Source organism: Terrapene carolina, unplaced genomic scaffold, assembly GCF_002925995.2.
Source record: "Terrapene carolina triunguis isolate 2854851 unplaced genomic scaffold, T_m_triunguis-2.0 Scaffold96, whole genome shotgun sequence".
Lineage (NCBI taxonomy): Eukaryota > Metazoa > Chordata > Testudines > Emydidae > Terrapene > Terrapene triunguis.
This window is the reverse complement of record NW_020664447.1, coordinates 74,351,122-74,423,210: the sequence shown is the minus strand read 5'-3', so window position 1 is coordinate 74,423,210 and position 72,089 is coordinate 74,351,122. Positions and strand designations below refer to the sequence as shown.

General features: G+C 43.1%; 1 protein-coding gene across 1 annotated transcript; it reads left to right on the top strand.

The window, feature by feature from the left end:
• Positions 1-16,425: 16,425 nt before the first annotated feature.
• On the top strand, positions 16,426-69,603 carry LOC112107050 (alpha-1-antitrypsin-like). The gene is made up of 5 exons (XM_029911480.1): positions 16,426-16,555; positions 54,738-55,401; positions 61,401-61,674; positions 65,907-66,054; positions 67,982-69,603. The coding sequence occupies exons 1-5, from the start codon at positions 16,550-16,552 to the stop codon at positions 68,165-68,167; spliced, it is 1,278 nt and encodes a 425-aa protein (XP_029767340.1). The 5' UTR covers positions 16,426-16,549; the 3' UTR covers positions 68,168-69,603.
• The last annotated feature ends 2,486 nt before the right edge of the window (positions 69,604-72,089 follow it).

Here is a 72,089-nt window from a genome sequence, read left to right as displayed (position 1 = left end):
ACTCCAGCAGATATCTTTCTTGAAGAGGATTCATCCCAGCCTCCATTTTGAGAAAAGGTCTAGCAAATAATGCTGCAGCCCAAGGATTTACAAGGAGTTCCCACTGGTAGACTCTAGGCATTAACCTCTTCTCCCATAATTCCCCTGGTCTCCCTGAAGGCTGACTGTTGAAATCTCCCAGAAGCGACTGCTTCATGGAACCTTTCTGGGAGCACAGCAGTGCAACTACGACAGTGCAGTGGGTGCAGTGCAAGTGCAGATTTGGAGCAAAACTTAGAGTGACTCAGCACGTGGACACCCTGCATCGCTGGTTCTCACAGCCATGCTGTCTCACTTGTTCTCTTACCAGTAGTTCAGTCCTCTAGTGTAGGCGCAGCTTCAGTGCATCTTGGAAAGCCCTGGCATTGATAAAATAATAGCTCATGCCCCCATAACATTAAGTACAGTAAACCACATTGCTTCCTGGTATTAAACAAATCATGCAATGTTTTGATGGAGCTATCTGACTATTTAATGTGCACAGAAATGTGAGCTCGGCATGATTAGTACAAGAAAAAACATTTGGGAAAACCATCTAATCCTGCTTTTTCCTTTTAACTCTGGAGAACCGGTGAATCAGCAGCACTTGAGGCTGCAATTTCCTCTTTGGTCTAATGATTATGGGAGTTGGAATAACTAACACAACAGAAAATGAACATTTCATGAAAGTATAAAAACTGTCAAATAGACACCCCAAAATGCATACTCTCCATGTTTTGCTGCACTGTTAGTGCTATAACTTTCAGAAATTCTACCTCCGTGTTACTATTTAACACCTGAGTTTTAAAGATTCAAACCAGCAGACAGGTTTTATTAACATAGGAGGTCCCAGAAGAAATAAATGTTTATTAACATTTCAATGATATGAGAGTTTTGGTGTATTTTTTAACCACACTCTTGGTTTGGTGCACAGCCTGCCAAATGCATACCTGGTGAACTATTTAGAAACTTCCTGTTCCATGTGCTAATTAACAGTCTATGAATTTTAACTGAAATCAGGGTGTCACAGCTAAAATGTATTGCAGAGGAGGCCTGCATTTGTCATTCAAAGACACTGCCACAGTGTTAAGGCCTAGCTATGAAGTGGATTTTGCAGCTTGAAAAACTAGTTTTCCAATAATTACTGGGTGAAACTTGGGAGGAACTTGATTGCCTTGAATCACATGAGGTGAATTAGATTGGTGACATTTCAAGTCAGAGACGGGCCAAAACTGGAACCTTTAATCCAAACCTCTTTGAATCTTGTGGGCAGGGTGGTGATACATTCAAATCACTGGATCAGAACTTACCCCTGTTTTGGTTCTGGTTCAGATTCACTGAATCATTAGCGGTACTCATGGGGGGAGGAATAGGTCCTCCATAAATGAAACCAGGGCCTCTTGATATGTGTGTATTTTGGGGTAACTGGTAGCGGAGCAAGTATTTTCCTAGTTATCGTAGTCTCTTTGTCATTGGAATAACTCTTTAGTGCATTTCAGCTGCTGCTGATTGCTTTGTTGCACTACTTCAAACTGGGCAAACTCTTCCCTTACAACTTAGTCATGCATCACCTCAGGGCTTGCAAGGGCACCATATTTTATTTATTAAGGATGTGTAAGAAAGTGGCCCCACCTGGGAGTGCCTTTCACCAGCAGGCTATGGCATGACAGGTGTGCCTGCCTCAGTGTCCCTCCTCCTGAGTCCTCTGAAATAGTCAGAACAGTCTTTCTTAGTTCAAATGACCCTTGCAGGATTAATTTAATACAGAAGAAAGCCCCATGCACACAAGTCCCAACACAATTCAGGCAATTAACAAATGTAGCCCCAGCATCCCTCACTGTGCCCTGGCCCTCTGGCTCTGAGAGCCAGCAGGTATCTCCTTCTCCTGCTGTCATCCTTCAGCCCTCACCCCAGCTTTCTCTGCCCTTGGCGCTCTCTGACTTAGGAAGGTCCGCCAACTAGCTCCTCCCTCCACTGACTCCTTGATAATTCCTCCCTCTTGCCAGGGAGGACCTGCAGAGACCTCATCCAGTTTCCTGACTCTCACCAGGACTCTGTCTCACTGGGTCACTCCCTGATCTCTTGTAGCCTCCAGGTGCTGCCCCATCCTCTTAACTGGCCAAACTGCGAGCACCTGTGCTGCTGACACAAGGGCACTGGACCTGCTTCATTTACAGGGGCCAACCACTCTATGCCAGGATGCTATTTAACATTTTTATCAATGACCAAGAAGAAAACATAAAATCTGTGGATGACATATTACCTCTATATTTGGCACTGGTTGAACACTACTGGGATACTTTGTGTAGTTATGGTGTCCAAAAATTGGAGAAGGTTCAGAGAACAGCCATGAGTGATTACATTATTGTAAAGCATGTTTTATAGTAATCGATTTAAGGAGCTCAGTCTGTCTTAATTTTCCAATGGAAGGTTAAGTCATCAGTGGTAGACTTCATCAATTTATAAATACCTATGTGAGGAACAGAAATTTGATAAGAAGGCTCCTCAGTCCAGCAAACAAAGGTATAACAAGATCCAATGGGTAGAAGTTGAAAGTAGACAAATTCAGACTTGAAATAAGGTGCAAATTAACAACAGTGAAGGTAACTAGCCATTGGAACAATTTACCAAGGGTTGTGGTGGATTTGTGAATTTGATATTTTTTTCCTTTGTAAGTGAAGCACTTTGCACTTGCCTTTATTGAATTTCATCTTGTTGAATTCAGACCAATTCTCTAATTTGTCAAGGTTGTTTTGAATTCTAGTCCTGTCTCCCAGTGCTTGCAAACCCTCCCATCTTGGTGTCATCTGTACATTATATAAGCATTCTCTCCAGTCCATTATCCAATTCATTAATGAAAATATTGAATAGTACCAGACCTAGGACAGAACCCACAAGGCCCTACTAGATAAGCCCTCCCAATATGACTGAGAACCATTCCTAACTACTATGGTCTTTCAACCAGTTGTATGCCCACCTTATAGTAATTTTATCTAGAGCTCATTTCTCTAGTTTGCCCATGAGAATGTCACGTGGGACTGTGTCAAAAGCCTAACCACAATCAAGATATATCACATCTGCTGCTTCCCCTGTAGCCAATAGACCCATAACCCTGTCAAAGAAGAAGCCCCCGCTTCCTGCAGCTCCCATTGGCCAGGAACTGCGAACCATGGCCACTGGGAGCTGCGAGTGGCCGTACCTGCGCACGCTAAGGTAAACAAAGCGTCTCGTGGCCTGCCAGGGGCTTACCCTGAACAAGCCGTGAACCAAGTTTGGGAACCCCTGGCTTAGCATAATGAAATCTGTCACTTCATGATCACTTTCTCTCAAATTGCCTTCCACTTTCAGATTTGCTACCAACTCCTCCCTACTGGTCAGAATCAAGTCTAAAATGGCCACACTTCTGGTTTCTTCCTCCACTTTCTGGAAGAAAAAGTTGTTCCCAGTACATTCCAAGACCTGAATGTAAATTGTGTTCTGCTGTATTACTTTAACTACCCAGATATCTGTTGGAAAAGTCCCCGATTACTACTAGGTCTTGTGTTTTGGGTATTTCTGTTATTTGTTCTAGAAATGCTTCTTCCTCTTTTGGTGGTCTAAAGTAGACCCTACCATAATGCCACCCATATTTTTTATTTTACCCCTTTTTGCTTTATATAGAGACTTTCAACTGGTCTGCCTCCCTCCTCCTTGTGCACTTCAGAACAAGTTTGTATATGCTTGATGTATAATGCAACAACTTCTCTTTTTACCCTACCTGTCCTTCCTGAACAAGCTATGCCCCTCTATGCCAATTTTCCAATCATGAGACTTTATCCCACCAAGTCCCTGTGATACCAATTAAGTCATAATTTAGTTTATGTACTAGTACTTTCAGTTCCTTCGGTCAATCCCCATAATCCCCTTGCATTTGTGTATAAATAGCTAAAATGTTGAGCACATTCCACCACTGATAGTTGCTCCTATAATCCTATTGTAATTTTCCATGTTCCCCCAACATGTAACCCTCCATTAAGGTCATCTTTTTTTTTTTAAATACTTTTGTCACCTGCCCGGCTGCCCCCTTTGAACCTAGTTTGATGCCCTCCTCACTAGATTGGTGAGTTATTGCATGAAAATGCTCTTCCCCTTCCTGGTCAAGTGGACCCCATCTCTTTCCAGCAGATCCTTTTCCTGTTTGATGGAACTTCTTCCTGGAACAGCATCCCATGATGAAGAAAGCCAAAGCTCTTCCATCGACATCAACTGCACAGCCATGCATTCATCTCCAAGATGTAGGTGTCCCTGCCTGGGCCCTGACCGTCAATGGGGAGGATGGATGAGAACACAACATGCACCCCGACCCCTTCACCCAGCTCCCAGAGTCCTGTAGTCATTTCTGATCTGCTTAGGGTCAGACCTGGCAGTATCATTAGTGTCCATGTGGATGAGCAGCATGGGGTGTTGGTCAGAGGTATGGATGAGCGGCAATCTTTCTGTAATATCTCAGACGTGGGTTCCAGGCAAGCATCCTACCTCCAGTGTATTGAACAATTTCCTTTCAGAGAAAGCAGAGCTGATAAAGTCTAGACCTCCATGACCTCTGAAAACAGCCATCTCGCTGCCTGTGAGCAGAAGTTATTGTTAGGAGATGTTCGCACTCTATGGAAAGAATAGAGTTCATGGCTTAGCTCCCAGAACTTTAGTGGCCTGTATTAGGACAAAGTGCTGCTGGGTCATGGGACGTGCTGTAAAATACTGTTCTTAGGAGGGGAAAGCCTATTGAACTAATGTTTTTGTGTCCCTTGAACCATTACAGCTGTCTGTTTCCAAACATTTATTATGTAGTCTATAAATATTAATTTTTTAAAATATCTGATCTGCGGTTTTCAGCCACTTGCACTGGTGCAGTGAGGAAATAATATTTGCTTTGGTGCCACCTAGTGTATATGTGCTTCCTCAATTCTGAATCCTTTCCAATCCTTTCCTTTTTGCAATACCTTTCTCATGAAAGAATCTCAGACTTCTTACCAGGTCTGTTTCACAAGATAAAGCACAATAAAATCACTGGAGCTTTCTCCCAAACCACCTGCAATGGATGTATTAATATTCATTTCCCCTTCAGTGTTCCTGTTGTAAATTCTTTACTGGGTGAAACTTTTAAGCTGTTTGTGCTTACACAAGGGCACATAGCACAGTGGAAACTGATGCATTTTTGTTGAATGGACAGAGACAAAGCAACAGAGAATCCATGTGCTATTGCCACCACCACTGCACGCTGAAGATGGGCATCTGTGGTTGATGTCTGTAGCAGATTCATAGATTCTAAGGCTAAAAGGAACCATTGTGATTATCTAGTTTGACCTCCTGTATAGCACAAGCCATAGAACTTCCCCAAACTAATTCCTAGAACATATCTTTTAGAAAAAAAACCCCATCCCATCTTGATTTAAAAATGGTCAGTGAAGGAGAATCTACCAGGACTCCTGGTAAATTGTTCCAAAGATTAATTACTTTCTTTATTAAAAATGTACACCTTATTTCCAGTCTGAATTTGTCTAGCTTCAAATTCCAACAATTGGATCATGTTATACCTCTCTCTGGTAGATTGAAGAGCTTATTATTAAATATTTGTTTCCCATGTAGGTACTTACAGACAGAGATCGAATCACCCCTTAACCTTTTCTTTGTTAAGCTAAATAGATTGAGCTCCTGGAGTTTATTGTTATATGGCAGGTTTTCTCACCCTTTAATCATTCTCATGATGCTTCTCTGAACCTTCTCTAATTTATCAACAACCTTTCTGAACTGTGACTAGCAGAACTGGACACACAATTCCACTAGTGGTCACTCCAGTACCAAATACAGAGGAAATATAACCTCCCTAATCCTACCCAATATTCCTCTGTTTATACATCCCAGGATGGCATGAGCTCTTTTGGCCACAGCATTACACTTTTTGTGTAATGAACTTATCTTACGCTGATTATCCACCATGACCCACAAATCTTTTTCAATCACTGCTTCCCAGGAGAGATTCCCCCATCCTGTAAAAATGGCCTACATTCTTTTTTCCCAGATGTATGAATTTACATTTAGCCATATTAAAACACACATTGTTTGCTTGCGCCAAATTTACCAAGTGATCTAGATAATTCTGAATCAGGGACCTATCCTCTTCATTATTTGCCACTCTTCTAATTTTTGTGTCATCTGCAAACTTCATCAGTGATGATTTTATTTTTGATTCCAGGTTATTGATAAGGATGTTAAATAGTGTAGGGCCAAGAACCCATATCTGCAGGACCCCATTGGAAACAGACCTGATCAGGGATGATTCCCCATTTACAGTTACACTTTGAGATCTATCACTTAGCTAATTTATAGTCTGTTTAACGTGTGTCATGTTAATTTCATATACCTCTAGTTTTTTAATCAAAATATCATAGTCACCAAATCCCAGGATATTATGTCCATACTAGTACCTTTATCAACCAAACTTGTAATCTCATCAGAAAAAAATATCAGTTAGTGTGACAGGATCTATTTTCGGTAAACCCATGGTGATTTGCATTAATCACATTCCCCTCCTTTAGTTCATTATTAATCAAGTCCCACATCAGCTGCTACATTGTCTTGCCCGGGATCAATGTCAGACTGTCATCCCGTTTACCGTTTTTAAAAATTGGCACAACATGCACTTTCTTCCAGTTTTCTGGAACTTCCCCAGTGTTCTAAGACTTATTGAAAATCAACTTGAGCGGTCCAGCGAGCTCCTCAATCAGCCCAGGTATGAAGAGGTATGAGGGCGTAAATTTGTCACCTCCCAAAAAAGTATGGTCAGAGGGTCTCTGAGCCACATGTATCCCATGGCCACAGTTACATTAGATAGGATTTTAAAAACTGAGGAATATAAACCCTTATGCTGCAAGGCATAGGCCAACCTTCTGAGCTGCTGTTAAGGAGATTTGTATCCCTCAGCCTGCTCAAGTTGTTTACGCTGTAGTGCAGAGTGGGCCTGGCTTAGTTATGTCAAGGGGGTAAAAGGCACAAAGAGCCTTCCCCCCCGATCAAGTCAAGCCACAGTATGGCTGGGGACCCCCCAGTAGAAATGGTCTTGATAAAGAAAGGAGTTCACTGTCTGCCCTTTTGAGGGTGATAATCTTGCAGCTGCAACATGGAGTCCTGCGCAGCACAGCTTTTCTGCCTCCTTTAGCAGGGCTATTCTTTCAAGGCATAAGCTTTCAGTAACTCCCTTTTTTTCCTTTTGTACAAGTGATCAGTTAATCTTCAGCTCACCCTCTTGGTGGATGTAGAAACAGTCCAGACCCCCAAAAAGATCAAACATATGCCATGCCTTACAACTTTATTTTGTATAGCATCTTTCGTACACACTGTATCTCCAAGTGCTTTACAAGGTTGAACACTGAACAGTAATAGAGAGAAAATAATAGCAGGAGGGTGGGAGTGATAACGAAGAAGGTGCCTGGAAGTGGCATGTAGCGTATAATGTACAGCAGAGTGCACTGTTAAAACAGTTTTTGTTTGGTTCTGATTTCTTCCCAAGAGCTAATATTTGGCAGGGGTAGTGATGGGCGAATAGGCTCAGAGAAAGTAAAAACCAGCTGGATCAATTCCTTATACCGTGAATTAGCCCTAAACCCAGTCGGGACACATGGGACCCAGCAAACCCTGCTGAACTGTATCTTTAAATTTAAAGATACTGTTGGGGTTTAGCTGCAGTTTTCACCCCAAGATCCCCTTTAGAATTGTAAAATCTCAGTGTGTGCAAGATTCCCCCTGTCTCCTTCCTGAGAGGTCCGCAGCTCCAGCAGGAAAAGAGAGCGGGATCCTCACATGCTGCAGGGTTTTACGGTCCCACAGTGCAGTCTGGGGCTGGCTCAGGTTTGGGGATGCCCTAGAGTATTGCTAAAACAACAAGGAGTCTGGTGGCACCTTAAAGACTAACAGATTTATTTGGGCATAAGCTTTCGTGGGTAAAAACCTCAGTTCTTCGTGAGGTTTTTACCCACGAAAGCTTATGCCCAAATAAATCTGTTAGTCTTTAAGGTGCCACCAGACTCCTTGTTGTTTTTGTAGATACAGACTAACACGGCTACCCCCTGATACTAGAGTATTGCTAAATTTTCAAAGACAGTTCAGTGGCGCCAGTAGAAGGAGCGCTGGCTCCTGTAGGCTTCTGCCTGCTTTGTTGGAATGGGGAGTCGCCATGCAGATGCTGCCTTCCCACATGAGGGGAGCAGATTGCCTGGCCACCTTCTAGAAAGGACTTTTGCTCAGAGGTTGTGGAGAAGGGGAAGGAAACATTTTACTACAAATGGATGCTCTTGCCTTATCTACCTGCTGCGGTGCACCGATGACACCCAAGCTGACCTAAACCTATTGCCTACAGTATTGGTTACATGCTGCTTTTGTCCTCTATCTACTCCGCCTATATATATATAATATAATAAAACACGCACACATACTATACCCACATAACTACTTGGGTGTTTGTGTTATACCTAATTAGAGCTGAATGGCAAATGGTTTTCCTGTCCCATTAATATTTTTGAGATTTCAACATTGTTTTCCTGTACTGTATTGGGATGAATTTGAGAGCTTTGGACATTATTTTACAAAAAGAGAGCAGTGTGAACCCAGCATAGCCCATAGCCTAGTGGGCAGGGAATCGTTGCTCTGCCTGATCTAGGCCAGGGATTTGAACCCAGGTCAGTACTCTAACCACTGGGCTGTTGGCTGTTCTACGCTGGTCTCTCTCAGACACTGACTATAAGACTGGGTCAATCGCTATGCAATAATCACATAAACCTCTTTGCTCCCAGTAAAAATTAATTCACAGAAAATATGATTTTTACATGACTTAAAATATTAATTTTTATTTCTCCAGGTTTTCATGTTTAGTTCAAAGGGTGGCTATATAGAAGCAGTGCTAGGTCAAATTCAATCACTTCTGTAAATCCATTCAGTAGTTACTCCAAAAATGAATTTATCCTATTATGCTGTAACAAGCAAATAAATAAAACTATTTTTAGGTAGCAGGGGGGGAAATAAAGTAAGGAAACATAATCAAGTCCATCTCCTCTGCCCCACATCGGTTTGTGCAGTCAGCTGAGAGGAGGGACAAGAAAAAGGAGACTTAAGCGGAGAATGAATAATATGAATTTAACAGTTTAATAAATGCCATCATTTGCACATTTAACTTTAAACAATTAAATTCCATCCTTACCCACAGTCCCTGCCTTTGGCTGCATGTGAAATTTTCAAATCTAAAGAAAAGGAAACATCTGGTGCATCATCTGGCCAAATAGCCCATATGTATCACACTGCAATAAGTCATGACAATACATTTGATGTTTTTATTGCAGATATGAATAATGTATATTGCTTTGTATATAGATTTGTCATTATAATTTTTCCTGCTGTAACTAATCCACAAATCATGCTGCAGAAATATATGGATGACTGAATTAGTTGGGGTTCCCCACTAATAGGTTGACATTTGAATTCCAGAGTTGAAGATGGCTTGTGTGTAGGAAGTATGGTAGCTAAGTTACTAAATGTGTACCTAGCAAGACAAATATGGATGCATCCCTAATTTTTATGTGTGCATATATTCTGTAGTCCTTATATGGGAATTTTATCACTGTTACATCTCAATTAACATGATATCGACTGCATTCGTTATAATTTTTTTGAGCAGCATTCTCTCTCTAGAAGGGCCAGCTTTCTCTCAGTGTGGCCTAATGGATAAAACACTGAATTGGGAGTCAAGAGACCTGGGTTCTATTCCTGATTTTACCCCTGGTCTGCTGGCTGACCCTGGGAGAGTCACAGCCCTGCTGTATGCCTCAGTTTCCCTATCTGTAAAATGGGGATTGTGATACTGAACTCCATTGAAAAACATTTTGAGATCGACTGATGAAAAGCTCTATGGAAGAGCTTGGTAGTACTATTATTATATGTGTGCAATCCCATTGACTTTAGGGGGTTTTATGGGTGTAAATGAAGGCAGAATTAGCCCTCTGTGTCTTTTTGGCCCTACATTCTGTAATGACACCTGTGCATATGGGATGAGATTGTGATTGCTTTAGGCATATGTGCTTCTTTCCTTGGAGTGCACAAGGAAAGCAAGATCCAGCCCCTTTATAAGTAATGCTATTGGACAAAGGAACAGCTAAATTCTTCCCCCGACCCCTGCCCCACAACAGATAGACTAGACCACACCCCTTCTGCAGAGTTCTTGAAAACCACTTACCCAAGTTTGAGCCAGGGAGTGATGAAAGGCTGGTATTGCAAGTGTAGTAGAGGTTGTGGTGGTTGTCTGAGGAACGTGGTAATTGTGTTAGTAGAGACGTGTCTCTCTGGAAGGAGTAGAGCAGGGGTAGGCAACCTATGGCACGTGTGCCGAAGGCGGCACGCGAGCTGATTTTCAGTGGCACTCACACTGCCCGGGTCCTGGCCACCGGTCCCGGGGCTCTGCATTTTAATTTAATTTTAAATGAAGCTTCTTAAACATTTTAAAAACCTTATTTACTTTACATACAACAATACTTTAGTTATATATTATAGACTTATAGGAAGAGACCTTCTAAAAATGTTAAAATGTATTACTGGCATGCGAAACCTTAAATTAGAGTGGATAAATGAAGACTCGGCACACCACTGCCGAAAGGTTGCCGACCCCTGGAGTAGAGATTAGGTGGCTTCATGCTCTATCTGTCTTTTTGCTTTTGAAGCTTTGTGTCATGTATGTTACATGTACAGCAACCTAAATTGAGCCACCGTCAATATTTTGTATATGAGTTTCACATTGATTTTTAGTTCCAGAAAAAAATCTCTTTTGTACGGCGTCTATCACAATAGGATCCTGGTCCAGGATTAGTGCTCCTAAACCCTATGGTAATACAAATACTAAATAAACAATAACACAGCAGTGGTTCCTCCTTTTATGAACTACAGTTTCTCATCTACACTAGAAAGTTGTACTGCTCTAACGACACTCATATAGTTAATGCAATACACCCTCACGAGTGTGGATGCAGTTACACTGGTATGAATGGGCTTATATGGGTATAGCCTGTTCCCATATGGGATTGGGAATAAGCTATCCTGGTACAAGGCAGTTTTTTACCAGTGTAACTGTGCCCATGCTAGTGGTTGTACTGGTATAACTATTTCAAGTTTTAAAAAAAATTATACCTCTGGCAAAACTATTTATAGGCATACAAAAATTGTGTGTGCCTGTGTATCAGGCTTTTGGGAAGGCATTCTCCATCTGAACTGCCTGGGCACTTTCCCAAAAATCCCAATCTTTGTCAAAGAAGTCACTGGTATCTGGCAAATAAAACCACTTTCCCCCGGCCATAAGAGCCAGAAACATAATTTGGGGTTTAAATGAAAACTTAGGTTCTGGAGCATCCATTCAACATTAAAAATATTTTACGATTATCACTGCAACAGCCACGTGTTACCAAGCAACTGTCTTGCCCAAAAGAAATAGTTAACTTTTAAACCAGCACCATATTCATGGTTTTACTAACTTTTTAATATTTTTTTTTGCAAGTGAAATGCTGCATTTTATGGGATTATCTATAATTATTAGCCAAAAAGCTCAGAAAACAGCCACATTAACCCCATATTTATAAGTTTTGCAGAAGTTTGTCAGATCAAGACAGCTAAAGTAAACATGACAAATGTAATTTTGTAGTTCTTAATACCGTTAATCCTTAAAGCATGGAACCAGGAAACCCTTATTCGTAGTGGTATTTGAAACCTGTAAGCAATATCGTGTTTCTAATGCTGATTTTCTTTTTATTTCACAAAGAAAACAGTATCAAGGCCCTTTTTCCTGGAATATTACTTGAGGCTATTCAGAAAAAAAAAATACAACAGGAAATTTGGCTCTTTAGACCTAATAATGGTCTCCTTATTGAACAGAGACTTGCTTTTTTGTTAAACAGATTTTCTTATGAAAGGGTTAGAAGTGAATAAACGACAAGTTCAGGCTCATCTGATTTCTTTTGATTTATGCTGACCTTGAGAGAGAGAGAGGTCATGCTGTTGGCAGGCAATAAGAACTAATCTGTTACTAACTGAGTAATTAAAAGTGAGGCCTTATATATTTTTGTAGTGAGTTGACAGCATTTTCCATCCCTATGTCATACTGTTGCTCTAATCAACATGGTCATGGTATTTAACGCCAAATGACAAGTTTATAAGAAGTCAGATGACAAACCCTGAAATGTGCTGTTCTTTCATCAGATGAATAGTCTGACTATATTGTCAATGGGGGAAAGACTTCAATAAAAATTGTCAGCTTGATGGGTACAGTTAAGAATACTAAACTTTTCTAATGAATTGGAGGAGATACAGTTGGTAAAAAAGTAAAGCTGTGTTTAGTACAGATTCAGAGTTTTGGCAGACAAACCTTTGTGGGCTTCTGTTGTTTAACTGTTATGACTTATGAGTGCTTGATTCTGACATTTGATGCGACAGTATCATCTGACTTCTAATAAAGTTGTTCTTTTCTGTAGCGCCAAATATCCTGTAAAATAGCACAGTTTTCAAGACATGCTGGCAGTTTGGTGCCTGAGATCAGAATCATGCCCCGTGTTTGATTCAGGGCTTCAATCCTGCAAGGTACGGAAGTGACAACTCTGACCCGATTCCAGCAAAGGTCTTAATCAGCTGCTTAACTTTAAGCATGTGAGTAGTCTGACTTCAAAAGCACTATTTGCATGTTGAAAGCTAAGCATGTGCTTAAATGCATTTCTAACTAAGGGCCAGGTTGCTCACTCAGCCCCTTGTAGGGTTAAGCCCCAAAAGCACAGGCTTTTCTGTAAAATAGCTCCCATATATAATGAGGACTATAAGATTTGAAAACACTGCAGGAAATAAGTTAGGATTCAAAGTCACACCTCCTATATGTAGATGTTGGCACACACTCTTCAAGGTGATCTGTCTCAGAAAGAAGGATAAAATTCTTCCAGCTCTTAGCCCTTAGAGACAAACATTTTGTCTCCCCCTGTCAGGCATCTCTCCTCTCTTAGCAGAGAAACCACTGTGAGAAAAGACTTCAGCAGGGATATAGATTAAACTGAGAAACCTGTGAGCATCACTGTCACATCTGGAATGTCCTCCCCTGTCCATCAAAGAAATAACACAATTATTTTCACAGATGTCCCTTGTGGTTTGAAAAATATAAACTGGGACACTGCTGCCTTGATTCTTTTTTATTTGATTTTACTCCCAAGGGTCTCTAGTTACAGTGCCTCCATCTAAATTTCTAGACATCTGCTGTGCTACAAACCATTCTCTCAGCCAAAAGTGCCTACAAACCACTCCTTCTGTTATCCATTGTTTGTTCTTTATGGCACATAAGTTTCAGTAGCTGATATCAAATCTACAAATACATGTGATGGCAATGTGGCAGGGATTACTGTCAGGAAGAATTTGGACAACTTCCACCTTTTCATGTTCTCTGTATGTATAAATATCTTTTTTCTGTGTGTTCCATTCTATGCATCCGATGAAGTGGGCTGTAGCTCACGAAAGCTTATGCTCAAATAAATTTGTTAGTCTCTAGGGTGCCACAAGTACTCCTGTTCTTTTTGTCAGGAAGAAGATACCTTCTATCTTCTGCAGAAGGTGACAGCACAATCCCCTACCTATGTGTGTGTTTGCTTGGCACCTAAGCTATCATGAAACAGTCTGGAACTATTTGGGAATGGGCAATTCTGCCTAACAGATGGCCGTGTGTAAAGGCAGGCAAGAGACCATGTATAAGCATCACATGTTTGTTGGGGGCATGAGTCCTAGCCAGAAATGTCTAAATGCACTCTGCTCTGAGCCTTCTGATCTATGACTAGCAGATATGTCATTTCTAATTCAACTTTGGAAAAATTAACTTCCAAAATGTTTTTTTTTTTTTTTTAAAGTGTCTGCAGCTCTTTGAGAAGGGATTTTGTCTTTGGTTTTAGGGTGGTTATGTTATATTATTTATTTATTTATTGTGCTCAAGAGAAAGACATAGCAATGTGGCGCAGGGGGCTTGAAAAAGGTGTTCTATTAGAATGGCCATCCCCTTTTGCATTTCCTAGTGAGACACCTGGACCCCGGCCAGCTTTCCTCAGAGTAGGTTGGCAGGGTACTGGGACAGGTTACACAGCTGTCTGCTGCCTTCCATGGACTCCTGCATGCATAATTTTCCTGCTGGATAAAGCCATTAGAGTCCAAATTACAGAAAACACAGGGTTTTTTTTCATAGCTTTTATTTGTTGTTCCATTTCCTGTTTCATTCCTACTTAACCTCTGCTCTCTCTAGTTCAAAAATAGTATCCATGTGAATTTGGAAATGAACTTCATATGGATCAGAATGAGTTGTAAAATGTAATATGTACTCTATCTTATATTGTGTATTTCTTTAAAACAATAACCCCTAATTATGGTTTACTAAATTGGAGGATTTTATTCATCTAGGGTTCTTTAATAATAGTTCACTCCCCCCTCTCCAGTATCTCCTCATGTACAGATTTCTCCTTCTGAGTGCATCAAGAGTCAAGTTTTTAAGCTCTTTGGGGGCAGGGATTGTCTTTTCAGTATGTGTGCATACAGGGCCTAACACGTTGGTGCCTGGTCCCTGATTGGGGCTACTGGGCACTACTGCAGTGCAAATAAATATACTGTTTAGATGGCCCACCTACAGTGCTAAAGGTCATCATGAGCTAGGACACCCCTTAAGGAGGTAGGAAAAGTGTCTTTCAAAAGCTGAGGTATTTCTGGGAAATAAGTGAAAGGAGGATCCTGGCTTGATGAATCTCTTTAACTTTGGCCCCAGGTTTTTAAAGGCATTTAGGTGCCTAACTCCCACTGAAACCAATGGGAGTTAAATGACTAAATGTCTTTAAAAATCTTTAAAAATTTAAAAGGAATTTTGTCAGTCAAGAGCCACAATCCCATTGACAGTCAGTTGCTAACAGCACACTAAGTGAGTTTTATAACATGGGCCAGTGCCATTTTAATTTGGAGTGAAGTCCTACCCCCCAACAAGACTGTGACTAGAAGGTGATGGCCCATTGCGCTACATCTGGTATTTCCTAGAAATGTTCTTCAGAATGTTATAACAATTGAACAGGTTTGCATTTGTTCTTGATTATTACATAATTTCCTCTTCTACACCATATATTATTAGAGAGCCTATTCTATCGGCTCAGCTATAAGCAGGAAGGACTAGAAATGTTGTGACAGAAAAGATTGTGTTATTTGTGATGTTTCCATACAAGTTCTTCCCCCTTGTGTGGCTTAACAAGGCGCACAAACTTTTAGACATTTAACTGATCTGCTGGATCTTCTGATATTCAGCCAACAATTAGTTCCCCGATGATCAATTAAAATGGTTGGCAGTAGCATTAAGATTAAATCTTACCACCCATAGACTTGGGGACAAGATTCAAGATCTGAACATCTGTGCCTATCTGTGGTTGGCCACTGAACTTTTCCAGTACTCTAATATAGAGCAATGACTAGAATTTTCTTTTTTGGAGGGGTTATAAAGTATTTGGATGAGTCTCTGTTTAATTTTTGGAAGCTTTGCCTCTGGTTTTCTTTAATATTTTTTTTTTGTTTAGCAATTCCTTTATGACAGCCTGGCATTCTTTATGACTAAATCCAAAAGAGCTATTGAGATTGTTTCCAGAATTTACTAATCTATTCTGAAGCAATTTCTTTCCAAAAGGTAAAAGAGACTTCTAGTTATTCCAACAGGAAGAAGGTAGCTGAGATCTGGAAGCCATTTCTGGAACATTCTGCAAGAAAAATAGGCACTGGTAACTGTATGTCTTAAATGAGTAATTTGTTTTGGAGAAAGGCTTTTGAGATTGATGTTTTTGAGATATGAACCTGAAATGACTGTTTCCTCTGAGTAATAGTGGAAGTTGTTCTGTCTAGGCAGAGGAATTGCTGGTATTCTAGTTTTACATTGTGGAAAGGATCATGACAAGTGTAAGAAATAGAATATCTTGCAAGATTTTCAATTTGCTTGGCATGTGAGACAGCACCATTGCCAAAAAGATTTTTCCCATTAAGTTCATTTGGAAAATATATACACATCATATTGGTGGTCTCTGTTCTATTTTTTTTTTCACCACCTACTCTGCTGAGATTCCTATATTTGTGTTTACATTATCTGCATTCCACTTATTGTATCCCAGGAAATTTAAAATCCAAAACAATACCTTAACCACATAATTCCTTTCAAGTCTTCAATGCTACAGAATAGGTTACTGGTCGTCTTCACTAGCTATTTCATTTTGCACCAAATATGGGATTTCTCTGCTTAACGTGTTGGGTCTTGAGAGCGTGCTTTGATTTATTGCTTGTTTACACATAGTTACACCCATATTAGAGAATGTGGACAGAGCCCTTTCTGGAGCAGTGGAAACGGCATCACAAATAGGAGTATCAGCAACATCAGTTTGTGGGATAACACTTTCAAGACCAGCAAAGGAACAAAACCGAGGGAGCTGATAAGATGGGGGTAAGTCTTTATTATCCTCATTTTACAGATGGGGAAACTGAAGCACAAAGCAATATGATGTTTTATCCCAGGTCGTGGAAGAATTCAGTGCCAGAGCCAAGAATAAAATCAATGTCTTCTAACTCCAGGTTCTGTGCTTTTGCCATATCATTGTCCCTTTATTTTCTTTACTTTGTGAGGAATGGAGAATGCTAAGGTAAAAATGCACACTTCCCTGTAAACTGCCTTTCATACTGGACCCTGCTTTGTAAAAACATTGTTAGAGCTGGTTGGAAAAAAGATGGGTACATTTCTTGAAAATCTCATAAAAAATCCTGCCCTGCCTCCAGTCCATCTCTAATCATCGTACAGTTCAGGAGGTTATTTATACATCAATGAATAAGAAGCAAACTTTTAACTGCCTCGAATTAACTTGGCAACTCAATCTTTTATAATAAAAACAAAGTATTTCTCTGTCCGGAGCTGAAATCCCCCCTAAATTTTGCATTCTGGCAAACCCTGCAGTGACAGCAGTTTTTGGATCTCTTGGTAATGATGGCTATGCACTCACATATAAAAGTAAATCTGTGGCTGTGAAAGTACATTCTAATGACCAGGGACTTCAGCGGATGGGAACTGTGCAGTTAATTTCAAATTTTGTGCTGCAGATGTTAATCAGTCGGTATCCATTTTAAACATCCTGAGAGAGAATGAACTATTCCTACAACTGAATAATCATCTGTCCTTTTAATTATTTGCTTAATTTCCCATCTTAAGTTCATACAATATATTTCTGAAAAGGAGGATGATGGGAATTTGGCAGTATCATGTCATCTAGCTTGTTGGCCTCAGTTTTTAGTTTACTGTATGTCTCACAGCTCATTTAGTAGGGTGTTACCCTGACAATACTTAAGTGGCAGGCAGAGGTGAATACAAATGAACTGCAGAGCTATTGGTGTTTTTTGTGTTCTCACTTTCCTAATTTTAAATATGGTCTTAATAATTGTGATCAGTGTAGACAGTGCAATTTAGTTAGTTCAATTTAGTTAGTTCCTCTCGTTCACTGGATGGCAGTCAGAGATATGAATGCCAAGCTTAGTTGTGGAAGATTTTTTCCAGCAGCAGCATGTGGCTCTCTTTGGCAGACTCCTCCCAACCATTTTGCTGACAGCTGCTAAGTAGCCTCTGGATCTGTTATGTGGGAAGACTACTGAGGGGCTTCTGATCTACATATTTCTCTGGAAACAATTTTAGTGAGCTACCTTTTGATTCTGCAAATGTTCATTTGTTCTGTATTTATCCATTTGGTTCCAAACCCCACATAAATCTGTGACTGCATACAGATCCTTTTATAGCTGAAAGGGCAATTTTATGGACTAGAATTTCATGCTGATATTTCTTTGCCCCACCCAGTACATTTCTCACATGTACATCATCATTTCTCTGAGAATCAGAAAGTAGTTTCCCTCCTCACAGGAATAAATCATGCACAACATAATCTAATTATGGGTTAGATTCTGGCTGCCCTGTGCACCAGATTAAGGCTGCAGAATGCCCCTTTTCCATCCACTGAGATCATGTGGGAAGCAACCAGAAATGAGGGACAACCAGACAGGTTGAGGGAATGACCAGGGCTCTTCTCTTTCCCGTGCCAGTGCTGAGCTGAACACCCATGATGGCACTGCACCTTTTAAAAGTTGTACTTGTGATTGCATTTGAGTATACTTCCTCCAGCACCCTGGAGGTGTCCTGTCTCTCTCTGCCTTCTCCACAATACAGAACACCTCTGACCCTTACTGTCCAAGCACATCCACTTCTTTGAAGGGCTGCTGCCAATGAAGTAAGTATGTAAGTATATCTCCTATTTCCTCTTGGCAACCAGATGCCTTACACGCAGTGCCTGTATTTATACTTAAACGAGAAATTCTGTCCAAAGATCTCGAAGTGCTTTAGAAACACAAGTGAGTTAAACCTCAAAAAATCCTTGTGATTTAGGGAATTATCCCAGTTTTACATATGAGGAATCTGAGATGCTGTGAAGGCAAGAAGTCCATATGGAGCCAGGAACAGAATCTGACACTTTGAGAATAAACATCTCACTGTACGTTGCATTGTACACATACCCATCCCTGCAACTTGGTGTCACTCTCCATTTTAGAATGGGTGCATTGGAATGCCTAGTAGTAGACTTCATATTGTGTTTATTGACCATAGCATTGTGGACAAACTTACTGCCATCAGCACACAGCCTCATTGTGACTTCCTCTGTTTACAGACTGGCATATTCTGTGCTATTTGTGTAGTCTTGATTCAATGACGTTCAATAGTTCCTCTATGGACAATAAAGAGCTCCTAAAAGTGCTTAAAATCATCATCCAAGATATGAACTCACCAGACGTGGTCTCAACAATGACCTTTGATAGACACCTTGGGCCACATTTTGCACTGAGTTACATTCAGGGTTGTAACTGAGAGCAGAATTTGATCCCAAAGACTTTGTTGTTTGATTTGAAATTTTATACTTCTCAAGTGCAAGGTGTGAGTAGGGTTTTCTACCACCTCGCTCCTTTGCCAATATATGGAAAAGTATGGCATAGGTTGTGTCATCCAAAGTACATAACTGATTCTCAAAATACCAAGGAAAAATAGGGTTTCTTTAACATACTGGCACCATGTCAGAAATTGCTGTACCTCTGAGACAAATGCATTGTCAAGGTCTGAGTGAAGCTGACTAATGCCATCCAGGAATTATTGCTATTCACATATTCCTAGGGCAGGCTTTCTATGTTAACATGATGAAAATATCTGGAGTTTTACTGGGTTTTTTTTCATATTTATTTATTTATTTATTTGCGGCTTCTAATGAGTTTCAGATACATAGGCACCAAAGAGCAAACTTGTTGTGTCTTCCATCTGCCAAGATATGGGAGTTCTTATCAATAGCCTGCTGTAGAAGGAACTTCCAAAATATGGCTGTGTGATTACCTTTAAAAACGTTGCCCTTAGAGTTGCTGGTCTCCTGGTTATGTTTTTTAGGATTCTCAGTATATCTTCCTAACCAGTTTTTTGCTGCCCCGTGTCAAGATATCGATGCTAACAGCAGAGCCTTGTCTTTAAAATTAAGTAGGTGCAGTATCTCTGTGAAGTGCTAAGATTAATCTCTCAGGGTGCACTAGACAGTGTAGATTGTTAAGATTTCTCTTGTGGCAAAATAACATGAAGGGAACCTAGTCATCAAGCTGCCAGTTGTGTCTTTAGGTCTGAATTTTTCTTCCAGCAGCCTGTCTAGACAGGAGTACTGTGCCCCCTTATCTGCTTTGAATTGGTGACTGCAAATGTTATGCAGATACTATAGCTACAGGGTGAGGTGACCACAGCTCAGCACAGTACATTACAGTACAAGTGTTCTACAGTTTGGAACCAATGGAGCATTATGTAAATTTGCAGTCCCTGCATAATAGCACTTTTTCTGGGTAATTCGGAATCTTTCAACGCTATTTTTCCTCCTAATTGCTGCTGTTCGCAGGTCTGCCTGGAGACCAGGAGTGCATGCAAAGCCAAGTTACTGCACTTAATTATGTAGAGCCCGATCCTGAGAGCCTTCCTCACACCAGTAGTCCCACTGAAGTCAATGGGATTGCCTGAGTCAGTACAGGTTTCCAGGGTTGGCCCTTTACAGTGTAAAAATCAGAGTGTCTTAGTCTAACCTTGCTGTTCCCTGGGTGAAGAACCTTGCGCTCCATTCTCCAGCTGGACTTTTGCCTACTCAATTCCTGACATCAGAAAATCCAAGGCTATGAGATTTCATAACTTCCAGGCCCAGACTGAAGTAAGTAAATATGTTGCTATCAAACAGACCCCTCATTGGTTGGAATGCCTGGAGCCTGTTGCATTGTATCCACACACAACAGCTGTGTCAGCTGTATTGATTGATTGTAGTAGTCAGCTGCAACATGCGGGAAGAGACCTTTAGCTCCTGTCCGGTGGCAGTAGTGTTACCTACAATGATTTCTCTGCAATGTGAGCAGAAAGACACAAGTATTGGAGCTCACATTCAGAAATTACCCCCAAAGCCCCTGCTCCTGTCAACGATGCTGGGTACTGTGTGGTATGTATTTCAGGAATCCCAAGATGCACTGGTACAAATGCTGTTGTAAGGTGAACTCAGTGTGTTGAGGTACCAAAATGGATTCTGTCTGAAAGAGTGTTGCTGTGTGGTTGCACTAAACTGTTGCAAAGACAAGCTGTGCAGAAAACCACTTCATGCAAAAGTGTCCCTGCAGGTCTTCTCTCTTGGAGTTCAGTCCTGAAAGGTGCTGAGCACCACACTGAGAGCACTCAGCACCTACCAGAAGTGCTCAAAATCTTTAGGAATCAGGCCCTTAGCGTGGGCACATCCTTCGGATACTACCTTTCATGCAGTGATGTATTTTGACAGACAACAGTATGGGGTCTATATATCACAGACTAAAACAATGTTACAAGATTAGTGGCAAACACTGAAATCAAGACATTGAAAGTTTTAAGGTGACATAAGACAACAGAAAACCATCTGTAAGAAGCAACTACTGTGGTTACTATGGCAACCAGCAGGAGAAAAAATATTGGAAACAATTTTGTTTTTGCAATGCCATGGGATTAAAAAAGTAAGCAAGCAATAAAGTGGGAAGCTACTGCTACGTGATAGCAGTGTGGGAGTGAAAAATAATGGTTTAAATATGTATTAACTAGTAATTAGGTAAAATTACTGCCCTCAAATATAGTGAGGTCACAGCTGTATGTTCCTTTCATTGATTTTGATAATACACATCTGCACACATAAAAACACCCAAGGCACAACCTATTTTACAAATAATCAGTTTGCTAAATCATTACAATATTAAAGATGAAGGAAACCCCACAAGATAGGCAACAATCAAAGACAGGTAAGAGAAATCGAACAAGGGCCTAGAGTAACACCATTAAGCTATTGCATGTAAACATCATCAGATGTCCTAAGACTAGTCTTAAAGGCACATTAAAGTGGGTTCAGAATTATTTCCCAGGGTCTCAACACCTAGAACTACTAAGATTTTACACATAGCTTCCCTTAATATGGGAGAGAAGAAGAATGCTTAGTAGAGGGAAATAAACAATACCTGGAGGATGGAAAGAGAGGCAATCAATGACAAGCGTGGAAAGAAGTAAGATGTGTTAACGGTTGTAGCACAAGACTGGAAGTCAGGAGTCTTGTGGTTAAAGGCAGTGACAAAACTCCTATTGACATCAATAGGGCCAGGATTTCACCCTAGGGTTCTTTCCCCCGCTGTATTAACTTGCTATGTCAGTCCTGACAACAGTTTCTCATGTGTGCGTATGTATGTGTGTGTGTGTGCATGCCTACACTTAATCTTGAGGAAATCACCTAACTTCCATGTGGCTCACTTTTTTCCAATTGTGTGTTGTTTTTAATTACAAGTACTTTCCACACAAGGGATTTTTTAGGATTAATTAATGATGGTAAAGTGCTTGGAAATCCTTGAAAAAAAGGTGCGATAAGGCATACTAACAGTGACCAACAAGCAATCCAGATGGTTAATAGTAAAGCATGATTTTCTAGGCACCATCTGAAGAAACAATGCTGTAGCGAAGTTTGCCGCACATTTAAAGAATACTATATCACCAGTATGAAAAGTTGGAGCGCTTACTTGAGAACACACCACATATAACTAAGGACTATATGGTATGGTATAAAGTACACCTGCATTAATGGAGGGAAAACAAGCAGAGAACAGAACCTCTTTGAAAACCCATTTGGGATTACTATTACAACCTGGTTGTTGCCTAAAATTATATTTCCCAAAGGCATCACATTTGTTGAGTCTGCATGGCTGTAAATGGGAACGCAGCAGGAAAGAATGTTGATATTTTGTAACTCTCGGCAGCTCACGCAGCCAAGAAAATAACTGCACAGAAAAGAAGAGAAACATCTAAATTGTTTTTCAAGATCTGCCCCCAAGACTAGAGCAGGTTGGGATTAACATGGCCCTACCCCAGTGGTGCAAGTAGAAATCATTTCTTGCCAGTACGCTGTACTTATGGGAGGGACATAAAGGGGGGGCACGTGACCTCCCCACGTGACTCCTCCCTGCCCACCCAGCCTGGGGCCCCTGCACGCTCCCCGGCCCCTCCCCGTGATCCACATCCATTCCATGTTACCGGGGGGGGGGCTCTGTCTTCCTCCCGCTGCGCTGGAGACTTCTGCTGGACAGACCCTAGGAAGGAGGACTCAGGATACGCAGCTGCGTGGTAGGGCTGGGGGTGGAGTTGGGGGCGGTACAGCAGCCGCGCTGGAGGAGCTGCCAGTTGGCCCCATGTACTGCTCCTTTCCCTGCCGCCATTCCAGGGAGAGCCCTGAACCGCAGAGAAAGGAGCAGAACACCAGCAGCTCCTCTGGCACGGCTGCTGTACCGCCCCCAGCCCCTGCCCTTCCACAGAGCTGCATCTCCTCCGTCTGTACAGCAGCCCCGCCGGAGGTGGTTCCCAGCGGGGAAGGGAACAGAACACAGGCAGCTCCTCCAGCGGCTGTACCCTCCGCAGCCCTGTCCTCCGGCAGGGTTACTGTACAGACGGAGGAGACACGGCTTCGTGGAAGGGTTGGGCGGGGCTGGGGGCGGGCTCCTCCTCTGTCTTTCTGGTAAGCCGTACCAGCTATAAATATCTTACTGGTAAGGTGTACCGTACCGTACCACTGTCCTTGCACCACTGCCCTTCCCTGTATAGCCCTGGAACTGGATGGAGCTCAGAATTGGGGGAAGGAACAAGGAAAATTATGGGTCAATTTCTGCTCAATTTGTTTTCCCTTTGACATCAGTGGGACTGCCTGTCTGAGCAAGGTGAGAAGGTTTTGAACTATGTATGCACACCCATATAGTGGATAGTAGCAAGCAAAGCACTTCCTCTTGAGCCAATTTATATAGAGTGTGAGTGTCTCTTATTCTCAAATAATTCCATCCCTTAAAGAAAATGAAGCTAGCTGCATCAGTGAATGTTTTTGTGAGATGTTTGACAATTCTTTAAATAGATTCTGGCCATGGAATACATGCCGGTCAGGCAAAATGTATCTTAACTGCAAATCCCTCTAAAAAAGGGGACGATCAGCTAAATATAAATTAAAATTTTACTAGGTCCTGACTCTTTGCATTTCTACATGTAGTCAGAATGATAGCTTATTCACTTAGAGACCTGAATTAATTAGTCCAAGATCTGACATTTTTTCCTTTTCAGGAAAACAAAATAAAATGGTTCTCAAAGGATCTTTATTTAAAAAAAAAAAAAAATCAGTGTACTTACTCATAGCAGCACGAGTATAGAATTCCAGCATGGTGCCTGGGGAGTTACACATATGTTGTGTTTTCCCTGTCCTTTATAGACTGACTCATAGGCACACACTTTCATATTACTTCCTGAGCACTACACTACTACTCTATTGTATTCAAATTGTCACAGCTGGGAGAGGTGAAATGACAACCAGACAGAGCTGCAGAGCCCATTCCTTAGCTATGCTCCAGACTGTACCAGTAGATGGCATTATTTACATAGCCACCACCGGGCTGAACTTTCACAAGTGACTTTTAATTGCGAGGACTTTATTTTTTTGATGCGCATTTTAACACATTGAGGGCCTGATTTTTCAGAGGTTCTGAGTCCCCCATAGTTCCAGTGGTCTTCAGTTGGCATTGAGGACATAGATGGCCACTTGTGTCAGTGTTATGTGATAGGGTCTGGGACATAAAGACAAGTCTCTTGCCCATCACTCTTGTGTGTCGCACCTTTATTATAAGACCCCCAAAATTAGAGGCCACTTTTGAAAATTTGGACCCAAATTGCCTCTTATCAATACATCACTCTCAAATGAAAATTATGACTCCCTTTTTTAATGTTATAGCAATTCCTGTTAAATCTGCTGAATAAACATTTTATCCTATTTCTCAGTTATTGTAATTAAAAGTTATTGCTTTTACTTAATCCACTTGTAATTCACCTGTTGCCAGCACCCTAAGCATTGGGCAATGAAAAGGATGCAAAATATCTTTACAAGCTCTAAAAGACTTTTATCTGTCAAATGCAACGTAAGACATCAAGAGACATAGGCAACGGAGTGCCCCATAAAGGGATCATATCCCAACTAATGAGAGAGTTTAGCATCAACAGTAATGTGTAATTTGGAACCTATACAGAGCAAGTCACATTCACTGTTGTCACAAATGGGCGCAGCTCCATTGAAGTCTTGAGTAGCAATTAACTTGGCCCAGAATTACTATTCTGTATTTAACCTGTAACATAAACATAAAAGAAAACAAAGCATTTGTCACGCTGTTAACTTTGTAATGGATTCAAATACATAAGCATGAGGATTGAGCTAGGCAAACTTTCAGAGATTGAAATTGTGTCAGTGCTTCCTTGATGAAAGCTTTGGTGTAACAATTTACCCAAGATGAATGACATGGTAGCTATATTAAAATCAGTCACTTTCAGTGATGTTGCATCAGGGATGAGTTTGCTCTGTATGTTGATATTAATAATTCACAGACAAAGTAACACAATCTTTTAGGCAGGGACTACTAAATATGTCTACAGAAATAATGGGGTTTTAAATGGTTTTATACTCAAGCTCCATAATAATAATAGGTTTCATGTACTTTGAATCTGGAAAACAGATTCACCAGTAGATGGTGCAAATCTCTTGATTTGGCTTCAGAGTGTTGTGTAAGGAATGTATTGAGTAAATAATAGTTTGATCTTGCATTAAAGTTTGCTTATTTATAGCTACTGAATTCATTAACTGAATGCTGATATTCAAATTATATTTTGTATTGTTCTTTGTCCAAGAATCAAAATATTTTATCCATCAATGAGTTAAGCCTTGATTCTTTAAGTACTTGGCCTGGTCTCACACAGTCCTTACACAGGTAAAAGTCTCAACACAATCAAAGGGTCCACTTCTGCCCTCAGTTACATGGTTTCAAACCTTACTGACTTGCCTAGGCAAAGACTGTGGGATTGAGCCTGTTGTGTTTTATTTGTTGGTATAGGGGTTTGTTTCATTTTCAACACAGAAAAAGCAGATGCTTAAATCTTACATGCTGGTTGATTAAAACACCAATTGATTAAAGGCTTGATCCAGTACTAGTGTCTTCAAATCCCCCTGATGTCAGCTGAGGGCATTCAACACTTTGCCGGAGTGCTCTGCACCTTGCTGCAGCAAGATCAAGCCCAAAATTCTTATCACAAACTGTGAAGAAACCAAAGAAGAGTAATTGAGACAAAACTCCCGCCTAACTCTTATCTCTCCCCTTCCACCCCCACACCCTCAAAAACTACGTAGACATGTTTTGCAGGGGGAGCTTAACCGGGTGGTTGGGCAAATGCAATCCTTATCCCCCAGACCACAGCCACAATGCAGAGCAGTCATTCTGTGGCTGTTATTGCAACTCCTGGGCTGTACAGTAGCAGCAGCTGCAGCCAACTATGGTCCCTTCATCTGGGACTTTTGACCAGAAGAGCCATATAGTTTTACAGACCTACCAGCCCCATCCCTGCCCTTTCTTGGGACTTGTCACTCCTCCCTGCTGCAGAGCAATGCAACACAGTCTGTCTGTCATTGTCATTTTGTTCTTTTATATTACAGCTATGGCTTGGATTGGTTTTTGTCTCTCCTCCATGCTCTCTGCATCGCTTTCCCACTACCTGTTGGCTGCGGAGCAGCACCATAATGATTCCATTGCATGACAGGCTTTGGGGGCCTTTGCAAGGACACACTTTGCCCCTAAAAGAACATGGTCTATATACATTTGTCACAAATGGAGACAATTTTACACAGAGAGAGACAAAGGTAAGAAAGGAAAAAAGATAGTCAGATGTGCTAATTGGACCAGCTTTAAAGTTCATTGTGTCAGCCTGATGACGGTTTAATTTGATTCTGTTACTCAGCGAAGAGATTCAAAATCAACCTAGCTGTCTTTTAAAAGATCAGAAATAATTGGATGACAGTTGCTAGGAGGACAGGATTCACACTACCTTGAAACAATGCTATTCTATTAATTGAAAGGCAGAACAGTGGCTAATTATCCATGGGAGAAAAGAAAATATTTCCCCCCCCTCATAAATAAGGTTGCTAATACCTCTTGAGGTGAAGAGTTTGCGTAACTCAGACCCACATTTGTCCAGTTATAAACTTCCAAATGGCATGTTATTGTATGATAAAGGGGAAACCTAAAGAACCTCCACTTCCTATTAACTTCTGTAAGTCTGTGTCTAATGAAAATATTTGTACATCTAAGGGCAAGGTTTGCTCTCTGTTACACCCCAAGGAACTCAGTTGAAGTCAAGGGAGAATGCAAAGCAGTATTTGATCCATAATGTCTGAAGAGAAGAGTTAAGAGTCTCCTGTGAGAGACCTTTTCTTTTATTCTTCAATCAAGTAGTGGAAATAGAGGTGTGCAGGTGGTCCTCTGTACACTCTGCATGCCACTATGCAGTGCTCTAGCTGTTCTATTTGGAGCAATACAGTAGTGGAACTTGTAGGCAAAACGAGGGACTGCTCAGTGAATCCATTGCTGTGTCTCCCATTACCCAGATCTCCTACAAAGAGCACAGGGGTCAGTAATGCTTACAGCAGTCAGAGCTGTTTTGTTGGTGCTCTGTGGCTTTGCGAGGTTTACTCCAATTTTGAGGATTTGGCATTAAAAAATAGAACTTTTTAAAAAATGATGAAACGAGGAAAACTCAAATTTTGGGGGATAACAAAGTTGCTGAGGTAAAAGGCTCTGTGATGTGAGTACCTTGGGAGGTGTCTAGATTACACTGGAACAAACCTGTGTGTTGCTGTACTAATGTGAGCATGTACTGACAAATTTCCTCTGGGATCTTGTTTGGCTGCTGCTTTGAGATTGCAGCACAATAGTGATTATAAACACTTTAATAGACATGGTCCTAAACAGTATTGCAGTGACTAGATTTCAGGGGTGAGAAAAAAGCCCTCTCCTAGATACAAACTATAGCTTCTACCTTACATCCTTGAAGCAGTTTGTGATCCTTTGGGAATGAAAGGTGATATGAAAGTCTAAATTACTAGTATAGTACTATATGCAATGTGCATTTATAATATATACAATCCTACATTTGGGAAATGGAGATTTAACTATGGGGTCAGTCCTTCTGTGGTCAGAATCTGGATAAAGCTATTCATTTGTTCAATGCTGGCCTCATATAAAGAAAAGCACAGTTCATGTCCCACAAGGCTTAGGATGTAAAACACACCCCAGACAGATAACATTTGTCCTGGATGCTCATCAAAGCATTGTAATTATTTATTATTATTATTATTTATTGTTGGTTGTGTAACCGCATTAATAACTGCACTGGCAGGCTTGGTGGAAGGCAGTGTGTATTAAGGGAGGGGTTTGAATGAAAAAGCTCGAGGCACTGGGAGAGTGAAGGGAGTGAGAAAAAGCAGTAGGAGGTAGTGGGAGTTGACGCGCAGGCAGGGCAGACTTGTTCAGGGCTGGTAGAATTTCCCCTCGCCTTTGCTACATTTCCCATACAAATGCAGACTCCTTAGTGTGGAGCACGAACGTCATTCCCCCCAGGCTGTGTCTAAAATCACGGGTTTAGTCCTCCTCTGGCACACGCTGGTGTAAACTGAATTGAGGGTGAACTCACTGAATTGGACACACTGGATGTTTCCCATGTCAACGGTGCTGAGCACCTATGGTAACCAGTGGTGCAAGTAGAATTCATTTCTTACTGGTACACTGCACTCATGGGAAGGACACAAAGGGGGGGCACCAGTTAAAGGGCGGGGGCATGTGACCCCCCCATGTGACTCCTCCCCAGCCCCCCAACAGCCCGGGGCCCCCACGCTCTCCCCATCCCCTCCCCATGATCCACATCCATCCCACGTTACCTGGGGCGGGGACCCTGTCCTCCTCCTGCTGTGCCAGAGACTTCTGAACCTTTGTGTTGCATCACAATTCTGTGTACATAAGTCCAGACCCCTATTGTTAGTTACGTATCTGATCTATATCTAATGTATCTTGTCTATTTTTGTGTAATCTCTCTAATCTATTTTGTCTGTCTAATTATAGTCAAGCCTTAATCTTATTTATTTTATTCTGTTTTTCTAACCTTTGTTTTTATAATTCATTCATCACTGTGATACCACAGGGTAGAACCTAGGCATGTGCCTATTAATGTCTATAGCAAGGAACAATACATAGTGATTCTTAAAAGTGGAATATTAAGAAATTGACACTATTGAATATTATCCTTTAATTTCTGAATCTCTTATGAATCTTCTACAATCATTACATTATGTATACATAACAATTGGTGTCTGATGCTTTTAAAAATTTTCTACTAGTGAAAAAATATATTAAGATTAGCCAGTTGGTGTACTCTGCCTGGTATTTTTTATGCCAAACTTATGCCACTGAGACCCTGTCCTCCCTTCTGTTTGTTTGTCTTTTCCACCTGTTGTCTCATCAGATGCTTAGATTGTAGGCCCTTTAGAGCAGGGGACTGTCTCTTTATTTCATGCTTGTCCTTTGCTTAGTACACTGGGACCCCAATCCTTCTAGGAGTTGCTGCAGTGCTAATAAATAATAATGACAAATATAAAATTTACTTGGAAAGAAATGTCAATATTATCCATCAAATATTATCCATCAAAATTCATTTGTAAACAATCAGATGCTTCCAAGTCTAGTTATCATTTGTGGGGGTGGAATTTTTAAATGTACTGTATCTTTGAATTCTGCTGAGAACACTGATAAGGGCACCTGCTGTTCTCATTCTGTAATCAATATCTTTAGGAGTAGGATGCTAAATTTCAACAATACTTGTTCATAACACTGATGATGAGATCTAAAACCTATATATGTATTTGTGTGGTAAAACCAATTAAAGAAGACAGCGCATAGAGAAAAGAATGGGAGTGGTTCACGTGAAGAAATCCATAAGGAATCCATTTGGTCCCAGTGCCTTTGTGGGGTCTCCATCAAACATTCTCATCTATATCTGCAATTGTGAAAGGGATTCTCAATAACACTCTGTCATCGTGATGGAGATGCTGAATAGGTTGTTACAGTTTACCTGGACTCTGGCCAAATGTAACATTTTATATTCTTCTGCCCTGGAGAGTAAGGCTACGTCTACACTACAGGGGGGGATCAATTTCAGATACGCAAATTCAGCTACGGGAATAGCGTAGCTGAATTTGACGTATCTGATCCGACTTACCCTGCTGTGAGGACGGCAGCAAATCGACCGCCGCGGCTCCCCGGTCGACGGCACTTACTCCTACCTGGGCTGGTGGAGTACGTGCGTCGATTCGGGGATCGATTATCGCATCCCGACGAGACGCGATATATCGATCCCCGAGAGATCGATTTCTACCCGCCAATCCGGGTGGGTAGTGAAGACCAGCCCTAAGTCACTTAAGAGTGCACCCCTTCAGTCCATAAAGTTCTGTTTTCAGTCTGTCCAAAGGGGCTCAGACATCAATGTCGTGAAATAGCATGCCAGCTTCAGTCCTTCCATTTTTTTTCCAGATAGGTCTAACACAGATTCATTCCTATTTCTCTGGCTTCTGGAAATGACTCTGGAGTTGAGTGGTGTCTTACCCATCCAGGCTACTTCATTTGTCACTCAGCTGAACATCAGTGGTGGCAAGAAGGTGTAGAGGGAGGTCATAGTATGGGTAAGTTCCCACATTCATCAGATGTGTGGTCTTACTTCTGCAAGGGAAGCAGCCAAGCAGTAGGTCAAAGACACAGGTATGGAGGAGAATTGTCCTGCCCCCATACCTATCACAGCAAGTCACTAAAAGACAACGAGAGGGCGAGTGGTGGCAAGGGAAGGTTGGAGCAAACAGCCAGTCAGCACTGGGAAAAGAAAGTTCAGAGTCAGCACTCTGATACCATTAGTGTGACTTATTGCCCCAATGCTACAACACCTGCTGAGGCCACATCTGTGTCTGCTCCTGCCATTGAGCGTTTCTCTGGTTTTGGGGGTTGGCTTCTACTGTTTTTCTTCTCCAAGCCCATGTAGCTCAGCATTGGACACTGCATGGGTCCTAGGAACGCTGGAGTGGTGGGAGTCAACTGTGCTTCATTTCATAGTCATGGGACTATGCTGCAGGACCTTCAGGAGCCAGCAGGAGTTCCTGTGTAAGTGCAACGGAGAGTCTTGTGGCACCTTTAAGACTAACAGATGTATTGGAGCATAAGCTTTCGTGGGTGAATGCCCACTTCGTCAGACACATGTAATGGAAATTTCCAAAGGCAGGTATAAATATGCAGGCACGAATCAGTCTGGAGAGAACGAGGTTAGTTCAATCAGGGAGGGTGAGGTCCTCTGCTAGCAGTTGAGGTGTGAACACCAAGGGAGGAGAAACTGCTTTTGTAGTTGGCTAGCCAGTCACAGTCTTTGTTTAATCCTGATCTGATGGTGTCAAATTTGCAAATGAACTGAAGCTCAGCAGTTTCTCTTTGGAGTCTGGTCCTGAAGTTTTTTTGCTGTAAGATGGCTACCTTTACATCTGCTATTGTGTGGCCGGGGAGGTTGAAGTGTTCTCCTACAGGTTTTTGTATATTGTCATTCCTGATTTCTGACTTGTGTCCATTTATCCTTTTACATAGTGACTGTCCAGTTTGGCCAATGTACATAGCAGAGGGGCATTGCTGGCACATGATGGCATGTATAACATTGGTGGACGTGTAGGTGAATGAACCGGTGATGTTGTAGCTGATCTGGTTAGGTCCTGTGATGGTGTTGCCGGTGTAGATAAGTGGGCAGAGTTGGCATCGATTGGTTTGTTGCATGGATTGGTTCCTGAGTTAGAGTTGTTATGGTGCGGTGTGTGGTTGCTGGTGAGAATATGCTTAAGGTTGGCGGGTTGTCTGTGGGCGAGGACTGACCTGCCTCCCAAGGTCTGTGAAAGCGAGGAATAATTGTCCAGGATGGGTTGTAGATCACTGATGATGCATTGGAAAGGTTTAAGCTGAGGACTGTAGGTGATGGCCAGTGGAGTTCTGTTGGTTTCTTTCTTGGGCTTGTCTTGTAGCAGGAGGCTTCTGGGTACACGTCTGGCTCTGTTGATTTGTTTCCTTATTTCCTTGTGTGGATATCGTAGTTTTGAGAATGCTTGGTGAAGATCTTGTAGGTGTTGGTCTCTGTCTGAGGGGTTGGAGCAGATGCGGTTGTACCTCAGCGCTTGGCTGTAGATGATGGATCGTGTGGTGTGTCCAGGGTGGAAGCTGGAGGCATGAAGGTAGGCATAGCGGTCGGTGGGTTTTCGGTATAGGGTGGTGTTAACGTGACCATCACTTATTTGTACTGTGGTGTCTAGGAAGTGGACCTCCCATGTAGATTGGTCCAGGCTGAGGTTGATGATGGGGTGGAAGCTGTTGAAATCGTGGTGGAATTCTTCCAGAGTCTCCTTCCCATGGGTCCAGATGATGAAGATGTCATCAATGTAGCGTAGGTAGAGAAGGGGCGTGAGTGGACAAGAGCTGAGGAAGCGTTGTTCAAGGTCAGCCATAAAAATGTTGGCATATTGGGGGCCATGCGGATGCCCATGGCGGTGCCACTGGTCTGGAGGTATATATTGTCACCAAATTTGAAATAATTGTGCGTGAGGATAACGTCACAGAGCTCAGCAACAAGTTGTGCTGTGTCATCATCAGGGATACTGTTCCTGACAGCTTGTATTCCATCTGTGTGTGGGATGTTTGTGTAGAGAGCCTCCACATCCATGGTGGCTAGGATGGTGTTTTCTGGGAGATCACCAATGCATTGTAGTTTTCTCAGGAAATCAGTGGTGTCACAGAGATAGCTGGGAGTGCTGGTGGCATAGGGTCTGAGCAGAGACCTGTGTAAGTGGTTAGTGAAAGAGCTATGCTAGGGCTGTGAGATATATTATAAGTCATGGTAGATAACCACAGGTGAGACCACACCTAAAGGAGGGGTGAAAAGAGAAGGCATTAAAACCCACAGCACTGCGTCACCCACAAGTTCCAATCAAGCAGGATGCCTGCAAGCAGCATCTAAGCCAAATGAACATGAAGGGTTTATAGAAGGCAATAGTGGCCATACAGTTGGTGACAGCTAACTAAGAGCTAACAAAGAGCACTGGAAGAAATATAGTTATAGGAGATATGTACAGCAAAGAGCAAATGACAAGAGTTCCACTCATGGCAAACAAGCACATATGACAATATGGGGTTGGATGTGTATTGAGATTTATTGTGAGATGTGGGAGGGCAAGTGTACACCTAGGACAGAAACCATCACTGTGAACAGCACGCAGCAGGCCATTACAGCAACATAAGGAATATAAATATTGAATAATGTTAACTGCGAGAAAAGCTCTGATCGCCTATGTTGATTGAAACAGTAGATGTGTACCTGGCTGGTGGTAGTACCAGATGCTATTCCATTCCAACAGCATAGCAGGCATTATACATGGGCTTAGCAAGCTCTTGGTAGTAAGCAAGGGATCCTCAGGTATGGTGTAACTCATTGGCCCATTCACACCGTATAGTTAATACCCCAGTGTTGCATTTAGTGGTGGCCTTACTGCATATGTCTACATGGCATTTTGTAGCCCATGGGAGCGAGCCCCCCTTCCTAGGCTTCAGAGTCCGAGCTCCAGCCCAAGGCTTCAAAGCACTGTCTACACAGCTATTTTTTGAGTGCTAGCCTAAGCTCCGCTAGTCCAAGTCTGTCAACCTGGGCTGGGATGCTCGCTCCCACGGGCTCCAAAATGCTGTGTAGATGTACCCACTATGTCTGTGACCAAGCTCTGCAGTGTCTGTACAGTCATGTTATGGTCTGAGCTCCACAGTGATCCCACACAGAGGCTGCTCCATGCATTTCAATGCACAGTATTCTTAACAGTGTGCTCTTGTTGATGGCATGCACAGTCTTTGACCAGTCAATTCATTAGGCTGCCGTAGTTGATAGCTCCCCTTCATATGATGTCAAATGATTAGAGGAAGCCTCCATATCACCACTCAAGATTATCTAATCTATGTTCCACTCATCCCTTTAATATGTGAGTGCCTATGCCGCAGGTGGTTATCAGGGTCTCATCTCATGGTAGCTGTGGCCTCATCCCAGTCTATGAGGTCGGCATCATTAGCAACATCCTGCTGCTGCTGCAGATCTTGCTGTGCTGATGGCACTACACTAAACAGTAAAGAACACCTCAGTGTACCAGCACGGCATCCAGTTCTGAAATGCGTCTTTACGATGGGCACACATTTTACAGGCCCAATAGTAACTCCATGGCCTAGCAACTCTGCTGGTGCTTTGGTTCCCTCCTCCCCTGGGACTACCCTTCCCCTTACAGTCACCGGGATTCCCCCCTTCCCCCAGGAATCTCCTTCCCTTCCAATCCCCTCAGCAATCTCCCCTCCTCCCCAATCACCTCATTGTTCCCCCCTTTCCCTGGGACTCTCCTTCCCCCTGATCATCCCAGGGCTCCCCCTCCAGTCACCTCAGGATTCCACACCTCCGGGACTCCCCTTCTCCCCCAATCACTTCAGGATGAACTGAAACTAGAACGGGTACAGAGAAGGGCAACTAGGATGATCCGAGGAATGGAAAACCTTTCCTATGAAAGGAGACTCGAGGAGCTTGGTTTGTTTAGCCTAACCAAAAGAAGGCTGAGGGGGGATATGATTGCTCTCTTTAAATATATCAAAGGGATAAATACCAGGGAGGGAGAGGAATTATTTCAGCTCAGTGCTAATGTGGACACGAGAACGAATGGATATAAACTGGCCGTGGGGAAATTTAGGCTTGAAATTAGACGAAGGTTTCAAACCGTCAGAGGGGTGAAATTTTGGAACAGCCTTCCGAGGGAAACGGTGGGGGCGAAAGACCTCTCTGGCTTCAAGATTAGGCTAGATAAGTTTATGGAGGGAATGGTTTGATGGGATTACGTGATTCTAATCAATTAGGCAATAACGGACATCGCTGGTAAAATGAGGGTCTGGCTAGAGAATCTTGCCTGTATGCTCGGGGTTCTGCTGATCGCCATATTTGGGGTCGGGAAGGAATTTTCCTCCAGGGTAGATTGGCAGTGGCCCTGGAGGTTTTTCGCCTTCCTCCGCAGCATAGGGCAGGGGTCGCAAGCTGGAAGATTCTCTGCGACTTGAAGTCTTTAGATCACGATCTGGAGACTTCAACAGCAGAGCTAAGGGAAAGTGGGGGGGTCAGCTTTTGTGGCCTGCATCATGCGGGGGGTCAGACTAGATGACCATATTGGTCCCTTCTGACCTTAAAGTCTATGAGTCTATGAGGATTCCCCCTTTCCATTCCTGGGAAGCACGGCTCAGGAGCTAGCACCCCCTACTGGGTCTGAGGAATTTAGCTCCACCTGCGGGGAATCTACGGTGCAGGTGGGAATGGGATCCTCCCACTGCATTGCTCCACCTCTTTCCTGGCCCTGGCCCTGCCAGAGATGGAGTTGAGGGACTAAGCTCCATCTAGCCACTCTATGACATTGTTGGTGACTGGTCATCTCATTTTTCAGTAGGACTCACTGCTCTAGCTACGAGACATGGTTATAGTACTGATCTGACGGTTGGCACTGGTAGTGGTTGTATGCTAACTAAGTGTGTGCTAGAGATGATTGTCAGCTGGTGATGCCAGCGATTGCTTGTGCTGATAGCTGTATGATGCCTCACTTATGACAGGAATATGTCTCATCACGAGACCAGGCTTGCTTCATGACTTGTGATGACAATATCCACACCAGGGAGGCTGGGAGTTGCAAGCACTGTCAGGTCATACTGATTGTCTGTTGAAGCATATTGTGGAGCTTGTCAGTAAAAAATTGCACAGCACAGTGTTTCAGAGGCTGCATGACAAATAGCATATACCAGTCTATAGGCGAGGTTTGTCTGTTCATTCCTATCACCATGATACCCCATGCTTGCCTCTGTAGAGGCAATTCTGAGGCCTGGTCTACACTATGACTTTAATTCGGATTTAGCAGCGTTAAATCGAATTAACCCTGCACCCATCCACACAACGAAGCCATTTATTTCGAAATAAAGGGCTCTTAAAATCGATTTCTGTACTCCACCCCGAAGAGCGGAGTAGCGCCAAAATCGATATTGTCATTTCGAATTAGGGTTAGTGTGGCCGCAATTTGATGGTATTGGCCTCCGGGAGCTATCCCACAATGCACCATTGTGACCGCTCTGGACAGCAATCTGAACTCGGATGCACTGGCCAGGTAGACAGGAAAAGCCCCGCGAACATTTGAATTTTATTTCCTGTTTGCCCAGCGTGGAGAGCACAGGTGACCACAGATAGCTCATCAGCACGTAACCATGCAGGCCGATAATCGAAAAAGAGCACCAGCATGGACCGTACGGGAGGTACTGGATCTGATTGCTATATGGGGAGAGGATTCAGTGCTAGCTAAACTTCGTTCGAAAAGACGAAATGCCAAAACTTTTGAAAAAATCTCCAAGGGCATGATGGAGAGAGGCCACAATAGGGACTCAGATCAGTGCCGCGTGAAAGTCAAGGAGCTCAGACAAGCCTATCAAAAAACAAAGGAGGCAAACGGTCGCTCCGGGTCAGAGCCGCGGGCATGCCGCTTCTACGCCGAGCTGCATGCAGTTCTGGGGGGGCCGCCACCACTACCCCACCTCTGACCGTGGATTCCGAGGCGGGGGTAATCTCATCAGCTACACCTGAGGATTTTGCAGACGGGGAAGAGGAGGAGCAGGAGGAGGAGGACAAGCTTGCGGAGAGCACACAGCACTCCGTTCTCCCCAACAGCCAGGATCTTTTTCTCAACCTGACTGAAGTACCCTCCCAACCCTCCCAAGCCAGTATCCAAGACCATGACCCCATGGAAGGGACCTCAGGTGAGTTTACCTTTTAAAATATAAAACTTGTTTTAAAAGCAAGCGTTTTTTAATGATTACTTTGCCCTGAGGACTTGGGATGCATTCACGGCCAGTACAGCTACTGGAAAAGTCTGTTAACGTGTCTGGGGATGGAGCGGAAATCCTCCAGGGACATCTCCATGAAGCTCTCCTGGAGGTACTCCAAAAGCCTTGCCACAAGGTTTCTGGGCAGTGCGGCCTTATTCCGTCCTCCATGGTAGGACACTTGACCACGCCATGCTTGCAGCAAGTAATCTGGTATCATTGCATGACAAAGCCTGGCAGCGTATGGTCCCGGTGTTTGCTGGCATTCAAGCAACATCCGTTCTTTATCTCGCTGTGTAATCCTCAGGAGAGTGATATTGCTCATGGTAATCTGGTTAAAATACGGGAATTTAATTAAGGGGACAGAGGTGGCCGTTCCTACTGGGCTGTTTGCCTGTGGCTGAAAAGAAATCCTTCCCTGCAGTTAGCCAAGCGCGGGGGGGGGAGGGGGGGAATTGGCCCTGAGCTTTTCGCGTTTGGCTAGCAGGGATCTTCCCTGATACCAGCCACGCAGTGGGGGGAGGGGTAAAGCGATCATCCCAGAGAATTCATGGCGGGGTGGGGGATGTTAGTTTGGTTCCTGCAGGGATCTTCCCTGATACCAGCCACGCGGTGGGGGGAGGGATAAAGCGATCATCCAGAGAATTGGATGGTGTGGGGGTTAGTTTGTTTTCTGCTGCTGAAGGTTAACAGGAAAACCGCAGCACTCAACGGGCTTTGCTTGGTATGTGGGAAAGGAGGGCGCAGAAGCCGGAAGACAATGGCTTACCATGGCCGTATGCAAACCGAATTCTGTTGCCCAGACCTGCGTCTGTGATCTCTAGCAGCAAAGCCACAGGCACTCAATATTAAGAGGCAAAATGCGACCTTGCACAGAAATCACATGTGCTATGTAATGTGAATAGTGTTGGTCACCGTGAAAGAGTATAAGCATTGTTCTGCAAAATGTATCTGTGATGGGTTGGATCACAGAAACCCCCTTGGGAGCTGCCACCTGATGTGCCAAGACTACCCCTGTTTCTGTTTTCCCTGCCAGCTCAGGAGTCCAGCACCCCGTCTTGCTGAATTAGACACTCCTGTCTAACTCCAACACAGACCAAGGGTCTGAATCACTTGTCCCCAAGCTGCAAGTTTACCCAAAAACAGCTCACAGGAGTGTGCTTGTCTTTAGCACTCAGATGCCCAGCTCCCAATGGGGTCTAAACCCAGATAAATCCGTTTTACCCTGTATAAAGCTTATGCAGGGCAAACTCATAAATTGTTCGCCCTCTATAACACAGATAGAGAGATATGCACAGTTGTTTGCTCCCCCAGGTATTAATACATACTCTGAGTAAATTACTAAATAAAAAGTGATTTTATTAAATACAGACAGTAGGATTTAAGTGGTTCAAAGTAGTAACAGACAGAACAAAGTAAGTCACAAGCAAAATAAAATAAAATGCGCAAATCTATGCCTAATCAAACTAAATACAGATAATCTCACCCTCAGAGATGCTTCAGTAAGTTTTTCTCAGACTGGACACCTTCCAGGCCTGGGCACAATTCTTTCCCCTGGTACAGCTCTTGTTCCAGCTTAGGTGTTATCTAAGGGATTCTCCATGATGGCTCCTCTCTCCTTCTCTCTCCTGTTCCACCCCTTTATATATCTTTTGCATAAGGCGGGAACCCTTTGTCTCTCTGGGTTTCCACCCCCCCTCACTGGAAAAGCACCAGGTTAAAGATGGATTCCAGTTCAGGTGACATGATCACATGTCACTGCAAGACTTCATTACTCACTTGCCAGCACACACATATACAGGGAGACTCACAGGTAAACAGCCATCTGCAGACAATGGGAGTCATCAAGATTCCATACCATCATTAATGGCCCACACTTTACATAATTACAATAGGCCCTCAGAGTTATATTTTATATTTCTAGTTTTAGATACAAGAGTGGTACATTTATACAAATCAGATGATCATACTTAGTAGATTATGCACTTTGTAATGATACCTTACAAGAGACCTTTTGCACGAAGCATATCCCAGTTGCATTATATTCACTTATTGTCAAATTTTTATAAAACTATCCCAGTTACATTATATTGACTTATTATCAAGTTTTTATAAAACCATATAGACTGCACAACGTCACAGTATCTTTTTAAAAAATTCTCTCCTTTTTTCCCTCCCTCCAGCAGCTGCAAATTTTTCAAGCCTCCCTCCTCCGTCCCGAAGGCTATCTCAGTTAAGGGGTCGGAAAAAGAAGACGCGAGACGAGATGTTCGCGGAAATCATGGAATCCACCCGCAGTGAAAGAGCTCATCTGAATGAATGGAAGGACACAGTTTCAAAGTATAAGAAAGAAGCCAGTGAACATGAGGACAGGAGGGACCAACGTGAGGAGAGGAGAGACGCTCGAGATGAGAGGTGGTGGCAGGAAGATCAGAGGAGGCAGGATGCAACGCTGGGGCTGCTGCGTGAGCAAACAGACATGCTCCGGCATCTGGTGGAGCTTCAGGAACGGCAGCAGGATAACAGAGTGCCGCTACAGCCCCTGTATAACCCCCCTCCCCCCTCCCCATGTTCCATAGCCTCCTCACCCAGACGTGTAAGAATGTAGGGGGGGAGGCTCCGTACACCCTCCCATTCCACCCCAGTGGACAGCCCAAGCAAAAGGCTGTCATTTTTTTAACCTTTTTTTAGTAGCCTTTTCCTTCCCTCCGATCCTCCTCCCAAACCCCACCCGGGTTCTCTCCCTCTTTTTATAATCAATTAATAAATAATAAATGATTTTTAAATGATAGTGACTTTATTTCCTTTGAAAGCAAGCTGGGGGAAGGGGGAGGGTGGGTTCCTTACAGAGAATGAGTCAATAAAGGGGGCAGGTTTTCATGAAGGAGAAACAAACAGAAATTTCACACTGTAGCCTGGCCAGTCATGAAACTGGTTTTCAAAGCTTCTCTGATGCGCAGCGCCTCCTGGTGTGCTCTTCTAATCGCCCTGGTGTCTGGCTGTGCATAATCAGCAGCCAGGCAATTTGCCTCAGCCTCCCACCCCGCCATAAAGGTCTCCCCCTTACTTTCACAGAGATTGTGGAGCACACAGCAAGCAGCAATAGCAATGGGGATATTGGTTTGGCTGAGGTCTGAGCGAGTCAGTAACGATCACCAGCGACCTTTTAAATGGCCAAATGCACATTCTACCACCATTCTGCACTTGCTCAGCCTGTAGTTGAACAGCTCCTGACTCCTGTCCAGGCTGCCTGTGTATGGCTTCATGAGCCATGGCATGAAGGGGTAGGCTGGGTCCCCAAGAATAACTATTGGCATTTCAACATCCCCAACGGTTATTTTCTGGTCCGGGAAGTAAGTCCCTTGCTGCAGCCGTTTAAACAGATTAGTGTTCCTGAAGACGCGAGCGTCATGAACCCTTCCCGGCCAGCCCACGTTGATGTTGGTGAAACGTCCCTTGTGATCCACAAGTGCTTGCAGCACCATTGAAAAGTACCCCTTGCGGTTTATGTACTGGGTACCCTGGTGCTCTGGTGCCAACATAGGGATATGGGTTCCATCTATCGCCCCACTACAGTTAGGGAATCCCATTGCAGCAAAGCCATCCACTATGACCTGCACATTTCCAAGGGCTTGGCTACACTTACGCGGTAGTTCGGCGGCTGGCAATCGAACTTCCGGGTTCGATTTATCGCGTCTTGTCTGGACGCGATAAATCGAACCCAGAAGTGCTCGCCGTCGACTCCGGTAATCCTGCTCGGCGAGAGCAGTATGCGGAGTCGACGGGGGAGCCTGCCTGCCGCGTCTGGACCACGGTAAGTTCGAACTAAGGTACATCGACTTCAGCTACGTTATTCACGTAGCTGAAGTTGCGTACCTTAGTTCGAATTGGGGGGTTAGTGTAGACCAGGCCCAAGAGTCACTACCTTTCGTAGCAGCAGCTCAGTGATTGCTTTGGCTACTTGCATCACAGCAGCCCCCACAGTAGATTTGCCCACTCCAAATTGATTCCCGACTGACCGGTAGCTGTCTGGCGTTGCAAGCTTCCACAGGGCTATCACCACTCGCTTCTCAACTGTGAGGGCTGCTCTCATCTTGGTATTCTGGCGCTTCAGGGCATGGGACAGCAAGTCACAAAGTTCCATGAAAGTGCCCTTACGCATGCGAAAGTTTCGCAGCCACTGGGAATCGTCCCACACCTGCAACACTATGCGGTCCCACCAGTCTGTGCTTGTTTCCCGGGCCCAGAATCGGCGTTCCACGGATAGAACCTGCCCCATTAACAACATGATCTTCTGAGGTCCCTTCCAACCCTGATATTCTATGATTCTAGGTGTCTGGGAGCCCGAGGTTCGGGGGCGATTTAAAGGGCCCGGGGCTCCAGCTGCCGCTACCCTCCAGGCAGGGCCGGCTCCAGGCACCAGCCCACCAAGCTTGTGCTTGGGGCGGCACCTGGAGGGGGGCGGCGTGGCGCTCCGGCCACCGGGGAGAGCGGGGCCACAGCCGGGCTCGCCGCCCTGCCCCCTGCGCTCTGGCCGCCGGGGGGAGAGCTGAGCCCCAGCCGGGGCTCGCCGCCCTCTGGCCGCCCTGCCCCCGGCGCTCTGGCCGCCCTCCCCCCCCGGCGCCCTCCCCCCGGCCGCCGGGGGGAGAGCGGAGCCCCCGCCGGGGCTCGCCGCCCTCCCCCTGGGGCTCCGGCCGCCTTCCCCTCCCCCCGTGGGGGGGGCGGCCGGAGGCTTTTTTGCCTGGGGCGGCAAAAAAGCCAGAGCCGGCCCTGCCTCCAGGGCCCTTTAAATCGTCTCTGGAGCCCTGCTGCTGGAGCCCTGGGGGTGGCAGGTCTCCGGTGGCTATTTAAAGGTCCCGGGGTGGTAGAGGCAGCGGGAGCCCCGAACCCTTTCAATAGCCACCAGAGCCCTGCTGCCGCTACCCCAGGGCTCTGGCAGGCTCCGGGGGCTATTTAAAGGGCCCGGGCCCTTTAAATTGTCCCCGGAGCCCTGGAGTAGCGGAAGTGGGGCTCCAGCGGCGATTTAACGGGCCCGGGGCGGTAGCGGTGGCAGGAGCCCTGGGCCCTTTAAATCGCCAGCCTAGCCCTGCCGCCGCTACCTCAGAGCTCTGGCAGCGGGGCTCTGGTGGCAATTTAAAGGGCACTGGGCTCCAAGGGGTGGGGGATGGGGCTGCCCCTTGCCCAGAGTGGGGCAAGAGCGGTGACTGCGGGCAGGGGGGGCGGCTGTACTGGTGGAGGGTCCCACCGGAAAATGAAAGAGTCTGAGGGGGAAGGGCAGCCTGCCCTGGCAGTAGTGTGTGTGTGGGGGGGCACTAGGACCCTGCGGTAGCAGTTAATGCAGGCAGGCAGCCAGCATGGAGCTTCAGGGGAGAGACATGGAAGGGAGATGCATGGGGGCAGCAAAGAGGGGCCAGCCCACACTCAGGGGAGGTGCAGGGGGGGCAGCAGGTGGGGCCAGGGGTAAGACCCGGCCCCGAACATTCATAGAGCCAGGCCCCCAGACCCTCAATATTGCTGGAGCCAGGAGGAGGAGTAAGAGAGGGAGAGAATGCTCCATTTTCTTGCCAGTAGCTACTGCACCTTTTCTTACCGGTCCTCCGTACCGGCCCATAACGGCTTACTTTCACCTCTGCCCTTGCTCTGCCTAATTCAGAGCAGGGACTTGAGCTGGGTCTCCCACATGCTAGGTGAATGTCCTGGCTATTCCAGGGCCTCACATTCATGGTTTTCGCATGAACATTTTTGAAAGGTCTCAGTTTTGTTTAACTCAGAAAAAGGTACGGGGTGTTGACTCCATTCTGTCGTGTAGTCCCTTACTGAGGAGTGTGTGTGTGTGTGTGTGTGTTAGAGAGAGAGAGAAAAGGCACATGAATGGGTGAATGGGTGAGTGAATATTTTCCATGGCTCTGTGAATAAGGCATGTCTGATTCAGAATGTATAGAATATCACTGTTTCATTTGCGCCAATGGGAAATAATTTATGTATGTGACCTGCTGTCCCATCAACATTCTTCTGTTTCTTATCACCCTTGCAACATTCCTTGTTTGTAGGAGATGTAGGGCTCCCTAAGCATGTTTGGAATGCTTGAATCATTCCAGCTGATGGCATAGTTAGCAGGCAGCTTCTGGCAGTTGACAATCCACTCATTTGTGTCATGTGTCTAGAGTTTCTGAAGTCATGGTGCTCCAAAGGGATGATTTAATTGCTTTCCTCACTGATGTAACCCAATCAAATGCACCGAAGCAATCGTTTGTGGACATACAATAGCTGATTTCCCCAAATGTGACTGGACCAATCAGCTGAACACATGTGGTTACTCAGCCCTTAGCTGCTCTAGAGAGAAGATATAGGAAAGGACAGCATTTCCATGGTGTACATGGCAGTCACAGGGTTATATCTAATATAGTGTAAACAATGCACCATGCATCTATTTTCTGTAAATTATCATGTGAGGGACATAATCAGTGAGTGTCTGGAATGAGGAATCATTCTCTAATGAGTGCAAAGCTGTTCTACTTGCATAATGAATGGTAGCTGTTCTAAATCCCTCTGTATATCCCTCTTAGGTTTGTGAGATGCTGATCCAACTGAGCTATGCCTCCATTGCTCATGAGACTGACACTATTTCTACGTGCAATATTTGGATATTGCTTTTTTTTTTGAGTGAAGCTACAAGTTCCTTCTGTGCAACTGCTACATTTCTTATGTACATACTTGTGATCAGGAGAATCTAAACATTATGCACCAGTTAACATTAGCACTCTGATGGTGCAATTATTATCTTCATAGAATTGTTTGAGTGCATTGAATAAGTTAGAGGATCCATTGTGGTCAGGCGCACTCTGTGCTCAGCCAATTATGCCTCCACATGGCGCTGTCATTCACCTTTAATTAATTAGCTAACATCTGCACAGTGGTTTGAAGATGTAAATTACTACATAAATGCTGAGTAGCATTATCCTGCACAAATTGTTCCTGGACCACCTTTTGATGTTTATTTATTATTTAATTATTATAATGACGATTTCTTTTTATTATCTATGTAGTGCCCCAAAGCATGTGAAGCAGTTTACAAAACAAATGTAAAGAGGTAGTCCCTGCCCCAATGATCTTGCAAGCTCATTTGAGACATGCCACAATGAGTCAGAGTAACAAAGACCAGAAGGAATGGAAAGACTCCACATGGGAGTTCTATGTCAATACAGTGCCTATCACAATGGGCTCCTGGTCTGTGACTAGGGCTCCTACCAAGGCACTACAGTAATACAAATAAATAAAACTGTAATAAGAACACATGTTAAGCAAGTTTTGGCTTGTGCATTTCTTGGTGGCTCCTCTTTCTCCATATTTGTAAATTAGCTCATTTCTTGTAGCAGTGTGGAAAAAATAAGTCCTTAGAAAGTATATAACTGAGGAGATGATGTTGACTTGTGTGCCATATATACAGGCAGCATGGAGAACAATGTGGAAATGGGAATCAACAGAGTCATTGGCAAAATGATAGGATGGAGAGAGGAGCAGACAGAAGGAAACAAAGTCCATGTCGTGGTCTGTTACAGAGTGGCATATGGACCTGTGTCATGTCTCATGAACTTATGCCCACTTCTTCCACCTGCATTCAGACCTATGTTTGACTGACAATCATGTATGCTTGTTGTAGGGAATCACCTTTGCTAGCGGCTTTGTTTCATACAATCAGAACAGGTGTGTCTGTCTCAAAATGATGTTCATGCATCTGGAAATAGTTGCTGCCTTCAAGTGCTCGAGTATGCCATGTAACAATAGTGGTATCAGCAATCTCCCTTTATGTCTTTATACAAGTTTGATTTGGTTCTTGTACCATATGTGTTTAGCATATCTGCACACATCCGTTGCTCCTAATGCTATGCATCTTATATCCTAGGCAATAACTCCCATTGCTAACATACCTCTTCAGATTGCATAAGGTTCCACAGCTTCTTCAGCTTAAACTTCATACAGTGAGGTTTGTAAAATGTCTGAGGAGTGTGAAGGATTTGGGCATGCTGAAAATAGGGTTCAGTATCTACACAGGAGTGGAGCGCCAAAAGGTATGCCATGTGTCGTGTGTAAGGGTACTGAATAATAATGCAGCAGGTTACCACCTTCCCATCTGTCTGCATGGATTTTCAGGTCTGTGAGGAGAAGGCTGAGGCTGTGGATAGTGTAGCCAGGCCACCAAATAACAGAAAGCAATGAATACGTGCTTATAAGACCAGAGATTTCTTTAGGTACGTATGCACCCTCTTAAGGTATATCTACACTGCAAAAAAGTCATGTTTTTAGCTAGGGTTAAAATAGCATTGAATACACAGCAACTCGGCTTTTAACTGGAGTTAGCTGTTCAAGTTCAACCTCAGGCTGTCCTATAGTCTTCAACTCTTGCTTCTAACCAAGTTAAAAGCTGAGTTGTCCTGTCTTGACTGCTATTTTGACCCCGGTAGCTAACCCAAGTTAAGAACACACCCTTTTTTTTTTTTTTTTGCAGTGTACACCTACTCTCTTACTGCAGAGGCAGAGTTTTGTGCTTGTATGTTACCACATAATAATGCCAACATGCTGCATGTAGGGATTTATGTCAGGTGGTATCTGTTACAGATGTTGCTTCTCACGTTGTTTTATTTTCATAGAAAGCTTCCACTTTGAGGTAGATATATGCTTCTCTTGCACACATTTCCCACTTGCAGGCTGTATCCTGTGTTTTGATCTCTTTTCAGTGTTCCTTGGCTATGATTTTCCTTCATAATGAGGATCCTTGCAAACCTGCTAATTCTGTGGCATAAACACACTCCTTATACCACACCCGCCAACTGCTTTGTGGTATCTGTGCCAGCTGTGTGCATAGGGATCTGTGATCACCTACCTTAACCTGTTAACCACTGTGATCACTGGCCACATAATGCTTGCTAGTCTGTTGTTGTTTACAGTGATCTGGCATATGACTGTTTTGCTTCACATCTCTGTGACATGACAATTTACAGATATAATTATTTTTACAGCCTTGTAACTGAATGTGATGCTTGTTGGTTAATGGTTGATTTGTGATATATTTTGATCCGTAGCATATTTTGATGATTGTCATTGTTCATGCCTCCTTGGGTGGTACTGAAGATTAACAAGTAGTTTAAGGGCAACTTCTTCAAACTACTTCATATTCTTCAAATATAGTGGTGTCTGGAGAGACGAACACAGATTGTGTCCATAAGTGTCCTGTTTGTGTGTCTAAATCAAATATCTGGGTTTACAATTTCCCCGTGCTCTTTAAAACTAGTTGATTCACTACAGGTTTCTAAGCAACATGCAATAACAAATTCCTGCATATAAACAGGAGGCTTAGGAGGTGCTTGCTTACTTATTATTATTACCCAATATTCTGTCTAAAGCAAAAAATATTTGTTGTGAAACTTGAGCGCGGGACAAAATATCCGCCAGCTTTATTTTGGGGAAAGATTTGTTTTAGTAAGATATTATTGTGAGTTGATTTTTCATTAAGATGTAAATAGCTATTTACTAACAAGTCACAGACACAGATTTATGCTATGTGCATGTAAGAAAGAAAGAAAGAAAGACCAGGTATATGAGGCTATACTTTTCAGTTTGGAAAAGAGGAGACTAAGGGGGGATATGATAGAGGTATATAAAATCATGAGTGATGTGGAGAAAGTTATTTACTTACTCCCATAATACAAGAACTAGGGGTCACCAAATGAAATTAATAGGCAGCAGGTTTAAAACAAATAAAAGGAAGTTCTTCTTCACGCAGGCCTGATCCACATTTAAAACCTAGCTATGGTGTTGAGGGGTGTGAAAAATCCACAACCCTGAGAACCTTAGCTATGCCAATGCAACCCCCGATATAAATGCAGCTTGGTTGATGGAGCGATGCTTCCATGAACCTACCTACCATCACTCAGGGAGGTGGAGTTCCTACTATGGTGGAAAAGCCCCTTTCATTGCTGGAGACTGCATTTATACTATGGGGTATACTGGCATAGCTACAGAGCCATAGCTATCATGCTGTAGTCCCTGTAGTGTAGACTTGGTCTTAGACACTTTTGAAAATATTACCCCAAGTCGTCTTCTCAAAGTTTGCTCCCTTGAGCTGAGGCATGGGAAAGTTAAGTTTAAGGGACTGCTGACAATGCTGCTTCTGTCCCCAGAATGGGTGTTTTGGTAGCCAGTGTTTTTCTTTTAGGAAAGTGCAAAAACTGGAATGGTATATTTAGAAGATCTATAAAGGAAACCCCACTTAGGCTTCCAAATCCTGAGTCTAAACGCTTTAGAATGGGCAGGAGACAGGAGTGGAATATGGCATTTTACCCCCTTAATGAATTTAGAAATGTGCATTAATCATGATTTCAAGTGGAAGATGGAACCACACTATCCTATTATGTGCGAAGGAGGAGCCAACAAAAGCTGAACTGATCTCAAAACAAAAGCAAGAGATACTGTCTGCCATTTGTATGCTTCATATTGTTTGCATTGGTGTATGGCAGTCTGACTGCTGTCTCCCTGGAACCCACACAAAACAGAAATGTGTAACTCAGGGAAACCATCCCAGTGGGCAAAACTGTAAAGTAAGACTGGGATTTTGAAAGGAGCCTAAGGGAGTTTGGCACTTAACTCCCATTGAAAATTCAAGACAAAGTAATTAAAGATGGAAGTTTCTCTATTGACTTCAAAGAGCTTTGGATCAGGTCCCCGCTCCACAATAACCAGAATAGGATACTGCAATCTCATAGGAATTCGCAGGCAATGCCTAACAAGTTTGCAACAAACAGCAGCCATGGACATATGAGACCGAATTCACATGAATGTGATCACGGGGCTTTGTGCTTGCATGAGCTGTTGGTGAATTTACAGTTTGCTATGTGGACTGACAGGAAGCTGTGCATACCCCAATGGGGGTATGATTCGAAGAAAACCCTTTGAAGTCAACAAGAAAGGTTCCCATTGGCTTCAGTGGACTTTAGATGAGACCCTAGGATGGGATTCAGAACAGCAGCCACCAGGAAAACCCTCAAGAATGTGGATGATTTGTATTCCGCCCCCCCCCCATTCCCACTCCCCAAAACTCCACCTGTTTTAGCAGCTGCTGCTGCAAAGGATCCTTTCATCTTACAGCTGTTGAGCAACTATTGCATTTTTATTCTCTTTCATGCCACAACCCTCTGTTAGGAAACTTTAAAAAAAATATGTATAATGGCTGGCTGGTGCGTGGGATACAAGAGATAGGTGCATGGGGCAGGTTTTGGTCTTGTTAAGCCCTAGAGAAACAAGGGATGTTTTTGTTTTCTTTCGCTGAGACTCGTGCTTCTCTCATTATGGCACTTGGAAATATTTGGTGTCAAATTCAGGTCTGAGCTACCCCCATGCATTGGAATCAATGGCATGGAGTGTGGGTGTGTATGGGGAGGTGTAACTGAAAGCAAAATTTGCACCAGATTTTATCTCGGTCTGAAACCTCATAAATGCCAGAGACGGGAATGTGCTCACCCAGTGAGCTGCTCATGCTCATGCACATGCTCAGCAGATGAATGGCCAACAGAGAAATCATGAGCTGGTACCTGCAGGGTCTATATGTGGACATGCTGTGGGTGGAGACTAGGTGTGTCCAAAGCAATGGCTCTGAAATGAGGAGTACAGAGGTCATTTTCTTGAGGAACTAGTACTTCTGCATGCCAGTGGTGTGCAGCCTTGCCTCCATGGAATGCCCTAAGCTGAGCAGCCTTCTCATGGTTAATGCCATTCCTATTGTACCTCCTTCTGTCTCTGGGTTGGAGTAAGTGCACACTGTGCTATGTCTGAAGTACTTTGGAAAGTTGCTGCCAAAAGCCTTTTGTGAAACAAATTGATCTGAATCATTTGGGGCAGAGAATGTGGTCTTGTGCAACGAGTACAGGATTGAGAGCCAGGATCCATTTAACCTCCCCATGCATCAGTTTTCCCATCTGTAATATGGGGATAATGATGCTTTCAATAACTCTCTATTGTTTCTTGCAATATAAGACTATGTAATTTGAGAGTGGAAGCTATCCTGGCAAGTTGCGCACAACAAAAAGTATTTTAAATATGTATATTTTGGAAATGGGTTCCTGTAGGAAAAGAGGGTGAGTGCTAAGGGAGGATATAGATAAGAAACAAAGGAAAGCATCAGTGGTGGTCTGGCATGTCAGGGTATTTAGTATTAAATCCCCCATTGTGGAGATTCGTGTTGTGCCATAGAGTTGCCAGTGATTTGCTGGTGGCGGCTGCTGTTAAAATTCCACAACCAAACTGGAGGGAAGACGGGAGCCATTTTCTGCCTCTGATTCAGCTCGCCCTTACCTATCTCTAACTACTGCTATAGCATCTCTGACAAATTTGACATCCCTGAGGCTCATGGAGAAGAACAAAATGTTACATTATAATGCATCAGAGTGCATCAACTAGCATGCGCACACACCTTGCAAATTACAGAAGCCAAATGCTCTACTTTACTATCAAGAGACTCAGTATATTTTTCCAAGACCGCTCCGGCCACGTGCAGCTTGGTATAAGTTTGCTTGTCAAAATTGTTGCCTCCCTCTTTAATTATGGTTGTGAGGAAGTGCTTAGGTTTCAATGGGACAACAAATTAAGAGACGCCTCAATCTCCAGATTAAGAGACTCCTCTGAAATCACAAACATACCTAATATATTGGGTTTAGCACAGGCTAAGGTGGAACCTTTTTGGTGCCATCTATACAGGAAATTTTGTCAAAATTCCCCACTATTGCTAACACTTGTTCAGTGCCACCGAGTATATCAAAGTGGGGAGTCCGCCCTAGTGTAGACAGTTCTCTTGGAACCCTCTCAAAGCAGATATAATCAACACAACACTGGTGGTAGTTGGTGGTCCATCTACACTAGAGCTACTATTGCTGCTAGCACTAGTGGGGTTGAACCTATGTTAGATACAGTGGGAACTTTCAGAAATTTCCCAAGTGTAGGCAAGGGCTCAGTGGGAGCACCTCGTTATGCTATTCGCAGCACATCTCTGGCACATAACAGCATAGTCTTGGAATATCAGGTCTCAAAAATTGAATGAAATGGTCAGATTCCCTGTGAATCAGTGTTCCTAGCTATCATCTCTCTAGATTTTAGTATCATGATGGTATATGAGTGTTTCTTATTTCCTTATCCCCTGTCCCTGGTCGTTGGATTCTGGGGATTATCCCATCTGAAACTCAGATACAGACTTCCAAAGCTGATATGTTAGAGTCAGGAAATTCTCATTCCCAGCATATCCATATAAATACCATTGATTTTCTTTTCTTCTCTGGGTGCGTGTGTTTACACAATGTGCTGAATGTAGCAGCTTTCCTCCTGCGCACACTTTGAGGTGTGGTCAAAGTGGGTTTAAATATAGCTTACTCACTGCCATCACATTGTCATTCATGGCGTCTATATTTAATTTGGTTTACATTCCTTCATCAGAAATCCATCTCGGTACAAGGAAATCTATAGCCCAATTTTAAAAGCCAGTTCTGAGTGAGATTGGTGACATTTACACGAAATAAGAAGCACTGAAAATAAAATCATAAATGCTGTTCCAGGTGAATATACTGTGCCCTTGTGGGATTTAGATTAATCACATATGAATCAGCTTTGTATCCAAGAAAGCTTTCTATTTCTCAGTCCTTGGTTCAAAAAGCCATTTATATTTCCCTTTAAGGGGTTAATTCTGCAAGGCACTGAGTACCTGCTGTGAGGTGCTAATCACCCTCAACTCTCATTGATCCAGTCACCTCCAATTCAGTGGGTGTTGAAGATGCCTGGCATTTCACAGGTCAGGCCTTAACCTAGCGTTTATATAGTCCCTCCTGTTGGCGCCCAGCGCCATGGCTGCACGTCCCCCCAAACTTTGCCTCGGGCCGGGCACAGAGGTGCAACTGGCTCCCAGCCCGCCACCCGCACCCTGAGTCCCACGATCCTGCCGCGCCTGGGCGGGAGCTGGCGGCCACTCTCCGCTCCCCTTCCCATGCGGCATGGACGGGCCCCTGAACATCTCCACCACCCACCACCCCATGGGCAGCAGCGGCCAACCGGAGGGCGTGCCCCACAACCTGGTGGCCTCCACGGCCGTCTAGTGCTGCTCCCTGCCCCCCCAGCTCCTCCAGCCGCGCTGCGGGCCACCCTGTTATGCCCCCCTCTTCTCCCACTCCCGGGGCGGCCTAGTGCCCCCTCCCCTCTCTCCTCCTCCGCTCCGCCCCCTCCCCCGCCGTGGGTGCGCTGAGCCGGGCCGTTCTCAGCGGGGCGGCGGCAGCACTGAGTCTGAGCCCAGCCCTCCCAAGGCTGCTGCCGAGGCACCCAGCCTCCTCCCCCCTCGCCACTTCTCCCCCCGGCCGCCGGCCCCCCTATCGCCGGGCAGCACGCACCCAGCCCAGCCCCACTGCCGCACGCCCCGGCCCGGCCCGAGCGCTCCGGACCCAAACGGGCGCAGCAGCGCAGGCGTGCGCAGCCCGTCCCCACTCTTTACCTGGCCGCCTGGCGTGCTCCTCTGGAGGCGCCCACCGCCTCCCCGCTCCATGACTCCTCCGGCTGTGCTGCCCTTTAGAGAGGAGCAGGCCCCGCCCGCTGGCACCACATAAGGTAACCCCTAAGGCGCCGCTTTTGAAAAATGTGATTGGGGAATCGGCTGCTTTCCCTGCACCCCACTAGCTACACTACTGGCCCAGCCCCGTCCCTTCTGCCCAAGGCCCCGCCCCTTCTGGGGGCCCAGAGCTGCCCCCCCCACACACACACTTTGGTCAGGACCCCGGCCACTCTGCGTACTGGTAAGTCCATTAAGTTACTTTCACCCCTACTTGTCGCCCATTCCCAGCTTCTGGCTAACAGAGGCTAGGGACACCATCCCTGTCCATCCTGGCTAATAGCCATTGATGGACCTGTCCTCCATGAATTTATTTAGTTCTTTTTTGAACCCTGTTATAGTCCTGACCTTCACAACATCCTCTGGCAAGGAGTTCCACAGATTGACTGTGTGTTGTGTGGAAAAAATACTTCCTTTTGTTTGTTTTAAACCTGCTGCCTATTAATTTCTTTTGGTGAACCCTAGTTCTTGTGTTATGAGAAGGAATAAATAATACTTCCTTCTTTACTTTCTCCACACCAATCATGATTTTATAGACCTCAATCATATCCCCCCCTTAGTTGTCTTTTTTCCAAGCTGAAAAGTCCCAGTCTTATTAATCTCTCCTCATATGGCAGCCATTCCATACCCCTAATGATTTTTGTTGCCCTTTTCTGAACCTTTTCCAATTCTGAACCTTTTCTAAAGGCTGTTCTGTTTGGCACCTAGATTCCCATGGTCCCTGAGGACCATTCTTATAACTGGGAACCAGCTGAATGCAGCATCATCCCAGCCATGTCCCCTTTCATCTGGCTACCTGCCCCCTATGTGGTATGGAACCTCTACACCAACCCAGTGCTATCAGAGGAGTTCTCCATTCGGGGGGGGGGGGGGTATCCTCAAGTGGCTCTTTATGCTGCGTTTATGGCTGCTTTGTACCAATGCCTTGGCAGGGCCGAGGATCTTGCTAAATGGTTTAAGCCCTGCTCCAACTAGAACCAAATCAGAGTTTTGCCATTGACATCAACTGGAGCAAGATCATGCCCAATGTACAGTGAACCCACACAACTTCAAATTGTCCCTGTAGATTAAATAGAGCAAACATTATCCTTATGGCATATTGGTTGAAGCACTTAAAGAGTTGTTACAAACCTCATTCAAGGTATTGGATGTAACCTGTTATTTTTGATGGCTCCTTTTGTTTAAACAGAGATGGGAGATTTGAACAATTGAGGTTAGGATGGGTGGTTGATGTAAACATTCAACTGGTTTGAGGGAAACCAGTTCAAAACATCAAGGAGAGTTAGACAATCTTGAGTAATATAAACAGTCACATGTGGGACAAGCATATTCAACAAAATTAGGTGTCCAGTAAAACTAGTTTCACCACTGCTTGCTCTGCCTCATCTCTGAAATTGAGTTCTGAGTCATAGCCCTTAGCTGATGTAATTAGAATGTACTAGCGGGTGCCTTGCTGTATGTTCAGCAGCATAAACAACAGAGCAAGGAGCAGAGCGGACCTAGAGAACACAAGAAGACTCTGTTGATTGCACTGTAAGTAATGTTTTTTCCCTTGGAGAATTATAATCCATGTTCCCTGTGCTACATGCAGGTTGGTTCATGGATAATCAGTTGTGGAATTATTCCATCCACACGCTGGTTGCTTTTGTTCAATCTCAACCTTTTTAAAAAAAAAATCTGCGCTACAGAACCTCTTTGTATGGAATAGCTCCTTTCAGATAAACTGTATCTCCAAATGTTTTAAGTAGTTAAATAATACAAGAGTCATGGTACCAAATGTCACGTGTGGCATAAAGAGATTGTATAGTGAATACATTAAAGTGTTATGCCGCAAGTCCAAGGCAGAGGGAGAGAGAAAAGGGAGGCTGAAGTAAGTAGGAAAAGATATGATTTAACGTGAGACTTCGAGAGAGGGAGAGAGAGCTGACGAGGCAGAGGATTACTCAAAGGCTTCTGGAGATTGCAGAGCTGGGTAGAGAAGGTTCTTGCACCAGCGTTAGAGGAAGTGCCTGGAGGCAGAGTCTGGAAAAGCAGACTGAGAGAGAGAAGCTGGAGTAAGCCTGAAATGCTGTAAGATCAATTAGGACAATTTTAAATGTGTTGCTGACAAGACAGGGGAGTCATGGTGGGTTTGCTATAGGTGTACCTCCTAGCATTCTGAGCTGGCTGGATTTTGGAGAACTGGGGCTTTGATGGAATATGGTGGAGGAAAATGCCATGGGCAAGGTGAGAATTGATGGAGGCAATCAAATTAAGTCAAAGAGAGGTGCCCAGTTCCCATTGAACATCAACATTGGACACATAACTAACTCCCTTTGAAAATCCCAGACACTGTGTTTGTTCATTCAGGGTATTTTATTTTAAAAACATATCCCCTGGATGGAGTGGCTACTGGGCATATTGGGTTTATATATAAGCAAGACTGTTATTTACTTTTTATTTGGTCTGTTGATCAAAACCCAGACACCAAATACTAGCACAGTTTGTGCCCAATTATGTCATTTCAGTATTTAAAGATGCTGTTACCACAGGTACATTGACCCTGACAGTTCCCACACCACTTTGGAAAACCCTCTCCTGTTGTTTTGGTTGCTACTGTCCTTTTCCATTGGTTCTGTTTATTCAGAGTTCCACTATTTGTAATTTCTCAAGATTTTTCCAGTTCATCCTCATCATCCCCACTATCAGCATCACACTTTCCTCCCTTTTTTATGATCTCTAGGATCTCCTCAGTTCTCCGTGATTTTTCAAAAATAATTGTCATTGGTTTGGTACATTCATTAACAATTCCCCTAACACTTTGGTATGCACATCACCTGGACTTGTTGATATGTATATATACACATTTTCTGTGTATTCCCTTACCTATTTGTGTTTTACCAATTGCGACAGTATATTCACTAAGGTTTTAATAGGTATTAACTGCCCAGAGCAATTTTTTTTCTGCTGTTAATTACAGATTTTTAAAAAAACTTGTTCACCCGTTATGGAACCATAATAATTTTTCACCCATTCCTCAAACATTAGTGGATCTATTTTCTCTCTGGTGTATGTATTTCCCCTCAACACACTTGAGATTGAACAAAGTCATTCTTTGTTCCCCTTTTGCTAACATTAATACTGCTTTCTTTCTGCCTTATCTTCACCTGCAAAATTTAACTGAATATTCTTTGACTCCCTCCCCGTTTCTGTTGCACACCAAATTTCTTTTAACCCTCAGTCCCTCATTGAAAAATGCAAACAAATGGGGAATGACTGATTTCAAATAAATTCTAGTCTACTGCACCTTCATTATGGCGTCTTTTAAGATACTTCAGTCTTCTTCCACATTCATGGATTTTAACATTTCTTCTTTCACAATTCAGTAATATCCCAAAATTTGTTTCCTTGAACTATATTATTGCTAGTACTCGGAACCCTTTTGTCACTGTATTGAATTCAAATAGCCTGTGGTCACTGCTTCCATGCCTCCTCCATAGTATGTTCAGGTTCTTAAACAATTCCTTCCTGTTGGTGAGCATATGTTCAAAATTATTAAGATTTGTAGACCAAATATGTTTTTTTCTTACAGAATCTTAGAAAAATGAAGTCAATCTTTTATCTGTGTTTTTTGATTGCTGGGATTCATGCTGATATACCTTGCCAACAGAATTCTAGCAACAACAGTCCTGAAAATTACCATGTTGGAAACAGAAACCAAGTAGGTCCAGCAAACGAAAATATGCTGGGTCATAAAGTAGGGAGAAGCATTTGTCAGTTTGCATTTTATTTTTATAAGGAGGCTTCTTCTCAGAGAAACAACAGGAATGTGATCTTTTCTCCCATAAGCATCTCCACTGCCTTTGCAATGCTGACCCTGGGTGCTAAATCAGAGACACTGCAACAGATTCTTAGAGTGTTCCACTTTAAACCGAATGAGATCCAGCAAAGAGAAATACATGAAGGTTTCTGTCAGCTCATGCAATCACTAAACCGCCAGAATGCTAACTTCCAGCTGGATATGGGGAATGTCCTGTTTGTGAAAGACCAGCTGAAACTGCAACAGCAATTTTTAAATGATCTAAAAAACTTTTACAGTGGAGAAGCTTTCCCAGAAAACTTCAAGAATGTCAGACCAACTCAGCAGAAGATCAATAATTACATAGAGAAAAAAACACATGGGAAAATTATCAACCTACTCAATAATCTGGATCCAGCTACTGAAATTCTTCTTCTTAGTTATATTTACCTTAAAGGTAAGACAAAATCATAGGACATCTCGCCTCAGGTCATTTGGCTATCCTTGTGCCAACTCTAGGCTTCACCACTCCCTTTGGAGTACTATTTTTGGAGGGGGAATCACAACCTGCTTCACAATTGGCCTTTTATTCACAGTGTTAATTATGAATAGAGCTGGTCAACACATTTTCATTGAAAATAATTTTCTGATTGAAAGTGTTGACTGTTTTCTTAACAAAATTTTGGTGATTCCCCCCCCCCATTTTCTGATCAAAGCCAGAGCTGATAAAAAAATAGTAAAAAATTTAATTTTTTTTTCCGATGAAAAGGTATGTAAAATATACATTCACGCAGGTACCAAATTCAGGAGAGCATCCCTGTTTAACAAAACACTTAATCATATACATAGGACCCACTGAAGTCAGTAGGACTCATTGCTTAAGTGCTTTCCTGAATTGGCACCCTTGACAAATGCTATGAAAATTTCTGATAAGCAGGTTTAGAGTGCAGTTTGCAAAATGCTGTAAGATACCTAAACAACTTGAGTGGAAAATTCTTTATTCTGTCCCAGCAACAGCAAACAGCACAGAGGCAGGTATATAACAGAACTTCTGCTTCTCCTCAAAGCCCACCTCTTTGTAACTAAGGTAACTGATTACACCTTTTATCAAATTCTGAAACCTGACCAGGGCCCCCAGTTGTGCCAGTGTTTGCATATGTGAGTCTCTTTACTCACACAAGTTGTCTTGACTTCTAAATTTTGAAATTAATTTTAAAAAATGAAAAATGTCAGTGAAGTTTTTGGTTTGTAACCAGCTATTGAGCTGGTCAAAGTTTTTCAAATGTCAACCCACTCCTTCTCAAAAAACCATTTCCCCTTTGTTTTTCAATTACATCTATGCATTTGTGTAAATCTTTGAAGGATTAGCTGTAGAGTGGTAAAACTAGTTTGAATCTAGTTCAATTGATTCACTTGAAAGGCTGCCATAAAAAAGATGGAATAAAGTTGTTCTGTCTTGCCACAGAGGGCAGGACAAGAGGCAATGGATTCAAAGTACTGTTTAGCAGATTTAGATTAAATCTCAGGAAAAACTTCCTAACTGTAGAACAGTAGGACAATGGAACAGACTGCCTCGGGAGGGTGTGGAAGTTTCTTCACTGGAGATTTTCAAAAGGAGGCTGGATAGCCATTTGTCTTGGATGGTTTAGATCAGGAGTAGGCAATCTATGGCACGCGTGCCGAAGGCGGCACACGAGCTGATTTTCAATGGCACTCACACTGCCCAGGTCCTGGGGGCTCTGCATTTTAATTTAATTTTAAATGAAGCTTCTTAAACATTTTAAAAACCTTATTTACGTTACATACAACAATAGTTTAGTTATATATTACAGACTTATAGAAAGAGACCTTCTAAAAACATTACAATGTTTTACTGGCATGCGAAACCTTAAATTAGAGTGAATAAATGAAGACTTGGCACACCACTTCTGAAAGGTTGCCGACCCCTGGTTTAGGCACAACAAATCCTGCATCTTGGCAGGGGGTTAGATTAGATGACCCTTATGGACTCTTCTAACTCTATGATTCTATGTTTCTTTGACCTTCCACATCCATGTCCCTCTTCCCCACTCCATCAAGGAAGGCTAGTTTCTATCTGTCCCTCTCTAGTTTCAAGATCTTTACTCATCTCCCAAACAGCATTTTCAAGACAGGCTTTTAGTTAGCATTTATCAGGCTTTCCTTCCCGTCTTAACAGTGGACCAAAAAAAAAAAGTGTTGATTCTGCCCACCCTGAAAATCAAACCGCTATGGAAGTAAAAGTTACATAGATTTGAAGGGTTTAGCCATAAGTTTAGTACAATATCATACATTATAATAATAAGAGGAAAATATTCACTGAAAATAATATAGGAACTAAAACCTTCTACATCGCACAAATGAAGGTACAGCTGTCACATATGTTTTAAAATGGATATTTATTTAAAAGTAGAGATGCCCCTAGCCACAATGTTCAATTCCATATCTGAATGAATTCCCAGCACCCCCAATATTTTGCATGTGTAGATCCTGTCTTCCAGTTTAAATCCCTCTCTCTTTAAATTTTTGCTACGAGTGGATGATTATGCCTTCAGACAAACTGCATTTCTTTTTGATTTTAAAGAAATTGCGAAGAATTACACTTAAAATCCAAACTATTGCTGCTATTGCTTCCACATGGAAAATGAGAATGGGCTAAAATGTTGAATGGTTCAGAGGCTGGGTTTGGTTTGGAGAAGAATCTGAAATTTTAGAAGCTTTTATAAAGTCTGACCTAACGTTTAATGGCTGTCCCATCCTCTGTACTATGTGATTATTCCCCCCGCAGTCCTGATGACTCTTCTCCCTTTTCCACAGTACATTGTAGCTTACATTGAGTTGTTGTTTGAGGATGGAGGTTTGGTGGCATTCTAACTTGCACTGTACTGAGGGTTTCACCGGATGATTTGCTATTCTTCTTGTTTGTCTTGGGGCTTAGATAGTGAGCATGTTCTCCCCCTCCCCCCAAAAAATCCTGTCATTTTACTTGCCCCATAGTCCAGTGAGGAATTATTGTCCAACCCACTGGAAGGGGCAAGCTCTGGGTTTTCTTTTGTCCCTGGAGCATTGTAAAGAATTGCAGAGGCAAGACCTCCTTGAAAAGTGCCCTGCTAAGAGGAAGAGCAGCACAGGCAGATCTGGATTTGGATGGAGGAGGAGGGAAGAATTAATGAATGTCCCCAATATGCAGTCTGTCTGCCAAATTCTGACATCCTTACTCAGTTTTTAACCAAAGCTGTGTATGAAACCAGTAGGAATTTTGTCCAAGTAAGCAGCAAGTAATAGCTGCCTGAGCATATCAGGATTTGGGCCTGTGACTTATCAAAAAATGTTGTGACTCACTATGGAATTTCCCTAAAACATGACAAGGCAATACTTCTGCCGTGTTAAAGAAGAGTCCAGGGGCTCTGATCTGACAGTACAAAAATTGGAGACTTCTTTTAACAGACAGACTTACTCTAAAATTACATACATCATGTTTGTGGCTACACTGTTTATGGAGAAACTTACAGTCACAATGTAGTAATTTTCTCCTCTTTAAAGAATAATGCTTTGCATTTTATATCTTGAAAGCCCCATACAAGCATTAATTAATAATAATGACACCCTTAAGTAGTATGTAACTATTATTATGCCAGTTTTATAGCTGAGGAAACAAAGGGTAGAGATGAAATTATTTGCACAAGGCCTCAGAGTGACTCAGGGTTGGAGGAGGGATTAGAATTCCAGAGGACTTTGTTCTCAGTCCAGGGTTTAGTCAACTAGACCAATTTTACCCAGCAGGGTAATCGTGCTGCCCATGTACTTTAATTAAGAAGCAAAGTGTAACTTAGAGTTAGAGCTGATCAGAAAATAGGGATTGGTTTCTGCAGAAAATTTTAATAACTTTTCCAACTTTTAATTGAAATATCAAATACCAAAATATTTTGGTGTTCAGGGATTCAGTTTTTCCACAAAAGTTTCCCCAGAAAGCAGTGATTTTTCATAAAAAAGGTTCTAGTCAAGATCCTGATTTTCCATGAAAAATAGATGGAAAATTGTCGACAACTCCTACTTACAGTATCCTCTGTTCTTCGTGATATTTTGTATGATGGCAGACTGCATCCAAAAGCTTATAAATGCAGATTCATTGTCTCTGAATTAGGAAGAGCTGCTAAGGCTAGTAGTCATAAAGGAGGCATTTCTGGATGAACTCTGAGGAATTTGCAATCCAGATTCAGATCTGAATTTTGGGGTTTAGGATTAGAGGTGGTCAGGAATTTTCCATCTGTTTTATTTTAAATGGAAAATGCAGTTGCTACAAAATCAAAAATTTCTGTGAAAAATTTTGATTGTTGCCTAAATTTTTTGATTTTTCATCTGAAAAATCTAAATTAAATATTTCATTTTGTGTTGGGTTAACCTGAATCAAAAACATTTTGGTTTGTGAAACCAAATCAAAACATTTCATTTCAGATCAATTGCACATTAATCTATGTTTGCCTGAGCTGCCACAGTGCCTGTGGGAGTTGTAGTCCAGCCAGGGAGCCTAGCCCATAGAGGAGAAGTGGGGCACAAGGCACCTGAACTATAGCTCCCATGAGACATTGCAGCAGCTCAAGGGACACAGATTAATTGTAGAACCATCATGAAAAGGAATATTTTGAGGTTCAACATACCAAAATGAAACATTTTGGTTCAAGAATACTGAAACATTTAATTTTGATCAGAAATATAAAAATGAAACATTTCAACAATTCTGAATCTAAATGTTTCAGAACTTTCCATTCTGCTGTTTTTGATATTTTGGCATTGTCTTGATTTGTCAAGAAAACATGCCAGTTTTTAACCAGCTTCACTTGGGACCATCTGTAGTTTGACGAGATTAGTCACTTCAGTAATTCAGTTAAACAAGATTTATTTCGAGCTAATGTAATTGAGGTATTTTTAAGGCTCCCATCACCATATATCTAGGCATTAACACACACTATTTTAGTATCATTAAGGACAGTGTCTGAGGTGGGACTAGAACTCAAGGTATCTCGCCTCTAATTACAAGAAAGGGGTGTATTTTTGGCACTTTATATATATATATATATGCATTATACAAAGAAAAGGAAGCTATAGATATTAAGCATTATCTACTGGGAACATATAGCATTACAGTGAAAGCATATGAATGCATTCTAATGCTTTGTTTTCAGTCATTCAGTACTTTCTGAAAAATACATCGGTTGGGAAAGTCTAAGCAAAACTGATTAATAGATCAACTGTTTTTTAGTACACAGGGTTGGGAGGACAGGGAACAATTTATTTCCATATTACAAGAAACATCATTGCAATGTTTTGTTGTTTTTCTAGTTGTTTGTTAACAGCTCTATGGCTGCAGTGAATGAGGGTGAATAGTTGGATTTTGGCTTGGAATTTCTTCTCACTGAGAAGAAGACACTTCTCTGAAAACACTTTGAGTGCTTCAGAAAAGATTGGTTTTGTTTTGACCAAGCTATTAGCTTTTGAAAATCCCATGTTTTCTGCTTGCCCAGTACATTTTGCAAGAGGGTTTTCACCAAGAGGCATGAAAGCTGGAGTAAACATCTCCTGCCACCACATTGGCTGGGTAGTAGACCAACATTTAAAACATCCCCCAAAACCTAATTTGGATGGGAAAAGCCATCAATAGATTGTGCCCTGCTCCCATCTCTAAGAAACACCCTCATCTCAATCTGGTTTAGGTGTGGGACTAGGTAGAGGAGTTTTCAGCCCAACTGATCCCTTTCTTCCACTTGGCTGAAATCCATCCCCTTGAACAAGAGCTCTTTTATGGACTTCAGCCAAATGGAAGAAAGGGATCAGTTGAGCTGAAAACTCCTCTACCTAGTCCCTCTCCTAAACCAGACTGAGGTGAGGGGAGGTTGTGAGGGTGTTTCTTAGAGATGGGAGCAGGGCACAGTCTACTTATGACTTTTCCCATCCAAATTAGATTTTGGGGTGTGTTTAAAATGTTGATCTGCTACCCAGCCAATGTGGTGGCAGGAGATGTTTACTCCAGCTTTCATGCTGCTTGGTGTCACTTGAAAATTGCTACCAGACGTGCAAGATCAACTCATATCCCGTGTTAGAACACCGGGGAATGTATTAAGCCTCCTCCCTGAGAATAGTCTGGCAATTCCTTCTGGCATGAGGAGAGGCATTGGGGTATATGATGGCTATCTAAGTTGAAAGCATCATCCTTTCACTACAGAACAGCTTCTGGGTTTGTTTAAACCACTCCCAACCCAACCCTTTCCATGTGCATATTACAGTTGAGTTATTCTAATTTATACATTTAGGGACAGATCCTCAGTTGGTGTGAATTTGTGTAGCTCTGAAGGCAAATACAGCTACTGCAGTTAATGCCAACTAAGGATGGTTTCTTGTTCCCAGAACATCCACTAACTCTCTCTTTCTTTGAATCATAAGCCACGTGGAATAAAACTTTCAATCCAAAGTACACTAAAGATGATGACTTCTTTGTGGATAGAAACACAGTTGTTAAAGTCCCTATGATGTTCCGGATGGGCATGTGCAAACACGCCTATGATGACCAGCTGTCTAGCACCGTGGTGCAAATGGATTATAAGGAAGAAAGCATTAAAGCATATTTTATTCTGCCTGATGAAGGACAAATGAGGAAGTTGGAGAATGGCTTGTCATGTGAAAGTCTGCCTAAATGGAGAAAATTACTTTCAGAAAGGTAAAATCTTTCAGCTCTCTACTCTGGTGGCAGGCAGTCCCTTTAGATCAAGGGTGTCGGACAAATTCTTGGGGAAGGATGATTGTATTTTTAACTATGATCCCCTGGCTGTGGTATAGAGTTAGGACTAATGTGCTACCCTCAGTGAGGTTAATGTACAAAGATCAAGACTAGAATATGGCCTTTATGTAGTTAACTTTTTTAGTTATTTTCAAGGGCTTGTCTACACATATAGCACTGCACTGATGCAGCTGCACCACTGTAGTGTAGTGAAGACGCTATCTATGCCAAAGGGAGAGCTTTTCCTGTCAGTGTAGGTACTCTAGCTCCCCAAGAGGTGGTAGCTATATTGATGGGAGAAGCCCTTCTGTTGGCATAGCACTGTTTACACCAGAAATTCAGTCGGTATAACTGTGTCGTTCAGGGGTGTGAATTTTCCACACCCCTGAGCGATGTAGTTACACTGACATAAGTCTGTAGTGTAGACCAAGCCCAGGACATGTTATCTGTTCAATATCCTACTGTCACATTCTGTATCACTCAATGTGAAAATCTGCTTCCCTTTAGGACCACTGCCATTTCTGCAATTTGTTTCTTTTGCTTCCCTGTGTGCCTTTCTCTGTAGTCTGTTGTTCTCCCTTTATCTCATTTTTTCCCCTTCTGCATTTCCCTCCCTGTGGCAGCTTTCATTTCCAGCCCCCCTGGATTCTCTCTCCTATGCTTTCCCCCATCCCACCTGCTAAGGTGATTATCAATGAAAAAGTTAATGCTAATATTTTAAGTTTCATCATTTGTCTTCAGAATTATCACCCCAGTGAGACTAAAGGAGTGTGTGGGGGGGGGGGGGGGGGAAGAGTTCATGCATCTCAAAGCCATTGTTTCAGGCTGCTGGCAGACCCAAGAAGATGGCACTTCATTTATTACATTCATGTCATATTATCTTTGCAACCATGAGAGCTAGAATTTTAACTCACTTTGAAAGGGCAAAATTTAGGCTCCGGTGCTGAAAACGTGCTTGGCTTCTTGCATGTCTATAGTGGGACTGCTAATGTCCATAAAATTAAGCATTTGCCTGTTGGCGGACTCGGGGCCTTTCATTCTGGAGAGTAAGAATGTGCCACATAAATGCACCAAGCAGGCTGAATGCTTGACAACACTGCCTTAGATTACCAAACCCCAGCTTTAAGACAAGGAATTGAATTAAATTAAATACACAGTTTACAGTTCTTTACGTTGACTAGCTGGCAGAGCCTTTTGAAACTTGGCAACACTTTTTTACAAAAACTTTCACTGAAAAATGTGAACTATTTTTCATTGAAACTTCAGAAATGTAAAAATTTAATCTAGCTCTACCAAGAGGAGAATCCTTGTGACAAGTGGTGCTGGAACAATTTTTATAGTGGGGATGCTGAAGGCAGAAACCATGTATTTGGGTTGTTATTTTACTACTTCAAGCCAGGGGGTGCGGCAGCACCCCCCACACCGCTAGTTTCAGCCCCAATGCTCATGATTGTTCCTAAAATCAGTACTGGGCAATGAAACAGCTTAACCAAAATGTCAGTGGTGTTATCCCTGTCAAATAAACATGAATTGTGCAAAGAGGAGCCGCCTTAGTATCAGCAGACAAGGAACTAAGCAAAATGTCTTACCTTTTCCAAAACTGGAATAATCTACCTATAAAGCAGAAGTGGGATTCTATGGTTTGTAGTATAGAAAGACCTCATTATTAGAGACCCCCAACGAGCTGGCTTTGTGTGGACACATTCACTCACTGAAATTCACTGGAGTTTGGCACTCATGCAAACCGATGGCCAGTAAACACCTCCTCTCTCTCCACATAATCTTCAGAGCCAACCGGTTGGTTGGTCCATTTTGCATCTTTCGGAGGGTGTAGTAAATCTGTTCACTCCCTAAATCAAACCCACTTAAGGGCCTCCAGGGGAGTAGGCTATCTACCTGTTTTTCTGTTTAGCAGTAATACAGTTGGAACTCCTTGGGTCCTGTTCTCTTTTTGTCACCTTCATGTCAATCTGCAGCCTGATGCCTCACACCCCACTGCAGTAGTGAAGAGAGTTTCCAAGGGGAGGTCATTTGACTTTCACAAACCCAGCTGAGTTATGCCTGGTTTCAGTGAAAAACTTTTGCACAGTCCAGTTCAATCTATCTGGTCTGAATAAATATATGGAGATAATGTAGAATTGCATTCAGCTGGGAGCAGTGTACTTTCAGGCCATTTCAGTAGGGAAGAAGGGGTGGCCCTATGGTTAAATCTCAAGAGCTCGGGATTCTATTCCTAGGTCAGTCACCAAGTTCCTGTGTGATCTTGTTCAAGTCACTTGACCTCTTTGTGCCTCAGTTTCCCACCCGCAAAATGCGTTGATACCACTCACAGGGGTATTGTGAGAAGTGTTCATTACTGTTGAGATTAGAGTGACCGGACATCCTGATATTAAGGACTTTGTCTTATACTGGCAACTATTATCTCCCTGCCCCCATCCCAATTTTTCACACTTGCTATCTGGTCACCCTGTTGAGATTGTTGGATGGAAGGTGTAGAAGCACGGAGTGTTACCCTTATGTATAGCAAGGGCCCTGTTTAACATGTGGGTAATTTGTTGTGTGTCCCAGTGTCTACTTCTTTCTTCCTGAGGCTGTGTGTGTGCTGCATTCTTCTTTCCCCTCACATTAGCAGTAGATGGGGACAGGTGGAATGGCTTATTCTTTATAATAGGAGGATAAAAATGGCCCAGTGACAGTTGCATCATTAATAGGGCAGCAGTCAGCACCTTCTGCCAAAAAACAGGAAAAGGGATGAGATCAGCAATCAGGAAAGAGTATTGCACCTCCACTAGCACTATTAGTTAGTAACAATCCTAGCATCTAACTTAAGACATGTTCTCACGTGCTATCAAATGGCTAGTGCTTCTCACTGTAGATGCTAGAACTAACTCCAGAAAAACTAGAGACAGTGGGACAGTGAGAAAAAAATGCACCAGAAATGCTGAGCATTGACTAGGTTTACAGAAAGCACTGATGTATTCATTTTCCATTAAATTGACTAAATCTTACATAGAGCCAACAATATGATTCATGAACTAGACAGATATGCTTTGTTGTTAGCTTTTATCCTAAATAAATTAGGCACCACACATTCTTCTGCTCTCTTTGGAATCTGTTTTGTTTGTTTCCCCCCCACAGGTTTAATTTAATTGTTAAACTAAGGCCAACATTTTCAAAAGGGACTCATGAATTTGGGTGCCTTGCTTTTTTGGGTGTCCAGCTAGAGACACCTTAAAAGGGATTGATTTTCAGAGGGTGAATGCTCAGCACTTTCTGAAAATCAGGCACTAGTCGCTTTTGAAAATCTTGGCTAAAGAGCCTTAAGGAGGAAAATTTCCCTAAAAATGGGAATACAGTACAATCTTAGATATCTTAAGGGACACTGGCAACCTACCAGTAATAGGAGCTTGGAAGATGGTCCAGCAGGCTCTGAAGTTTGATTCTGTTTTTAAAGCCTGCTGGACAGTTCTCCTGATTATGGACATTGAGATGAGCTGTCCTGAGGGTTGACCCATAGTCCTTTGAAGTCAATGAGAATCTTCCCATTGACTTCAGTGGGTGTCACTGAATCAGGTTCTTGGTGGGGCAGATAAGGAATCTCCTGGAGGATGGAGAGGAAAAACAAGCTAGGTGAAGGGATAATCCAGATGCTCTGCACTTGTTGAATTCAGGAGCACAGCCTCAGTCTTGTTGTACTTAGCAATATTACTTAGAGTTTTCCTGAAACTGTCTCTCTATCAGGTCGTTATAGGTTCCATTACCATAGTATCTGAGCACCTCACAGACCTCAATGTATTTATTCTCATGACACCCCTGTGAGGTAGAGCAGTGCCATTATACCTAATTAACAGCTGGGGCGCTAAGGCACAGTGATTTTAAGTGACAGGGAATAGAACCCAGGTCTACCATGTTCCAGGGTAGCACCTTAGCTATGAGCCATCCTTCCTCCTAGTCCAGGCTTCCAATATCACTTCTCAGAAACCTTCTGTTCCCCACCAGAGGAAATCTGTCATGGATCTTCAGTCAAATCTTCTCTATGGGCTAGTGGAAACAATGCAAACAAATTTCTCAGTAATCACCACAGCATGTTATGTTGTCAGGAATGAGCCTGTCCTGCACTGTGACATCTGATTGAAATGTTTTACCATTTTCTTGCATTTCTCTTTGGACAGCTCAACCAATTTATATCTGCCAAGATTCTCCATTCATGGCAAATTTGAATTAAAACAAAGTCTTTATAGAATGGGCATCAGAAATGTATTCACTAATGAAGCTGACCTGTCTGGAATTACTGGGCAGCCCAGGCACAGGATTTCAGAGGTAAGTTAGGTTTCTTTCTGTTTAAAGGATCCATGGTAACTGATATTTAAAAACATTTCTTTACAAATGTTTCCTAGGGGAAACCCACATAAAAGGGCTTTGCTCTGTATGAGAAGCAGGGACTGAGGGATGGAATATTCAGCCCAAACTAGCTAGGTTGCCTGTGCAGTTGTATCACAGCAAGTTACAGCATGTACAACATTTTGGCCCAGCAGAGTTTTACAGTGTATGGTGCCACTTTACTGACAACACACTTGAACAAATCTCTCTCTCCCCTCCCCCACTTCCCAGAGAAGACCCCACGGCCATCTTTCCCTTGATATGAAAGGGGGGGCAAAGTGCTGTTTTTCAGAGCTTCCATTGCTGCTGCTGCCTGTGCATAGCTGCCTTTGCCCCTCCCGTTATTAAAAACAGTGGGTTCAATTCTGTAAGGTGCTATGAACAGCTAGGCAAAAACCAGGTTCTTTGGATTACTGGCAATTCTGAAAATTCAGGGGGAAAACATCATTTCAGGTCAAACTGACAACAACATTTTTGAGAAAGCAAGAAGTCAGAAATAATTGTTCTGGTTTGACTGAAACATTTCACTCAACCAGATATGAAACCTTTTGTTTCTCTTTTCAGCATTTTAATTAAAAAAAATTAAAGGGAATTTTGAAACAAAAAAGCCATTTTGAATTGAAAAAATCAAAACATTTTGATTTTTGATTTTTTAGAAAATCTTTTTAAACACACACAACTTGTCAAAATTGGCATGCATTTGCAAACTATTTCAGTGTCACCAAATCTGCATTTTTCACTGAAAAAAGTTTTGGTCCAAAAATTTCTCCCAGTTTGAGAAGCACCCTTAGCTCCGGTTGGCTTCAGTGCCAGTCCCTTGCAGACCATTACAGTTCAACCCATGTTCAGTCCATACGGATTGTCAGTCTGAGAGCCTTACAATTATACCTTACCTGCAGGGTACATTCCATTAGTTAACACTGAACTCCTGTTAAAAAACAATACAGAAATCCTGAACCACCCACAAATGAACAGATGTAATCTAATGAATCCAGTCTATAAATGTCTCTCTACGTCTTCACTACAGGGGGGGGGTCGATTTAAGATACGCAAATTCAGCTACGCGAATAGCGTAGCTGAATTCGACGTATCGCAGCCGACTTACCCCGCTGTAGGGACAGTGGCAAAATCGACCTCTGCGGCTTCCCGTCGACGGCGCTTACTCCCACCTTCGCTGGTGGAGTAAGAGCGTCGATTCGGGGATCGATTGTCGCGTCCCAACGGGACGCGATAAATCGATCCCCGAGAGGTCGATTTCTACCCGCCGATTCAAGCGGGTAGTGTAGACCTAGCCTCAGTGAGGTAAGGACAAGCTTGTGCCCTTTTCTGCCCCAAACCCATTTTATCTATCCAACTTCTGATGCTGTTATCATACAAGACATATGCAAGGAAAGCAATCTGTACCCCTCAAATCTATTTTCTGTCCACTCTTCATTGTTCTCACTTATGAACTATTATTACTCCACTATATAAATTTGCCAAAGACAACTGGGTGTACTTCTGCTCTCACATTAGTTTTACACTAGTGTAACCCCACTGACTTCAGTGAAGTTGCTCCTGATTTACATTGGTGTAAGCGAGAGGAGAATCGGGGCCAGTGCTTGCGATAGTAGTATGAAATAGTGACTCTGAGAATGTCTTCTTTTAAGGATGAGGCGATTTTGATTCATGCAGATCATTGATTTTTCTCACTGGGTTTGCAGTTGCCCTTTTGGTTTGTGGTGTTCACTCACACCTGTTGCTCTGTTGCTCATTCTTTAGCAGTTATTTCTCTCAGCACTTTTGGTTTAAAAACAATCAAGCTCATATTCAGAACGCTGCTTACAGCCCACACCTGGAACGGTAATGTTTGTTGATTTCCTTGTAGGCTATCCATCAGGCCATGGTGAATGTGGATGAGAATGGCACTGAAGCTTCGGCAGCCTCTACTATGGAAATAGTGCCAATGTCTACGCCTATTAACATTAAATTCAACAAACCCTTCCTGGTGATGATATTTAGCGATAATATCATACTTTTTCTGGGCAAAATCACGAACCCTGTGGAACAATAGTTACTAAAGTTCTGTATGCATTAACTATGAGTAATTGACCACCACTATTAAATAAAGAAACATTTTGACCTAATCAGTGTAGAGATGGCTTTAGAGGCCACCTTTTCCCTTGTAGTGTTGTATATTTTGCTTCACAACTGAGACCTTTAATAGATTTTAAATCACCATCACTACAGATTTGTTTGAATTTGCATTTAAAAACAAAGAAAAGAAAAGGAATTCGAGTTCAGGCAGAACTGTCAGCAGAGGTGAAAAGAGAAAATCCTTTGTAATGCTGAAAGCAGCAAAACATTTTCTGGAAAGTGAGGATCAGAAAAGATGTTAAGATTACTAACCTATGCCTGCTGCACCCCTCCTGTCCACCTCCTCACCGTGTAAATTACATTTGTTTTGAATGTTCACTGACTGCCAAATTAGTCCGTTACACTTCTTTACCACTTACATCCGTTTTCTCACCAACCTGAGGCTCAGTCTGACAGATACCTATTAACAAATGTAGTGCTTACTACCCTGAGTGGCCCCATTGCTGTCAATGAGTCTGATAAACCATTGCCCTGTGGCCCCTTTGTGCCACCCAGGCGGGTGAAAAGGGATCATAGAGAAGGTGTAAGGTCTCCCTGGTGAAGAACATTGACGCCTCTGTATTGACCATTCTAGGGTAGGACAGAGGCATAGCAGAATTGGGCCAGAGGAAGGAAGTGGCAGATCAGAATGGGAGGAGGTGTGACCGGAGTAGAACTGTGCCCCAGCAATTCTGAATCCTTGAAGTGGCTTCTGTGCAACACTGAATCAAAGTTCAGTTTAGGTCAGCCCTGTGCCGGGGCCCAAGTCAAGTTTTGGAAGCTCCCAAATAGGGAAAATGGCTTGTGTTTCCCCAATGTCCCTGTGTCAGTATTTTTGACAATATAGGATTAATCTAACCCAGTGGAACCACTCATAGCAGTAAACATCACTCTAGTAGTAAATGTTTGCAGGATCCATCACTTACAGCCTATCTGTAACTTATACCGCGTTTTACATAACTACATGTTTTGGCTGTGGTGTCTTGAAGTGGGCCCTGTCTATTCCCAGATTGTACCTTCACAGAATATCTGCACTCAGCTCAACACCTGCTTTATATTTTAATATAGTCACAGTTGTATAGGATTTCTCTTTAGTGTTAGGATACAAAGGGTTCCAAGCTCACTTATACTACAGATGCTTATTTATATATTTTTCTTACCCAAAATTTACCTTCATACCATTTTACTCTTTTTTCAGAAGATCTATCAATATTTTTTCTCATATATTCATGCTGATGGTATATTTTCTGACCTCTAGTGGCAGAAGAGGTAAATTACTGAGTGATTCTGTTAATGGGTATTCTATGTTATGATTTCCAGTCTTTATGTTTGACCTTGAAATATACAGACAAGTTATTATGTTAGAGAAATGAAAATTAATAAACATGAAATTTAAAAGTTTTTAATTGTACTATGTGATTTCTACAGAACAGGAATTAAGCAATTAGGACATATGATGCAAAGAGTCTAGCTAATCACAGCGTCAACCAGCGTTGTAACTATGTGCTAATTAAGATCTCCGTAGGGAGGTCTCTAGTGGACTTCATAGAGGCCTCTGCTCTTTGCCATGTATGTATATATTGTTAGCCTTTTGGGCCCAAGTGGTTAGCCAATATTTAGGGTCTTGCGGGTTGCTTTCATTAGGAGAAGTTATTGATGATAGATATTTCTTTGATGCAATCCTTGTTATTTATAAAGAATGTACATAAACTCCTGTTTTTCCAAACATAGCAGGAAGCAAACAACAGGAGGCAGTTTCTTTGCGCACAGTTCTAAGCCTCTGTTCAGCTAGCACTCTGCCCAAAAAGTTATCTCTTGGCTTTCTCTCAGGACCATGTTACCAATGCTTTTCTTGCTGTCTCATTCTTTTTTCTGCTACCTTATCTGTCAGCTTTCTACTTCTTTCACACCACACAGAGACAGGTACAGCCCCTGCATTTGCCATTAGTCCCTAGCTCGGTTATGGTGGGAAAGCTGGCAGAGTGCCCTAAAGGTGGTCAGATTCTGGGTCTGTCTGATCATCTTTGGAAACTGTTCCACAGCTGAACTTCCTTTTTTTGTATCTGAACCCTCTCAGGAATTCTCGGGAAACTAGATAAGAGCAAAGATAAGTTTTATTCCCTTGCTCCTTCACAGAGCTCACATTCTTATTTCTCTTCCTCTTCCCCTCCTCTTTCCTTCCTCCACCCTCACTTCCCATGGTGCATCCTGGGAATTGTAGTTCCTGGACCCAGGGTTACAGGAACCACCTAGGAGCAAACTTACAAATTTTTGCAATCTGGTGTTGCTATCTGCACCTAGCTAGATACAACACTCTGGACTGAGAATGCTCCTCTTGCATTCTTCTTCCTGGGTTCTGTAAAACTGTGTTGTACCAGAGAGATTGCCACAGTTCTGGATGGAGTTGCTGATGTAGCTGTATCCTGATCCTCTGGTGGTTCTGAAGATGAATATCAAGGCAGTGAACTGACCAAGGAAGCAGACTTCCAGGGGATTAGAGCCCAGGGGGGATATGCTTACAGTGACCTCTCCCATTAAGGTGATAAGCTGCTGCTTTCTTCCAAACTGGAGCCTTTATAGTACTGCCACCAGCAGTGCCAGATACAATGAGTTACAGTAAACCAGTCTGGTGCTGGTGCTGAATCATTGTGGCCAGGTCATCATCTGAGAGAGAGCAGAAAAGGTTTCTAGCAAAATAGAGGTGGAAGGTGTTTTTCACCACTGATGCTACCCTAATCATCTAGGCTTAGTGAGGATAAAAAGGGAACCAGAGACTTCTTCACACAACATTTGATGAACATGGAGCAGACATGTTCAAAGTAAGGGAAGGAAATGTCCCAGCTTGCTCTTTGAGTGTTCCCCCCTCTCATCAGCATCTCTCCAGTCTTGCCAGACCAGCATTTAGACCAGTTGTTCTTCATCCAGATGCTGATCTCCTTGAGGTTTGACATCTGTGCAGTGATATAGGCTGAGTTTATGGAAATTGACATATGCAACATCAGCTTATTGACATATGCAACATCAGCTTAGGATCCTATGGTAATAATATGACTCCCATGGGTCTATCCCCTCTCAGGGATCCCATGTAGTTATTGAAGAGAAGGAGAAGGGATAGGATAGGTCCCCATGGGTCTCTACACATGAGGGCCTTTGGAGAAGAAGACGGTTGTCCATCATCAGTCTCTGGGTCCTGCTGGAGAGGAATAATTGGAGTCACTCTACTGCTGTGCTGACTACTCTAGCTACTCCTGTAAATGGGCCATCTGTGACAAACAATGGTCAGCTGTGCCAAAGGCTGTTGAAAGGTCAAGTAGTGTGAGCATTGAGATAAAGCCTCTGTGTATGGCAATGAGAAGATCGTATTTTAATGCTACATAAGGTCCAGTCCTGTATTTCTTGTGCACCCTAAACTCCCAATGACCAAAATGAGGTTCCTGTAACCCTGTGTTCAGGCACCAGAGGATTCACCATTGACCTCATGGGGAGTTTGGATGTGCAGGACTAGGCTAATTAGGGTTGCCAGATAGCAACTGTGAAAAAACGGGACAGGGGGTGAGGGGTAATAGGCACCTATATAAGAAAAAGTCCCAACAAATGGGACTGTCCCTTTAAAAATGGGACATCTGGTCATCCTAGGCCTAATTTTATATGAAATTCTATTCCAAGTATTGTTTTGGCACAATAGAGTGACGTTCACATACATCCCTGTTTGGAGTCAGCCAATCATCCCTAGTGGTTTAGAGCAAACATGCTTTAAAAATGTAAACATGTGAATTAAAATGAGATAATTTATTTTCGATAAATAATTCCAGACTCAACTCAATTCAGTCATGGATTAACAGTAACTCGGAGGGCCACTG

Coding starts and splice junctions, on each gene's coding strand:
- LOC112107050 (XM_029911480.1), top strand. Junction 61,675..65,906: donor AGAAAATTACTTTCAGAAAG/GTAAAATCTTTC, acceptor CTCTTTGGACAG/CTCAACCAATTTATATCTGC. Junction 66,055..67,981: donor CCAGGCACAGGATTTCAGAG/GTAAGTTAGGTT, acceptor ATTTCCTTGTAG/GCTATCCATCAGGCCATGGT.